The 72089-nt window shown below is 40.7% G+C and overlaps 2 protein-coding genes across 3 annotated transcripts; both read left to right on the top strand.

Annotated features, from left to right (window-relative positions):
* The first annotated feature begins 42733 nt into the window (after positions 1-42733).
* On the top strand, positions 42734-44923 carry LOC147440939 (uncharacterized). Its single transcript, XM_086482735.1, has 4 exons — positions 42734-42938; positions 43529-44441; positions 44605-44682; positions 44785-44923. Exons 1-4 carry the CDS (start codon positions 42934-42936, stop codon positions 44833-44835), a joined length of 1047 nt encoding a protein of 348 aa, XP_086338861.1. The 5' UTR covers positions 42734-42933; the 3' UTR covers positions 44836-44923.
* LOC147440938 (uncharacterized) lies at positions 44910-47283 on the top strand. 2 transcript variants are annotated; one of them, XR_015184294.1, is made up of 4 exons: positions 44910-45049; positions 45181-45292; positions 45407-45587; positions 46226-47283. XR_015184294.1 is itself a non-coding variant. In XM_086482736.1 (3 exons), the coding sequence occupies exons 1-3, from the start codon at positions 44936-44938 to the stop codon at positions 45457-45459; spliced, it is 279 nt and encodes a 92-aa protein (XP_086338862.1). In that variant the 5' UTR covers positions 44910-44935; the 3' UTR covers positions 45460-47280. The 2 variants fall into 2 exon arrangements, 1 of the variants encoding a protein (XP_086338862.1); XM_086482736.1 differs by having other exon boundaries at positions 45407-47280.
* The last annotated feature ends 24806 nt before the right edge of the window (positions 47284-72089 follow it).

Raw genomic sequence — 72089 nt, 5'->3', positions numbered from 1 at the left:
TGTATGAATCCACACCTTTTGTGTAGACATCTTCATCATCGACTTCCATCAACTTTGGAGCCAACCATGGTCTCAAGTCATGGTCCTTCCTATGCATAGTTTTAGGCACACGCTTCTTGTAACCCAACCTCAAGGCTAGAGCCCAATCAATGATTCCTATGCAAGGGCGATGATTATGGGTGAAAATAGGACAAAATTTCTTGGATGCAAGTTGCAATGTAGCATGTATTTGCTATGAGAAAAAGCTACCATCTTCACTGTAGCATGAATGAGTGATGGAACATTATTACAAAAGGTCTTAATGAAACATAATTTAGCTTTTAAAAATACCAAATCAAAAATTTTATGAATCCCTCTACCATCTCCTCGAAGGTTTCTTATCATTTTGTCATATGTCCTCTTCTCATAAGGTAGACACAAGAGCATGTTGCAAATGGATATCTCATTGAAGCAAGGAAAGATGCTTATCCATAGGACCTCCTATGTATGCCCGATGATTTGATAAATCCATTATGCATGAGATCTACAGTCAAGTCTTTTTAAAATGACTTGAGGCAAATTTCAAGGGGTCCCCAAATACTTTTTGCAACATAAAATGTACCTCACAAGAAGGAGATACCCTTTCATTGAACTTTTTGGCACTAAGCTCCATGCACTAGCATAGCAAGGTGCAAGATTTCATCATGTTCAGTGCTAATCAAGAAAGTACATGATGAATTTCTAAATGTACTATCCAAGTAGTTGGCAGAAGCGTTTTCCAAAAATATTTCTCTATCTTCCATAAAAATGGTTCTATGAGCTTTGACTACTCTTAGTCTCTTGGAGAAGAAAAGTTGTGCATTATGATTTTCCCAATGCTGCTTATTACCTTTGTAAGGAAGTGATCTAAATCAATAGGATGAAGCTTGAAGGTATGAGAAATCTCATCCACTGTGAGTGCACTCACCTTGGTACATAAGGACATGCGTATGGCTTTTAACACAGCCTTTTTTTGCTCCTAGATAGTGGCAATTCCAATCTAAAAGAACTAATTATAATTGTAAATTCATTTTCACACATTCACTTTCATACAAATATCAAGTTCATTGTCTTGATGTAGGTGTGCCAACAAAATCTAGAAGAAAATTATGCAAAATTTAGTGCCATTTTTATCTCCTAACGCCATTAGATGATGCAACAAAATCAAATGATATCACTTAACATCAAACTTTACGGCCCAACTTTTTAATATTGATGCACAACATCATAGAACATGGGGTAACACCCAAAAAAGACTTGTATCTAAAAGAGTTTTGACGGAAAACATTGTGATATAGTGACACACATGAACAAATATTGCATGACCAAATGTCAAACGCCAACATATCTATCCACTCAATATAGCACACAGACAATATATGAACAAGTACCATATTTTGATGATGCATTTTCACCTAGAATACCCATGCATAAAATAAATACCACTAAAGATAAAACATTCCCTTCACATGACATAGTATGCCAACTTAACAACCTAATGATGAGGGAACACACACACACACACACACACACACACACACGCGCGCACACATGCACGCACACACGCACACACACAGATAAGGAGTTAGTCTTACATCCAAAAAATAAAATTCAATTTTCTCATCTAACACACACACACACACAAATTGTCATCAAGGGGTTGAGGTAAAGAGGTGTCACTCAAAAGTCTAAGATGTCTCCCTTGTATGAGTTGGATATAGCATTCCAAAACTTACTTTTATTTTTAAAAAAATTGAATTTTATGTAGAAGCATTTTCAAAATGAATCTCAATCGTTCATCAATACATGTATAACCTATCACTAATGTTGGGTGATGCTACCTAGGATGAATTGCCTTAACAAATGAGGAAAACCTTGTCAACACACTAGAAACTTCTCTTCTTAACGCTACATTGATCATTGTTGATGAGTATAAAGGCAACCTAGACATTTTCTCCATCCTATAAGACTTGAGATACCAATGTTGCAAAAAAGATCACTCAAGAATTTAAACATGGAACTTATGGCTAGCAAACCCAAGCAAAAAAAAGTAATAAACTCTAGAAAGCATTGAACTACTAAGCCTTTCAAAGTGGGTTCCAAAGCGCTCTCTACCAGCTCCTTTTCAAAGTTAAAAAAACAAAAGTAGGTGTTTGAACTTTGTCTATAAGAATAATCGTATTAGTTTGAACCTCCATGAGTGCTTCGTGAATATCAACTCCAAGACCAAAACTAGATCATAAAGCTGTGGAATTCCAACATTGGTTTTTAAGAATATTAAAGCATACCTAGCAGTGACCAACGTATTGCTGAGTTGTTTGCAGATGATTCCCTCTTATTCCTCAAATTTTGCCCTTAGGTGATTAGGAAAGCTCTAGAGATTGTGAAGACATTTAATATTCCATTCGGGTCAACATTCAACATTGAAAAATCAAGGTTAATTTCACTTTCAAAGAATGACTCGGTCGACCTATCAATGTGGACCAAAAAGATAATAACAAAAGAGAAGATTTTTAGACACTTAGAGGCTCAGCTAGGAGTGGATGTCACCCCTAAGCAAAGATTCCCTTGGGTCATGGATAAGATAAGGAGCAAGATGTGAAGGTGGGAATATGTGATGCTGCCATTCCCAAGTAGAGTAAAAGTAGTCAATTCATACATGATTCCTATCATTGCCCTTTAACGATCCACTGCTTAAGTTAGCCAGTATTTGAATTTTGCAAGGGATGTGGATCCAAAATGCAAATACCCTCTAGATTGATCATTTCCAATTGACATGTGCCATTCGAGAAAACATGCTTCACTCTATACGGCCCCAAACATTTGTCCCTCAACTTCTTTTGAAAAGTGAAATCAAAGTGAGAATCAAACTTCATTCCAAGGTCTCCCTCTTTAATCTCTTTCTCTCACAGCCTCTTATTCATTTTCTCCATCCTTATATGTGCATGTTGAAGATGATAATCATTGGCATACTCTCTATTCGTTTGCAGCAACTCTACAGCAAGAATTATTTCTTGCAGCTTGTCTTTATGCTCGCCTTGCATCCTACACAACTACAATGCATCCAATTGCACTTGTATAGGCATGAGAGCTTCCTTTTCATAAGCAAGCTCATATAGTATAAACTGTGTAGATACTCTATACACAGTTTTGTAGGCCCACAAACATTTTTCCAAGTCGATGTCTTACTATTTGGGATGCTCTCTAGCATACTTTAACAACATCTTTACGATCAAACCATTGCAATTTTTAACCAATCCATTTCATTGTGGGTAGTAAGGAGAAGAATGCCTATGTTGAATTTTCAACTTCTCCATGAGAGCACCAATAAGTTTCCCCCTAAACCTTGATCCACGATTAAAAAAATGATAACCACAGGAGATTCAAACTTGTAACGCACCTATTCATACAAAAAAGAGACCACTCTTCTTATTGTTATATCTTTTACAACTCCTGCTTTCACCCACTTTGTGAAATAGTCCACATCCACAAGGATATACTTTTTGCCATTATTGATCCTTAGCATTGGACATACAACATCCACTCCCCATTTTGAAAATTCCTCAAAAGACATTATTGCTTTTTGAGGCTCAACCAAAAGATTTTGATTTGCAAACACTTGGCATTCATGGCATAACTTGCACCAAAATAAGCATCTCTCATAATGGAGGGCCAACAGTCTCCTACTCTTAGAATACAAAATACAACTTGGTCCCTATCTTCATGACTTGTTTCTTCATGGAAATGCTTCAAAATTGAACCTATTTCTTCTTTGTATAGCACTTTCCTTATAATACTACCTCTACCATAAAACATGAGATCCTCACCTACCAATTTGTAGTTTCTTGCTTTTGAAACTATTCTCTTACACTGAATCTTTGACTTTCCCTCTAGACATTGGCCTCTACCAAGAAATACTTCTACATCTTTCAGTGACTCCCTTCTCGCATACAAGGCCTCTTTGACCTTTAGAGGAGTTACCAAAGAATTCAACTTGTCCCTAGACAACTCATTATCTTCTTTATTTTTCTAACAAGGAACATGCTTTTATTGTATATGCTCAACGCAAAATCTTCTTGATGCTATAAAACCATTTCTTCAAGTTGTCTTTCTTAACATTCCACAAACCAAGTAGTTGATTCATGACTAGCAATGCATCCGCCTTCATAATGACTTCCTCAATCCAAACTCAACACATTACTTTATATGGGGAGGGCCCCTAACAAAATCCTCCACAAGAATACCTTATGCTTGAAGCGCACTGATGTACACCATACAACGGATAGCTTTTTTAACCACTAGCTTTGAGAGTAAGTGAATTTCCACATCTTGTTGCATCTGACCTAGATCTAAGGCTATGGAATCAAGTGTAGATATACATTTTTGGTTGATGAAGACCACTAGTTTGCTGCAGTGTCTGACAATGCCCAATATTTGAATTTATGAATGACATCCTTGTTGCATGGAACCCTCAAATTGAATACATAACTTTTTGGTTGATGAAGACCACTAGTTTGCTGCAATGTCTGACAATGCCCAATCTTTGAATCTATGAGTCACATCCTGATTGCATGGAACCCTCAAATTGAATACACGAGCACATAGATTCCTCCAAGAAATTCTAAGGCCATGTCCCATTTTGAATCTTTAGTTGGCCATCATAAAAGGAATAAGATTGCTATTAGAGTCAATAACTTGATTGATTGACCTTAGCCCCCTTTTAAAGAGGGTTAATGATTTCTTGCCCAAGAATATAGCTGGTGGTTTTTCAAATACAAATCTTCAAAAGAAAGATTCAACCCCTAGTGGATTGCATGTATATCTGGCTCTACCCTCCCAAATCAGCAAAGCAAATACATTTTTCCATGATTGAATCAACATGTTCAAAGTATTCCCATACAATTTTAAAGGAGTTGCAAAAAATAACTTATCCCATGCAGACATATCCCACACACTATGAAAGTACACCACAAATTTATCCATCAATGCCCACATTATTCTGGCCCAGCATGTACTAGAGAAAAACATGTTTTTCAGCAGAGTTGTCCTCCTAGCTAGCATATGCATTTTCACATTTAGGATTCCAAAACCTCTAAGATGAACAGGCAATGCCAGATAGTACTAAGCCAACCAAGCTACAACAGGTGAACTCCAACAGAAAATTTAACAGTTTAGATTTAAATATGGCTATGCTATCATAAAACCAATGTAGCAATGTAGAAAATACATTAGGGAATCACAATGGCATGCACTCTCCTTAGCCTAACATGAATGGGCCATTCACTACAATGCTAAGAGGCCATTTTGCATTGGATTCTTTCTTCTACCCATTGAGTGAGTTTTTTAGCAGATACATCTACTCCCATGGGGTAGCCCTGATGCCTGAAAACAATTCCCCTAGTACCTCTCTTACCTTCTCATATCAAATAATGAAGCTAATGTGCAAAAAAATCAATCAATTGAGATTACCAAGGTTCAAATCTAAACCAAATAGAGGTGAATACAAATGCATATATGACATACATTTCTCTATATCATCATTTTCTACATGCAAGAACATAATAATATCACCAATAAACCCCAAGGCTAGAATATGTTCATCCCCTACTTGCAACCCTTTCAGATTTCCATTCCTTGCCTTAGCATGAAGAAAACACAAAAGAGTATGGGTAGAAATAGCAAACAAAAGGGGGTTGAGGAGACAGCCTTGCGTGACTGGCCTTCCCACCTCAATAGCGAGATAATCTACCATTCACTATAACCTTAGAGATTTCCCCTAATACAAATAGTTGAATGCAATTTGATATAATCTGATCAAACCCCAATCTTTTCATTATAGCCACAACAAAGTCCCAAATAATTCAGTCAAAAGCTTGGAAAAGTCTAGCTATAGCAACACAACTTTTGTCTTACATTTTTGTGCAACTTTCATCCCAAGCATCACTTTGAGGATGTTATCTAGGATTGACCTTCCCTTAATGGAAAGGAGGCATTGGGAAGGGTTTGTAATTGCAGGCACACTACAAGATGCATGATTAACCACCTCACACCAAAGTCAAGGGTCTACTTATCACTCTCAATCTCACTTGTCATCCTAGTCTAGACTAGATAGATTGTACTTTATTCGGGACTCACGGGTTGCCTTCTAATGCTCCAATGCTTGTGGACTTTCAATGCTCTGTTTCAGATCATTTCCTTGTTGTGCTTGCTCTATCAGATGCATCAGTTGAGTCTCATCTAAGGAAAGTGAGTAAATCCTGCCCTCTCATGGTGAATAATTCTTTATTAAATCACCCTATTTTTAAATTGTCTATATATACCTTGATTTGATAGGTTCAAGATGTGCTTAAAGGTGATGATACAATTAATGCTTGGAATTTCTTATATGCAAACATGCAGCAATGTATCAAAATTGTGGGGAAAGAAGTGGCTAAACATAAAGATCAGAAAGTAATAGATGCATCTAATTTCATAAAGTAGGTTTTTACTCAAGATATGTCTAGGCTAAATGAATTAGAGTTGGCAAACCTAGCTACAACAAGGTAAATCCTAAAATATTTTGACTTGCCATGGCCATTAGGGCTAGGTTCCTTTGTAGAAATTCTAAGCTCGAATCCTTTCTAAATTGGGTCTACTAAAAGGCAACAAGTTGTTAATATTCTACTTTCTATAGTGGATCCTCGAGTTGAGGAAAGCAATGCCAAAAGATAGGAACAACAATTTGATCAATAAGAGCTACAATTTGCTCTTAAAATGCTGGAAAACCATAAAACTCCTAGCATATGTAGATTAACATAGGAATTCTTGATGGAATTATGGGGACAATTGAAAGATCTAATTAGCTCAGTTATCAATAAAATCTGGATAACTCAAGACATGGATCCATTGTTGAAATAGGGCATCATCAAATTGCTACCTAAGAAGATTTTTCCAACCTCTCGACCTCAATGGAGACCCATAACCATGATGGGAAAACTATACAAGTTGTTGGAAAAAGCAATAGCCATAAGAATATCACCTTTTTAAAGAGAACACATACATGAGGCACAATCAGGGTTCGTAAATGGGTCCATTCATCTTGCACCCGCATGAACTCCTTTTCAACTTTCTGTTACAAAATGGCAATGTGAGCATTCTCCTTTTTTTTCTATTACTAGAGTGGGACCCTATTTTTGTTGAAGCCAATCCTACTATATTGAATTTGTTCTATTTTTGTAGCCACATGACTAATTCTAATAAGACTGCAAGCAAGTGTCATGGATCAAAGTTGGATGATTAATCTTGCCGAGTAGTGTGTCCATAATTGGTATGAAACAAAAAATCATGGCATTAAAGACTAAGTTTCCTCTCAAGTTTTTCTCAATTGGAATGAGCTAGCTATCATTGTTTTATGAAATCGAGGCTTTATCTTATGTATCCATTGCTACGATGTGCTTATGTAATTGACACTTAATTATATCATCACCATTTGTTGATGAAGTATATTTCTCTTTGTTCACGCAATTTCACCATCATCATTGCCCTAGGAATCCTTCTCTTTCCTTGTGAATGTTTAACGAACAAAATGGTCTTTTGATTATCATAAACCAGGTATATCAAATATTGATGACACAACAACAAAATTATTGTACTTGCCATGTGCTTGCATCAATATACGAAGAAATGCTCAATTGGAGACTTAAGTCTGGCATTTGTAATGCAATACCTATAATAGAAGCTTTCAAAGTGCTCTTTGCTTCATTTTCATGATTGGCTTGTTGCACGTACTCATCCAATGTATGAGTACATTAAAGCTTACCGTAAAAATGATCTTTATATTTACTCGTCAATAGTAATCTACATCGAGTTTTAATCATGAGAGCCATTTTGAAACTTAAATCTCACATGTGTAATGCAATACTTATAGTAGAAGCTTTCAAAGTACTATTTACTTTGACAAACTGAAGCACAAAATAGACCTCAACAGCCTCTACGCCAGGCCCGTGCACGTAGAACTCGTCACGAGAAAGTGAACAGGGGGCACCACCTAGCTTCGAGCGGCTAGGACACGGACATCAGCAATTTGAATGACAACAACACAGTGCACCGCAGAGAGAGAGAGAGAGAGAGAGAGAGAGAGAGAGAGAGAGAGAGAGAGAGAGAGAGAGAGAGAGAGAGAGAGAGAGAGAGAGAGAGAGAGAGAGAGTATAGTGTGTTCTCTAGGGAGATCTAATGTGGACGGAGATCCTACTCATGTGCATAGTGATCATTGGAGTCATCGTGTGTATATGACTTCTCTTTCAAGTGCTCCCCCCCTGATAGTGACCTCTCAGTGCTCTTTATAGGTGCAAGCTGTTTAGCTTAGTACAAACTGATTAGGGTTAGGGCCCTAAGCTGGAGAGACAAAGCAGGCACAGTCCAGGTCCCGGATGGTTGACTGGTGCTTTGTTTTGGGAGAAATAAAAAATGATATTCTCCTAGGTGGGCCTTTATAACCATCACCTAGAGAGAGGTGGAATATACAAAAGGTTTTTTTCTACAAACTTTTGGTTTGGAAAACGGAAAATAAATTACCCTACGGATGTTTACTGAGGAAATGCATCGTGGATGAGATGTCGGCAAATCGCAGGCTTTATTGATGCGTTGGTGTAGCGGGCTCGTCGATTTTGGTGCCGGTTGGGGAATGCCTTCAACATCATTCTTTGATTTTTTGTTCCCATCGTGTGTTTTGGGTCCATTTGTCAATGCGTCGATGTCCATTCTCTTTTTCTGCTTCCTTCCTTCTTGTGCATGCCGTGTGTGTGCGTTGTTGGTACATATGTGATTGTGTGCGTTTGCTTATGCGTGTAGTGTATGTATGTGTGTGTACATGTATGTGCTTGTGATTATGTGTGTGTGTATGGAGAGAGAGAGAGAGTTGGATTCTTTTTTTGCTTGAATTGACACAGAACAAGAAAGAGAGATGTTGGTGAATGAGGTATGTGAGGGTGAGAGTGTGTGTATGTGTGTGCGTGTGTGTGTGTGTGTGGAAAGAGAAACAGAGAGCTGAATTTTTGAATGAGAGAGAGAGAGAGCCCATGTGAGAGAGGTGTGTGTGTGTGTGTGTAAGGGTGGGGGAATGAGAGAGAGAGAGAGAGAGAGAGAGAGAGAGAGAGAGAGAGAGAGAGAGAGAGAGAGAGAGAGAGAGAGAGAGAGAGAGAGGCCTGCAAACGAACAAGAGGGAGAGAAGAGAGAGGGAGGTGGCGATAATGGAGGGGGAGAGAGAGAGAGAGAGAGAGAGAGAGAGAGAGAGAGAGAGAGAGAGAGAGAGAGAGAGAGAGAGAGAGAGAGAGAGAGAGAGAGAGAGAGAGAGAGAGAGAGAGAGAGGTGCCACGCTGGGGCCGCCCCCTCTGTGATGAGCACAAGGACAAAGGGGGGGGGGGGGTGGCGGTCACCTGCAACAACCAAAAATGTTTTTTAATTATTTTTGTTTTATAATGTACCTCTCTTTGGGTTAGTTCCCACGGCCGCGGCTTTTGGAAGCAGGCCATCATTAGCCCTCCCCTTCTGGCTAGAGGCATTCATGCCTCTAGCTCTACTTCTGATTCTCTAGCAGTGGAGTTGGAGGGTTCTCCCTCCTCTAGAATATATATCATGAACTCTGGATCAAACCTTAAGAAGTACCTTTTGAGCCTCCATCCATTGACTCTGGTCTCGTGAATTCGACCATCTGCCTCCATCAACTTGTAGCTACCATTGGCGTATCGCCTTTTGATGATGAATGGCCCTTCCCATCTGGGCTAAAACTTCTCATCTTTCCTAGTGTTGAATCTGTTGTCGTATCTCAATACTAACATGCCTTTCTTCATACCCTTTTCCTTAAGTCCTTGATTGAATGTGAGTCAGGTCGTTCTGCTTGCATCGTATGGTAGTTGATCGCATCTTCCCTGTCTAGCTGAAGCCTTTCTAGATCCAAGATGTGGTTTTGAAGATGGGCAATTGGGCATTGTAACTGGCTAGCCATGACTCGCAAGCTGGCTATCTGTACCTCGATGGGTAGAATGGCCTCTTTTCCATATACCAGATGGAAAGGGGTGAAACCTAGTGATGTTCGAAATGTTGTGCAGTAGGTCGGCTATGAGATGCTTATCCCAATCATTTGTGTGGTTATTCACCTGCTTTGTGACGATCTTACAGATCATGCCGTCTACCTTTTCCACTAGACCATTGCACTGTGGATAGTATGGAGTGGAGAAAAATCCCTATTCTACTTACTCTTTTTGCAATTAATAACAACAACCATTTGTAGAAAGCTTGAAGACCTCTCTTCTTGAGCAAGAAAAGAGAAACCAATAGCTCTGATACCAATGGAACATTTAATGCACTAGTAACTTGTGTGTAGCGAAAAATGATAACGTAGTGAGCATTTCATTAAGAATTGTTGGAGAAAGCAACATAAGAATTGCACCTAGCTAGTTTGGCATAGACAATATTTGAAAAGAGAGAGAAATATAACAATCGACAACAATTGAGGACCGGATTTACATGGAGCTGGTCCCCTCTCCAAAAGGGCTTTGTATTATAATTTCTCCCGTCAAGAGAGACTTTTGTACAATACATTCTTTTGTGCTCCTTGACAAAAACTGTTGGTACAATGAAGATGAAAGCTTCATGCACCAAATTATGCTTGAAAAACACACCTAGTGGGCCTAGCCTCAATCCCAAGACCTCACACACCTTCAAAGATGGTGAGAGCTAGCAGGGAATGAGGAAATATTGAGAGGAAGAAGATGTATTTACGAGAAATAAGTATTCTCCTCACATAATCACTCTTATAGCATAGCTTAGCTTAGTAATTAGCATGGTAGAGGAGATGAGCATGCCATTGAAGCTTGGCTCTTGGTTGGATTTGCATTCCATAGCCAAAGTTGTTGGTGTAGGCCTTTACTTCCCAATGCTTGGCGAAGGAGATGGAGTTCTTCTTCCACACATGAGTGAGTGCGTGTGTGTAGCAAAAATTAGTTAGCTTAAAATGCCAACTCCCTCTCTTCTTGGTCAACCCCTCTTCCCATTTTCTCTTGCTGGCCTCCCATTGGCTCCTGCAAAGCTTAGCCAATAGCAATTAAGAAGCATATTTGATAGCCTTGTGACAAGTGTCCCCCTTTCCCCTTTTGTGAGAGCTTTATGTAATTAAAATAATTTATTTAAACTCTCATTGGACCTTTGAGTCTTCTGGCCAATAGGAATCAAGCAAGCCATTGGGCTGTTGGATGCTCATTGGACCACTTGGTAGACTGTCCAATAGTCTTCTAGGGAGCTTAATTTTTATTGATTCTCTTATCAAGGATTTTTTAATTGATTAGACTAATTTTACTCTAGCCTAATTCTCATTGGTCCACCTCTATGGCCATCCAATACAATTTGAGGGGAGATTGGGGGCATCTGGGCTAGGAGCCTGTCATGTGTCCATTATTCCCTTGTGTAAAGGGAGAGCTTTCCTTCCTAGGGATGTGGGAAGACATTTTAGTCTTCCCATAACCATCCAATTTGCCCCACTATTCTCTCTCTCTCTCTCTCTCTCTCTCTCTCTCTCTCTCTCTCTCTCTCTCTCTCTCTCTCTCTCTCTCTCTCTCTCTCTCTCTCTCTCTCTCTCTCTCTCTCTCTCTCTCTCGTTGGTGTAGGGTCCACCCCTTTCTCTACCGAGTACAAAACTCCTTCAAGATGCAAGTTGACAGGATGGGCGAGTAAGACTGGCTGCGATGGTGTTGAGGCACGCCCCATTGGTGGATGGTACAAGGAATGAGTCCTGTTTGAGGCTACCGGATGCATATTGTACTGAATTTTGAGACCCTAGTTGTAGAGCTTCATCCTCATCCCCCTTCCCTCCTAAAATTTATTTGTACACTTTATCAGTTCTCTTACTCATCAATCTCCATCTTTTTCTTCTTCACTCAATTTATTATGAACTTCTGCCATGTACTTTGTGGCATACCTTGTATTAAATATCTGAAGCTCTGCGGCATAATGTGAATTCAATAGTAGTTATAAAATTTTCTAACTTGGGACAAAAAAGAAAGAAAACAATTGCTATAAAATTGGAAATTTTTCTCAGGCAAAGGCACAAAGAGGAATGGCAAATGGTCTTTCCACAAGTGTCATGTCATTCTTTCAAGCTATTGGATCGGCATGCGCAAGAGCATTGTGAGTTTGCTTGAGCACACAATTAACTCCATGCATTAAACAGTAACAATCTTATTCTTCACTTTTGTGGTGTTCTAGTGATGGAAATGTTTGATGAAGTATTTTATATCCATGTGGAGTTTTTGCAACTCGGAACTACGATTTCAATACTCTTTGATCCAAAGTAATGCTCGGAGAACTTGGTGTAAACAATCCATCAATCAAGGGATTACCCAAGTCAATCTATGTGAGTTGTCTCAATCACCTCAAATCTCCTACCATACTCATCCATCTGAACTACTTCATCGGCAAGCAACGACATGAAGATGAAGATCATCTTTTTGTGGTGGTCCATCCTGATGGTTAGCTCCCTTAGAAAACAACACCTTTTTATATCAACTTGACCCATATTTTCCACGATCATTGGGCCTTCCACACATAAGTCTTGTACACCTTGTCGGTCAACATACCTATCTCCTTGATAATTCATTGTAGAATCTTCCTCAAAATCTATAGGTCTATTGTCCATTCTCACCAAAAATTGTCCCATGGATTCAACATAAATCATCACACCAAAATCTAAAGGTCTATTTTCCTCAAAAGCTATAGGTCTATGTCCATTCTAACCAAAATTCGGCCCATGGATCAGCATAAATCATCGCACCATATTGATTTCCAAACTAAAGAACTAGATTCAAATTGAAGCCCATGTTATTTTGCATAAGCCATAAGCCCATTGGTGCTTGGCGTCTCAATGTTCTTACCTTTCAAATCAAAAGCCATATTTAAGTACTAGAGTCAGATGTAGTGTCAAACATGTATTCTTCTACTCTAGGCTCTAGCACATCCGCTAAGCCAAAGGACTGCTCTTCGTTAACACTCTCTTCTAATGAGACTCTACTCTGCATGTCTCTAATGGATCTTGCTCTTCATCTGTAAAACTTTCCCGAACTGCAAAACATGAACTCTGGCAAGTAAGCAAATGGAATTCTTCTCAAACCCAACCTGCATTACTTGACTGCACTGGATGTGTTGCATTAGGAAGAGGATGAGGTCTAGAAGGGCCTCTTTATTTGCCATGAGATTATGAAGGTGATTAACATTTTGAAAAATAGATGCACGCCATGAGTGCAAGAATGGTGCGTGTGTAAGAGAGGTGTAAGAGTGGTCAAAGGATACACGTCCCCCCCCCCCCAGAAAGGGAGGCTTACAATTGTACGATGTTTGGCCTTCCATAAGTACATGATCTCCAATTTAAGTGAAGATTATAGATTTGTTATCTACCTGTCGAGCTCTTTCCATAGATATGTTACATGATATGGTTTTGCTCGCTAGATTTTAATTTTTGTTTTGGGGGGAAAATTTGAATTCATATAAACTAGCCTGTTCGAATTCAAAAGTTGTCCTTTGATTGATTTCCTTATATTAGAGGTTTGACTCCCTTAAACGACCAAATAAAGAGGACCTCATAGACCCCATTCTCTTCCTAATGGATTCTCCACACGCTTGATGTTGTCTTTGATCTCAATTTTGCAAAGCAAACTTTCAGTAGCACTGTGTCTGTACAGGCTTTGCCATGTAATTGGCCTAGGCTTACCAAAATCCTAAAAATTTCACTGAAAGTTGTAAAATAGACAATTGGTGATATCCAAGTTCTAGTGGGTATTTTTGGCTTGAATTGGACTTTTGTGTTTACCTCAATGTGCTCTATCTATCTGTCAATTCAAAACCTATTAATATGTGTAACTGGTTGTAATCAAATTTTTAACCTAGATGCGCATTTGCAGATCTAATTTCACAACTATGTTTATCACAGTATGTAGATGGTAGTATAGAGACTATCGACCCAAATCCTAAAAAACTTAAGTTAATCACCCAAACGTGCATTTCAAAGCTGACCCAAAAACTGTAGACCCAACTCTTGAAAAATATTAAAGTGCTAATAACTTTCCCTCCAGACTCCAATCATGAGCTGTAAAGATAGGCTTGGAGAGAACTTTGAGCACTACATAATTAGCCCATAAACTTGCACTTTAGCAACTTCCAAGCATCTCAACTCACAAATATAAAAAACTCACTTAACGTTAAATTAGGCTTGCAAGAATGCACACATTACTTGGAGAAGATGAAGAAGCTCAAGGCACACAAGAGAGAGTATGTTGATTAGTGTGTAAATAGAAAGATAAGTTATCCCTAAAGTGATAGGCATATATACAATGTACGGGGGAAAAACCTCCTAGCGACAAAAAAAGTGCCCCGAAGGTCCTAACTGTGTTCACATGCATCACTAACACATATATGGTAACAAATCCCCCCTGGGAGTGACGCGATGAACGAGAGGTAGCACATAGTGTTTAGGGGAGTGCCATGCCCTAAGGACATGATGGATCCATAAAGGGAAGCAAGCCCAAAGATTTGTGGAAAGCTTTGAACTTCTCACAAGGCAATGCCTTTGTGAACAAATTTGCAAGGTTGTCCTGTGTCGATACATAAGCCAAACTGATCTCTCTTGTTGAGAATCTCTCCCTGATAGAGTGATAATGCACCTCAATATGCTTTGTGTAAGCATGAAAAACTAGGTTCCTTGCAACTGCCAATGCACTATGACTGGATGATGTTAGCAGTGCCATGTCCAACACCCAAATTAGCCATAAGGCATATGAGCCATACACATTGAAGAATAGCTATGAAGATGGCCCTATACTCAACTTCAGAATTTAAAGTGGCTTAACCATGATATGCATGAACTACCAAGCATGAAATAAAAACCACTCGTGGAAACTTGTGTGTCATAACATCCCGCCCATTTTGAGTTTGAAAAAGCAAGAAAATCTAGAGGCAATGATCCCCCTTGTTGGGATAAAACAACCCAACATGTAAAGTGCCACTCAAGCAGCAAAAGATCCCTTTCATATGCATAAATCTATTGACCAGTGAGACTGCAACCTAAATATCCAGCCTCATATTGCACACATAAATAAGGCATCCAATATCAATCTGGTAAATAGTGACATGAGTAAGCTCTCTAGCATCACGAGGACTTAATTTTGAACATGTTGGGAGTAGAAATATGTTTGCAATCCTCAAGTCCAAACTTACATAGTAATGTTTTCATGTATCTTTCTTGTTGACACAAAGAAATTTCTCCATCACACTGCTTAAATTGTATGCCAAAGTAATGATGCAAAAGCCCCAAGTATTTCATCTTGAAAGTAGCATTCAATGCAGCCACGAATTTAGCAATGTGTATCTCATTTGGACCGGTAATCATGAAATCATCTACATACAAAATGACAATGAAAAGGGCACCACCCTCCTTTTTGAGATACAAAGTGCTTTCGATTGGACTGTTAACAAAAGCCTCATTTAACCAAATGAGTGTCAGCTTTCTCATACCAAGCACGAGGAGTCTGCTTCAACGCATATAAAGCTTTCTTACATTTGCAACCTTTCTTTTCTTGTCCTTTCTTGACAAAACTGTGAGGTTGTGTTACATATACTTCCTCAAGTATATTACCATTCAAGAAAGTAGTAACAATGTCTGATTGTTGTACATTCCATTTAAAGTAAGCTACCAATGCACATAGAAAATGAACAATGTCCATATGACAAGTGGGAGCAAAAGTCTCTTCATAGTCAATGCCTTTTTTCTACACATAATCTTTTGCAACAAGTATAGCCTTAAAGCAATCAATCTCACCATCTGGCTTATGCGCCAACTTTTAGACCCACTTTGTACCAATTGCCTTTTTTCTAGGAGGAAAATCACATAAAGTCCATGTTTAGTTCTCTATAAGTGCTACATATTTTGATTGCATTGCAACTATCAAATTGTATGAATTCTATGATTCATCAAAAGAAAGAGGTTCCTCTTCGTCACATAAACTAGAAATAGCCAAGGAATCACAATCTAATGTCTGTAATGCATGGAAAGAACTTGAAAAAATACAACTATACATAGGTGCCTCTAATTTACTGTCACACAAAGTATGCACTAGCCATTTTGGCATACCCCTAGCCTCGTACATCATGTACATCTGCATCAGTAATAGGCTGATTTGTAACATTTTTGAAAAGCCTAGTAGGCTATACCGTTGCCTCATTGGAACTTACATTCAAATTTCCACCATAAAAAAGAAGCAACAAAGTGTCATAAATGCTATGTGAGCTTACATTACTATCTTTGGTACACAATAACAAAGGCTAAGTTGATGTTTGGAGGGAGATTTTTGAGAGAGCATCAGAGAGAGCTTTTTATGGAAATTTTCTTCACTTTAATTTTTTTTGGAAGAAAGCTCTCTTAATGGTCCACCATAAAAAGCTCTCTCAAAGTACATATATGAGCAAGCATTCTCCTAGGTTTTTTCTCATGTTTTTTCCACACTATCTTTCTATACACTCGTGTACATCTATCACAAATTCTTTAAGAACAAACTTAAAAGAAACCTTAGTGCATTGCAAACTATAGGCATTGAAACAATTTGAAGCAATTTTTTGAGAACAACTCTTCATTTATTACAAAACAAGGTGATTCCACCCAAAGATAGTTACATAAATTCAAAGAGTCATATATGGCCTGCTGGCTCAAGTACAAAATGGTTATTCTTCTCAGTGGGTTGGTGGCTCTAGTTCTATAATACTTAGGTTTGACACAATCTCTGCTTCATCAGTCGCCTTCTCCAAATTGATCACTTGCGTCTTTTCCCTCTCTTGGAGACCTCTCAGGTGTATGGCCTATTTGTTCAAGATCTCTTGAAGGTTGCTTGCATATTCTTCATTGTCTTAAAAAATGGTAACTATCTATATGAACTTTACGGATTGCCCCAGTAATATTGTGAGTGATGGTGGTGATCCCAAATTTACACAACTCAACTTTATGGATTGCCCCAGTAATATTGTGAGTGATGGTGGTGATCCCAAATTTACACAACTCAACATCATTACTGCATATCATTGGTCAGACTGAACGTGTTTATTACTATGTTAGCAAAAAGTAATATGATTGGGAAGATTATCTCCCTATTCTAGAGATTTCATATAATATTGCAAAGCATGTGATGACTGGTTTTAGTCCTTTCATGCTTATGTATGGTTTTTAACTTAGATCACTAGTTACAGTGTGGTTGGAATTGAGAAGCTTTTGCAAGTCAATAATTTTTTTCAAGATCACATGGATATGCTGAAACTTGCTCATCAAAATGTTCGACAAGCACATGATAGATACAAAAATACGTTGATGAGAAACGTCAGCAAGTAACCTTCATGGAAGGGGAATAGGTATTTTACGTGTGCCAAAACACTTAGAAAGTCTAAAATTGTACCAACATCTAAATTATCTTCGCGATATTGTGGGCCCTTTAATATACTGAAGCAAGTGGGAGATATGGCTCTGAGACTTTCTTAACCTGGACACTCTTGTATTCATTTGCTTTTTCATGTAAGTCGTTTACGTAAATGCTTGCATAGAGATGACAAAGCTAGTGACCAACAAATTTTTGGCTAACTTCATTGAACCTCCAACCCAGTCGCATGAACCTGAGCACATTCTTGAATTTCATAATTTACGTAATCATCATGTACATCATCAAGCATTAGTTAAGTGGAAAGACCAACTTAAAGAAGGTGCCACTTGGGAAAACATTAGTGGTCTTAAGAAAGAAATTCCCACCTTTGTTTTTGAGGAAGAAAACACTCCTCCAAGGGGAGAGTGATGTAAGGCTAAGGGTCTAGTATGAAACTAGAGCGTAGGGGTTGTCTATAGAAGGGAAAAAATGTAGGGAGGAGAGAGAGGTTTCATAGCCCAAGGCCTACAGACATTGCCCTTGGCAAGGGCACGTAGGTATGCATTGATAGGGGTCTCCTAAAGATAGATTAGGAGGTAACTCCTCTTTAAGGGGTGGAGAAGATCTTGCATATTTCCTTGGTCCTTATAGTATAACTAGTATAGATCTAATTTACAAAATATTGGTGACCTTATGAAAGAATTTTCTTATTGATGTTTTAGAGGAAGATAACTCCTTTTTAAGGGGGGAGTAATGTGAGGACAAGGGTAGGACCAAGGGGAGACGTGACTCTTAAACAAGGTCAGCGAAGCATGCAATGATTAGGGGTCTCCAAAAGATAGGCTAGGAGGCCAATAAGAGGAGGGGACTAGGTGGAGAATAGCATGCACGATTCCTTGGTCCTTATATTGAGCAACCCATGTCATCCTCCTATTGCCTCACCATCATTTTTCCTTGTGGGATGTCTACTTTCCCCTATTGCACAACCACGACAAACACTTAAAAATGCTTTGCACTAGTGCCACATGCAAGAAGAAGATTATGTGGATTTTTTTGAACCACTTCTAAAGGAACCAAATCCTAGTGGGACACTAGCTTGCATGATTTTCAAAGATACACCTATTTTAATGTATTATTGCAAGGATTCTTACAAAACTTTGTCAAGGAGCAATGTCATGCTTTAATATTGCATGATGTTTCCATTGGAATTAATTGAAAGTATAGGCTAAGGGAACCACAAGAAGACTTTTATTGTGAGAAATGTATCCTATTTTGATGATTTTTTAACACAGGGTTCCAATCCAAATTGGAAAAAGTATATAAGATAGGGACGTAGCTAATCAGCTGCATTTTTTGCCCCTATTTTTACTTTTTTATTTAGAGCCACGATTGAGGAGATATGATCAAAATGGTGGACCCCAATCTGCCCACATCATACAGGGACAATCCATTTCAAACTTTGTCATTTCATGTTCACACTGGCCCTTCTCTTTCTTGTGTAACCCTTAGGGGGTTCCCTTCACCTATAAAAGGGGACCTCTTCTTCCTTATGAGGGAGTGAAAGGATTGATTCCTAAATGTACTTAGCCATAAACATAAGCCTAAGCCTACACTTGCTTCTTAAAGAAGACTATCCAATCTTGTAAACAATCCTTGTAAGATCAATTCTAACAAAAGAAGGACTTGGATTCGGTGAATCATTCAAGGTTGGAAGTCTTCTTTTTTCTTCTCTCCCCATCAAATTGGTGAATAAATCTTGAACGGTTATCAAACAAGGTGTGTTTTTTATTTGTGATTTTGTTGGTTTCTTGATGTTTTTCTTTTCATTTCTAATCCAACCTTACCTCTATCTCTATTTCCAAATCTATTCGCTATTATTCACTTCTAATTATACACCTATCCTTATCTCTATCTCCATCTCCATCTCTCTTGCGTTCTAATTATTGAGGCATTCAAGCTACAACACTCCGCCAAAGCTATGATCAACCTTCTTGAAGAGCTAAGCTACTACACAAGGTGAGTAACCATACCGTTACACTCTCACAAATCTCTCTCACTCTTAGAATTTCGTTCTCTCTATAAACTCTAGGTTCTCCTTGCTACAGGTACATCTCTCCCCGTAATATCCTTATTGCCTATAAGCAAGAATATTTCTTTAGGAGGGAAACTTCTCTTCTCTTCACTTATCTCATATCTTGTCAGCAGGCCAAGGGGTGGCGGGCCAAGGGCGAGGACGGACATGCGGTCAAGGGGATCCCTATAATTAGCAGGCAGGGCCTATATAGGTTGGGTGGAGAGTTGCATGGTCCAGTCCCCCACGGTCTCACATTGGTATCAGAGCTCAGGAGGGAGGGAAGCGATGGAGGAGAAGCAGGGGAGATGGAGATGGATGCATGGCTTTGCATGCCGCTCTTGGATTCTCTCTTGCTCTCTCTCTCTCTCTTTCTATTTTCTCTCTGGGCGAGCTTGCAAGGAAGGAGAAGCTTGTGCTATGCATGAAGACATGCATGATCATGAAGCATGGCTTCATGATTCTTCTCATTGATGGTTTCAGGGCATGTAGACCCGTGGGGAACGACAGAGATGCGAGACTGGTCGCTAGCACACACACGGGGCCGCATGGCAACCTCCGCAAAAACCCTCAAGATTGGGCTTGATGGGAGCGCCCAGCCCTGTTGACAATTTTTCGACACAGGGGCTTGCAGCGACGACCATAACAGCATCTTCCTTGGCGCACCCTGCAGCGGGCTGCCATCGCTGTGGAAAGTTATTATTTTTTTATTTTTTTCATAAGCGGCCACCCTTGGGTACCCAAGGGCGCCCCAAGAACAACCCTAGGACCTTCTCGTTCGTAGGGGAGTGGTCCTATGGTGGGCAAACTCCTCCACGCCTGTTGGCAGCCGCCATGCATGTAGGCATAGGCAGGAGTTGGGATAGGAGTTCCCGACAAATTCTGAAACAACTATGATTTTCTGCAAGGCCTCAACAATGATCACCACTGTGGTTTCAGGCTTTAGGGTTCTGTGACTATGGTCAGACTAAGGACGCCAAGGATTGAGAGGCCTACAGATTGAATAAGGAGGCAAAGCCGATAACAAGATGTGCCAAGCTCGACCAAAAGTATGCATGGCTCGCATGGAGACATTTAACCGCTTACAATCGGCAAGCTAGAGCGGTTCGACGTGCAGGAGTCGAATGTGGATGGGAATTTCCATTTATGGTTATCCAAGGGATAACGCAGTCAAGAATTCAGGCGGAATTGATACTTGCTGAAGGTCTTTCAGCATACTGCAAAGCATACTAGAAATCTGACAAACTTTCAGGTACTCGTTTGTTTGTTTACACTTTACTGTTGATTTGGTTATGAAAACATCTGCACTTTGTTGGGTTTGCGAATGCCAATTTTTTCCGTGATTGCCGCCCAAGGGGTGTATTGGATTTTCAAGCATGGCCTTGAAGGTTTTTACAACAAGGAAGTTATTGGAGCTAGCCAATTCCGGTTCTCGGCATGGTTTGTCAAGTATGATTGATCATTCTTTTACAGCTTTAGACATGCATACGGTTTATGCGTCCGCGACATTCTTATCATTTGCACAATTTTTTTAATGCATGACATGCCGCATTAAACTTTTGAAGATTGCAGACAAGCACGGCTTGTATTGACTTTGAAAATGATAAGTTTTTGCTGGCATACATTGTTGGCATATGAACAATGTCAATTAGGCTCACGCATGGCTGGAGTCTATACCGCCTTGAATTGAAGCACAGTTTGACAGCGGTTCAATTTGATGCAAATGCATAGCAAATTTGCAGTGTTTTGTTCTCTCAAGGAGATAGGCACATCCTGTTGCTTGACTTGATGCAAGGGGCAAGTTGCTCGGCATGGACGACTCCTTGTCACTATTTCTAGCAGCTACCAGAGGATGCTTGCTACACAATATTAGCTCCTTTCAGTTGAAATTCCTCGACAAGGTTGACTCTTTTTGTCCTGATATCGGTATGTTAACAACCACCTCAGTTGGCTATCAGCAAGGCTTCAATTTACGCATCTTGCATTGAGACTCCCCGTGTTCGGCATATGCTATGAGCATACAAACTTGGGAAGGATTTGGCAAGATGCTTGCAGGTTATTTCATTACGTGACAGATGGGCGTATATGATACAAGGGACATATATGTACATGCAACTCTCCACCCAACCGTACTCTATATAGGCCCTGCATACTAATTATAGGGATCCCCTTGACCGCATGTCTGTCCTGGCCCTTGGCCTGACATAGCTTTTGGAGTCACCTCACAAATTCTCACACCAAGAAGCCCTGTGCTTTTCTAGCAAGACCGCAAACTTCTCGACATATTTTTTGTGAACCGGACATGAAGCTGCCAAGGTGAAAATTTGTGGGTAATCATGGGTGATCATGCTGAGCAACATGGTATGCATTTTGACCCAAAAACAATGAAAATGTTTCAAGAATTTGCAATGTTCATGCAGCAACAACATGCCACTAAAAGAAGGGAGATTGCAGCAACCAAAGCCATACAAATGGTTGTCAATAGAATGGATCAGCTCAATGGCAAATATGTAACCAATCACTTGTGTGAGTACGTAAAGGAGATGGAGCTATATCGCATTTCAAAAGGTGAGATGATTCAAAGTTTTGAGCTAGGTGTTGCTCCTGAAATTAGGGAACATGTTAGGGCAATTAAAGATGAGCATGAGCATGGAGAAACGGGAAGAACTCAAAGTAGCTTTAAAGGAGGAATATTTCATGGAGGACTCTGAGAGAGTGCCCAAAAGGACATTATTAGAATGTGTAATCAAGCCAAAGCAAGGACTATCAATAACAAAGCTACTTAGGGAGTTTGAGCGGAACTATGCACAACTCACCAAGACTGAAAAGGCCACACTAGATGCAGAGAAGACAGATCTTTACTTACAAGCTACAGGTACAGAGTTTCAAAAGAAAATTTGGACCTTCTTCTTGAAGATAAAGATGTTGATCAAGGACTAAAGACCGATTGGAATGAAGTCGAAGGTGATGTTTCATTGCTTGCCAAATGACAAAGAAGAAGGGACAAGATGGTAGTAAGTACTACAAGTCCTTCCACCTCAATTTTTGACAAAATGGTAAAGCCTTTTTTTATAGATCCTAAGTTTGATGAGTCCATGCTAGATGAGCTTGTGAAAGGAATGTGTGACTTCAAGGTGAAGCTTGCAAATCTTGAAGAAAAAGGCCAATCTCATTAGGGCCACTTCCTATGCAAAGACAACAAACCAAAGAAGGGTTTTTTAAGAGATGTATTTGGTGTGATATTACAAACCATGTAACAAGGGATTGTGATAGTTTTAGTGATTCTTTGACAAAAGATATTGTCTTTTTTAAGGATTGTAAAATCCACTTAAGAGAGATATGTCTACCCTTGAGAACTAACTTTAGGAATGGCGAAGTGCAAACTTGAGTTGAAGATATGGCAACTAACCATGCCACCTCTTCAGCTTAGGCAGCTACTTATGGAGTAAAAATTGAGCATCTTAGTGATGAAGAGGTGAGTGACCATCATGGTCGGGTTTGGCCAAATGTCATGGATTTAGCTAAAAAAGGAAATCTTACAAAAGAAATTCTACATGAAGCAAGTGATTGCATACATCTAGAAACAAGGTGGATTGATCCAGTGGATTTAATGTCTATGCATACCTACATTACAAATTGCCAAAGCCATGAAGCCATTGTAGAAGAAAAGTGTAGGTGTGAAATGGTGATGAAGGGCCTTCAAAAAGAACTATAATAAGTGGAGGGAGGAATGATGCAGCACCTTTGCGAGCACCACCAACATAGGAGGCACCTTCACCAAAAGTGACCATGGAGGAATCTACAACAGAGAAGAAAAAGGAGCCAACAAAAGGTAAGCCAAAAGGACCAACTTACAAACTACAATCTGACATTGAGCTTGCTACAAACTTGAAGAAAGTTCTAGAGGAGAGGATTTTGATAGCAAGGTTGAATTTACTTTGGGGGAGGTTCCTATGCCAAGAACCTCCGTGTGAATTCCATGAAGAAATTATCGACATGATCAAGAGAAAGAAGCAAACACTTGGAGAGTCTATTCGCCCACAAGCTTAAGGCGATACTGTGAAGACACAAGGAGTACAGGTGCATGCTAAAGGAAGTGATGAAGCTATGGTGGGATGCTACCAGTCTTCTTGGAATGTAAGGCAAGTGAAATTTACTGATGATGGGGAACAATCTCAAAGTATTCCTAGGTGCCACTATTCTAGAAGCCATTGGGCACGAGCTACTAGAGAGACATTGGTCAAGGTAGGTGATCTTGAAGAACCATTTTTTGCCTTAATTGATCATGGTTCTAAAATAAATATAATGTTAAAAAGTCTTTACAACAAATGCAAATGACCAATGGACACAAAACATGGTTGGATGGTCAGAGTGGCAAACAATTCATTAGGATAATTGTATGCAACATGTCCAAGTGTAAAGGTGATAATAGGTGATGTAAAGGTTGACAAAACTTCTTTATATATGATACATTCTCATATCATGTTATCCTTGGACAACCCTACATTGTGAGAGTTTCAATGGAAACAAAGGTAAGAGAGGATGGTTCAACTTATGCCAGGATATGAAGCAAACATGGTAAACGTGATGTTCAATTTCTCACAGGTTTTGTAAACCATGAAAGAGATTGTGACAACCTCAGAGATCATCCTCTACCAAAGGTGAGCAAAGAGTTTCAAGATCATAGTAGGGAAATGATGGGCTTTGGCTAAGTACCATTGTAAAGTGGGATTGTAGTGGTATAAAAAGAAAAAGGGTCTTGCCTGATCCAAAAATAGGTGAAACTTTCTCAATGGGCTCCTTGGTAACAAGAAATGGATCAATATGTTTTACAAAACTTGAAGATTTGAAGAGATATGAGAGGCATTATGTACATAATGTACAAATAGGCATGAAAGAGAGTGGGTTGCTAGAGCCTACTAAAAATGTTTTGGGTTTGTGTGAGCAAGTTCTTTTGTAGATACTATGGGTGAGCTTGATGCTGTAATGGAATCTAGTTTGCATCTCAAAAATGAAGTTGTGGAAGTATGCTCTATGGAAATGTATCAGATCATAGAAACCATTAAAGAAAACCAATGTTTTAAGCAAACCGTTGGCCAAAAAGTCCATGTTGAAACTAAGTACAAGAGTGTATCACAAAAGATGAAACCAATAGATTCACCCTTACTACCCAACAACATGGAAAGAATTGAGCAGGCTTCTTTGCAACCAAGTTTGAAAAGATTGGGCACACCTTCACAAAGGAGTCTTTTCAAGAGTTGCAGATTGGTTGCGAGGAGTTTCTAACCCTAAAGAAATGCTTTCAAAGCATGGTAAGGATTTTGCATTTGAGCCACATGAGATAGGATGTGTTGATACTTCTATTGTATCTCCTATGGTAATTTTTACAATACCTCATGTGCCTTGGAATTTGCAGCCTTTTCTGATTCCAAAGGCTCATTTGCCAAAGTTAGTAGAGCTATTGAATGAAAAAATCAAAATGGAAATTTTGCAGCCTTTTTGTGCTCCATACTCAAACATGTGGTTCACAGTTCCAAAGAAGAATGGTGCTCTACACTTCATCCAAGATATGCAACTAGTGAACAAGGTGACAAGTAGAAATGTAGGTATAGGTCCAATTGTGGATGAGTTTGTAGAGGCGTTTGCAAGGGGGCAATCTACTCACACTATGAGAGGTTCTTCAAAGTAGCAATGGTAGCAGTGGGACGCTCAAATGTGGAAAATTCATGACGTCGCTATAGGTGTCGCTATGAGCGTCGCTATGAAAAAAAACTAAAGCAACGCTCATAGCGACACCAACCCTATAAAAAGATAATCCACGAGCGCCAAAACCTTAGATCTACAAATTTGAGTTTCGGCACTCTTGCAAATTAGGTATGCCCCCCTCCCCCCCCCCCTCTCTCTCTCTCTCTCTCTCTCTCTCTCTCTCTCCTCTCTCTCTCTCTCTCTCCCCCCCCCCCCCCCCCCCCCCCCCCCCCCCCCCCCCCCCCCCCCCCCCCCCACACACACACACACACACACACACACACACACAAGGAGAGGAAGGAGAGCCATGTATGCTCTCATAAATAAATAGAGACATAGAGAAAAAGATAGAGAATATGAAATGAAATGTTATATTAGATTCTTCAAAATGTCAAAATGATTTATGAAACAAATCCAATAAACTCCTTGTGGATCTAATCTAATGTCTGTATTGTCCAAGAAACTAGTGCATCAATTGGTGAAGAGCTTCATTAATGTCCATCTTTATAAATAGATGTACTATCACACACACACACACACACACACACACACACACACACACACACATAGATAGATAGATAGATAGATAGATAGATAGAGAGAGAGAGAGAGAGAGAGAGAGAGAGAGAGAGAGAGTCATAGGTTTAGGATTTAGTTTTTAAATTTAAGTTAGTGTTTAGGTTTACAGTTAATGTTAGAGCTTTGGGGTTAGGTTTATGATTTAACTCTATATTTAATGTTTAGAGAATAGTTAGGGATATTTAATGATAGTTAGTGATGAGAGCTTAGGTTTAGATTTAAGATTATATTTTGGATTTATTTTTTATATTTAAATTTAGATTCAAGATATATCACGGATTAAATTTAGAGTTAGGTTTATGATTATGTTTGCAGTAGTTTGCATGTAGCTCACATGAGCTTCGGTATGTAGTTGTTTGCAAGCTCACATGTGGAAACGGCTCACGACAAGGCATTTGTGCATGTGAGCTTGCAAGTAAGTAAAGAGCTTAGGTATGTAGTTGTCTACAAGATCTCTTTTGCGTCCCCAAGATAGAGTTCAAAAATGACTTTCTACTCTCTTCTCTCTACCTTCTCTATCTTTCTGTGTCTCTTTTTGTCTTTCTCCCTCTCTTTCTCTCCATGGCTATGGCATTAGGTTGGAAAGCTTTCAATGACATTGTACCTCACAATGGAGTCAAACATGTAATGTGCACAGTAAAACAGTGCGCACACCACAAAACGGTGTCTTCACGTACAACCATAGCTCTTTGAGGTAGTTTAGAGTAGGAAGTGGCTACAACTGAACTAGAGGCAAAGGGGTTTTGTCCACTACATGCATTGTCATATAGACATGTGTGTGTAGATTTCTCGTATCCACAAATATAGGCATTGATCAATAAAGACGAGATTATATCTTCATGCACCTCTAGACGAAGGTGTCCGAGAACCAGACGGGCTAGAGAATTTGAGGTAGTTTAAAGTGCGATATATGGTTTCTTGATTTTGAGGGAGATTAGGATAGAAAGAGAGATAAGAGACGGAGGACAGTAAGAGAAGATTTAATTTATGTTCAGGGTATAAGGTTTTTACATTCATTATGAGTAGTGATGACGATGTGGGGCCGTCCAACCAAACACCTATCTCTCAACAAGGATCTTATGTCCTTGTAATCAATGCAAATATGCTGTGTGACGGACAAGACGCGTTTCTCTGCAGCACGTTCGCAAATTTGGCGAGTTTGACCCATCTATTATAGATCAAGTTGTTGCCAATTACAACTCGTCAAACTCTGACGTTGGCCAACAGGCAGCAATCTTGCAACCCAATAGACGTGTTCGTGGGCGTTGAGGACACAAGATGCAACTTCTGACAGCTCAGGGGATGATTATGCAGAGCACATTCCCAACGAGGCTATATTTGAGCCCAAGATCAACATAATGATCGAGACGATCATGGATTCAGAAAGGCTTATCTATGATGACATGAAAAGTGAAGCGAAGTACAAGCGAAGAGATCACATAGGATGTCGTGGGACAACCCAGGAGTCAAGGGACATATATGTACCACTACAGAAGTGTCGAAGGGTGGCTGGCTCACACCCAGTAGTGTCGTATAAGAAAAGAAGTGGCGTGACAATAGCTTAGGAAGAAAACCCATTAAAAACGACCTTTTATTTTAATTGGGCAAGGCAGACTCTCGAAATCGGGCAAGAAGACGTCCCTTGAGCATGGCACTTTGCATCTGCCTCTGCTATCCTCTACCCACGCAACTCTGCACGGACTCGCAAATTTATTTTATTTGTATTTTTTTTGTCAGCATGCAATGGTCCCAGTTGCGCCGGCTCTGATGTGCCGATGCCTCTCTCTGGACGGTCAATTGCTCACCAAGAGCCCTCATCACTTACGTGCGGCTGTGAGCCTCTCTCTTTTTACCAGGACTGCCGCCCACTTGATGTACTAATATGGCGGACACACGCTGACGGGGTAGGGCCTGCCAAGGTAACGTCGCTGGCAGTAGTCTGGAATCGCTCAAGGAGGGAAGCAACGTCCGACTGCCACTGCCGTAGAACTGATCATCATTGTGCTGCTCACCAACACTCACACTGGCTGTAATATCATTGGCCTTTCCTATCCACATGATTCGTTTTGCATGGCGGCGCCCCTTGTAGCAAGCTGCATGCGCCACTGGTGCCAAACATACTGTGGGTTGCAGTTGAAGCGGCCTGCAGTTGGTGCATACACTCAACAAAAAGCAGGGGTGCTCCTGATCACACGTCACCTACCCAGCAATCAGTGGCACCCATAGTTCTGAGGTGCAACCAATCCATCTCATCGTGCCCACCACCACTCTCTCACCTCGTGGAGCCGAAACCACTCATGGGAGATGCAGCCCCTCGTTATCTCTCGACCACTTGCAAAAGCAGTAGGCTTGCAACGGGTTGCTCTCCACTGCACAACTCATCAACTGCCATGCAAACACCTCTCTCTCTTAGTTTCCGCCAGCCTTTGGGCCCGCATGGCGTCCACCACCGAGCAATCAATGGCGGCTGTAGTTCTGAGGACCTAGTGGTGCCCACAACCTCTATCTCCAGCTCACTTCGACTCGGCACACCCACCTTCACTTCTACCACACCTTGCGCATGCAGCCAGGTACCCCCTACTGGGATCGATCCCTCAACGGAGACGTTAAAATTTAATCACAGGGGAACTTGGAAGCTCACTCCCGCCATGAATGATTTTGCTTCTTTTCGAAGCTGCATATCTATGTCGAAGGTGAGCTTCCTTCACAGAACTGGTTGTTGTCTGCTTCATTGATCTGTGGCAGAAATCCGCATGGTTTCTGAGCATCATTTGGTACGACATCTAATCATGCGATCTTCTCAAAGAGACGCTCTGCTTTTGTCATACACCAGACTGAAGCACAAGGTTTTGTTGGTTAAGATACAAGTAGCTCCCACATAGGAGCAGATGGCAGGGCAGATTTTATGTGGATTTTGATGTTACCTGGTTGAAGTGCTATCTAGTAAGGATTTTTAGGCTTTGTCTTGACATCAGCATTCCTTCCATTGTCTCTTTGCTCCCAGAAAATGAGAGGTCGCATTGACCCATTGAAACCTATGAAAAGAGCTCGCTTTGAAGAGGAAGGAAATCCACCTAATGAACTCAACATCACGGCGAGCCTGTCAAACAACGCTCTCGCTCTCTTTCTCTCAGTTCTCATCGAAGGCCATGCATTTACTCATTTACTGTTCGCGCCAACACCCCATCTGACTCTCTCTGTCTCTCTACACTGACCAATCCCCCACTCCCTCGCTCTCTCTCCCCCTCATTGGCTGCATCTGACGCCCATACAATAGCAGCGTCGCCCTAACTACTTAGACAGACGGACATTAACAAAGCTCTTTCGAATTGATGCAATACTTTCTGCGACAATACCCGTTGCAGAGCATCCATGGAAATTGTCGACAATGCCGCTGATTATTTTAGTCTAATGCCCTTAGACTTTTAGTTTTTGTTTACTTCATTTCATTTCAATTTTGAGCCGAGACATTGTATTAGCTCCATAAAGATTGTATCAACGAGGTCTCCTAGGCATTTTGAAGATGAGTAATATAGTCTGTCATTTCATTTAACTCTCCTTCTTTCCTCTTCCAGTACCACTACTTACAGCGGTGCACATTGATGACGTTCTTCAGCGAACAATGCACTACTTTCTCGCACAACACCAGATGCCATTCATCCTCAGGCGTCGACAATAATGATGACTATTTTAGTGTGGAATTTTTAGGGTCTATAATCGTGCACACACACCGGCTACATATGATTCAAGTAATATGGGTTTTATGAAGAGTGTAGGGGCACAACAATATAATGTACCACTGGCATGTAGACCTAAAGACTGGCGAGGGCATTAGTTTATGACCGCATTATCTAGAGAACACTAAACACACCCACACACACTCATTTATCAATTTCGATGATATACGGACGCATACACACACATTTAAATCAAACAACCATGAGTTTTATCTCCCATATTGCACTATAAAATCCAATTAGATCTCCTTACCTACATTTTTTTTTCCTTGTTCGTGGTTTTTGTCTATTTGTGCTATTTCGTTACGATTGCAACATTTTCTCACATTTCCATTTTCGCAGGGCTATGGCTAACTTTTAATTTGTGTTCCAGCTTCATTTAATTTATTTTGCAATTGTTGAATCAAAGAGCTAACACTGTATGTTCTTAATATGTGATCGCACACTAATCTTGAATCAAATTCTCAACAGACAACATAGTCTTGTATTTTATTTCACATTACTAACACAAAATTAACATATTTTGGAATTGTTAATTATATTATGGTGCAAGTTTGATAGTCGCAGTTCTCCTTAGCTTCTACAAATCTGTTTGACACGCCTCAGATGCAAGTTATGATCATATCTCTCTCCACAAACACACTGGCTCATGTAATTTTGATGCAGTGTACCCTCAAGGTATGTACATTAACCTCACTCCCCTTTTCATAATTGATTTACCGACAATCTTTTATAGATTAGGCAACCCAACATCTCTTATGTCATCGCTAATACTTATAAAATGGAATCTCAGATACATCACTTTTACTTTTTTTATTTCTCTACATTATCTGCTCACTGAAGACTCCATCAAATGCTTCGATCATGGCTTCTAATTGTACTACAAGTAATTTTTTGATGATTTGTCAATAAGCCCTGCAGCTACTCATGTGAGCCACGGTGTTTTGGGATAGTGTAAGTGCCTTTGATATACTGCACTGAGATGTCAACATAGTAACTATTTTTATTTTCTCTGTTATGCCTTGTCTAGTCCATTGGTCACAGACACACCGATTCGCTGATTTAGGCAGTGTGTAGATACTCATCTTGGTGCAGATCGGTCGATTTAGGCAGCACATTAATAAATTACAGATTCATGATTTTTAAAACAATATGAAATGCAGATTCGCCGATTTAGGCAGCATTAGTGCAGATTCGCCGATTTAGGCAGCACGTCTTATTGGTGTAGATTCGCCGGTTGAGGCAACACCGATCACAAAATCATGCTGCAGTGGCTGGCCACCACTGTAACTGGTATGATTTTGTTACCCGGGTACATAATGAAAGTGATTTGGATTTGGAATTATATTGTGGAATTGGAAGTGGATTGGGATTTGACATCTGGTGATTATTATGGTAGTGTTTATGTGATGAGACTTGACATTATGAGATTAATGATGAGTGTGACCAATGATATCCTGATTCATCAGGGTATGACATATACCGCTTATTCTAGTGGTATGGGACACTAGAATAGGTAGTATGTGGATGACGGCAGGCATAAGCAATATTGTCTAATTTTATGATTTTTTTTACTATTTGATACAGATTTCTAATCATTGTTTTTGACAAGTATTGTTTGCAGATTTCTATCTTTGCAACTGAGGACAGTTGCTTTCCAACGGAGAGGTATGTTATAGAATTGACATTTTATTATCTATTGCAGCTGACAAGTGGCAAAAGCATCACCAGATAATGGATTATGCAGAAGGATGTTACATTTTATGTTTATTTGATTATTCAAGTGCTCTTTATGAGCTTTGGCCAATTATGTCCGGCCGGCCAGTTTGTAACCAATTTGACCATTCAAGAAATCTATATAACAAATACGTGCAAGAGGGAAATGGTCACTCTTGCACGGGGGGAGATTGTACCCAGTGCTTGTGTCTTGTTCTCTCCTCTACTCTCTTCTCTCTCGCCGTGCCGGCGTAGCACTCCGCTCTAGGAGGTACGCCTGCACGTGTTCTTTCGCTCTCTCCCGCTCTCTATCTCTCTTTGTTCATGTACGACTTGATTATATGCTCACAGGTTTCGTCAGGTATGCGTATTGGCGGTGTTTTGTTGTTTCCATCATGCTATTCGAGGTATTTTGCAGGGACGCTACATCTTCCGTCTGTAACAGGCTTGGCTATGGATGGCGTAAATCCATTTGGTCAGAATGTATTGCCAGTTGTCATTGTCAACTACAACATTCCCTCGTGGTTGACTACCAAGAAGGGGCACCTATTTCTAAGCTTAATTGTGCCAAGGTGGTATAAAGTGAAGAATATGGATGTGTATCTTATACTCAAACTCAAATATTATAAACCTTTGTTTTTCTCATGCTTATCTATTTTCATGTGTATACATGCAGGGCTCCAGACAAGCAGATACAGAGCATGCATCACATGTGGCCCTAGACTTAATGCACATCTGGCGTCCTCCCTCAAGAAGCAAATCTACAAAGGTCATGAAGCCCATCTTCCAGAGGATCACGAGTTAGCGATGGTTTTTTCAAAAGAGAACTGCCAAGGATGTTTGCTCAAGCATGGTTAGAGCAGAAGGAGATGTGTGATGACGGTTTTCCCCTAGGGATGAAGAGATTCTCTCTATGGTACGAGCTACCATATTGGCCCAAACTCATGATAAATCACTTGCTTGATCCACTGCACATATTCATGAATGTGAATAATCTGTTGTGGGACCATCTCATTGGCAAGAAAGATACTTTGGGAGCCAGAATTGACCTTAGAAATGAGGATCTTATGGAGCAATACTGGCCACAGACATCACCCGATGGATCGATAAAACTCCCTAAAGCACCATGGATTTTGATAGGCGTCCAATAATGCAAAGTAAAAGAGATCATTCGATCCGTGCGGATGTCAACTAGCGTAATGCACTGGCTCCGAATATGTTTCACTAAAGATGGGAAGCTTACTACTTTGAAGTCACATGACTGGCCTAAAATGTGTTAGATATGTTTGAAGTGAAATAGATCACAGTGGGAATTGCGTAGCATATCCGTGTGTGGACTTTAATACCATTGTTAAACTTGTTTTGCATTTTATTTTAGCGGTCGTCATTGAGGGTTGTTTGTCCCCTAGCATCCGTACCACAATTTACAAACTCACAAAGTTGGTGCAATGGATCTCCCAAAAGGAGATCCAAGGAGATCCATATAGGTTCCATACCATCCGCCAAACTAAACGTTGTGGAGGCTGTTTGCATGTTCAAGAAACACTTTTCTATTACCATGCTAACCATTCAAGTGCATCTTCTTGTTCACGTAGTTGATGAGGTGGAAATAGTAGGCACAGTGCATTCCAGATGGATGTTATTTTTAGAATGTTTCATGAAAATGCTCAAGGAATATGTGCATCAAAAGGCACGTCCAAAGGGTAGCATGGCAGAGGGCTGGTTGGTATCAGAATCCCTAGTTTACATTGGAGAGTGGCTAGACGGATTTGATCGTGCTCGAGATACGCTTTGGTGCACCATAGATGATGAGCGCATATCTGGGATTGTGATGTACAATCTTGGTGTTGAAAAGAAAATATATATTGTATTCATGTGAAGTTTTGCCCATTCTTGTCTCTATGCTAAACTTGTGAATCAAATTATAACTTATTCAAATTTTCTTCTCCATTCATCATTAAGATATAATGTTCGTGTATTTAATGTAGGTATGGATGATGATCAATTTCTTTTTTCCTTGGACCGCGAGCAGAGGAGGCGGTACAAGGACCACCATCGCTCCGGTACACAATCGCATCGTTCCACTCCTTCATAATATCCGTATGCTTCGGAGTGATCAACGTGCTCCGAGAATTCGGTGTTGACAAGACAATTTACATACTCCTCTAGGCACCGATGCTCTAGTGGTGGCGATGGTTGTTGTGGAGGAGCCGCCGTTGATGCTTCCACACCGCCTCGTAGTCATTATTGAGGCTCCTTACCTTCCCTTCTTTGCTCGCCCCCACACCAGCCATGAGTCGCCCTCTACTCCAAGTTTTGTGTGACTATCGGTCGTTCCTGGCTACACACCACTCGCTACTCCTCTGGGCGTCACCCCACTCGACATTCCTCGCTTCAAGGCCTAGACTCTAGTGGAGACACTTGTCCTCCGGACCCCCATCAGCACGCCACTCGAGACACCTGTCGAGACACCTAGTTCACACATCACAGGTGAGAAGGCTTGCCATACTCGATCGACATCAGCGGCAACATCATCTTGGATGACGACGGCAAGAAGGTGATCTTGCGCATGTACAGCCTTCGCTCTCAGGTGTTTTGACACTACATACTAAACACCTCGACAGAGCCAAAAGCATGCTGCATGACAAGTTTCTCACGTCAAATCGATATGAGCGCTTCAATGAAGACCTGATGAAGGTGCGGATGCGCGAGTATTGCAAACACAAGGGCTTTGAAGTGCAGAAAGCAATAAAGCATGGGTGGAACTGGCCAGACTGGCTAGCCAAAGAACATTAGAAGAATGCAAAGCAAGCAGCGCGCAAGAATCCTGGCAAGTGGAAGCAACAAAAGGAGGCAACTAGAGCATGAGTAGAGGCAGGGAGCTCGCACCAGTTGGGGAGCGGCGGATGGGCATAATTTGAGGCCGACTTTGTAAGTCTTTTTTGCATTGCCCTTTAGGTTTGGTAGTTATGGGTATTTGTACTTTTAAATTCTAACATAACATATTCTTTGTATGTTTTGAACAGTGGTCGATGCTGGACGTGATTCCACACCGTACGAGCACGAGTATGTGGGCAAAAAGGCTTAAACGCCCTTATAGACATTCTAAGTTCTCGCTCCGACTTGGTTATTATTTAACTTTACTCTCTTACATTTGTTGTATTTTAATAATAAGCTAAAAATTAGATTTCTTTGTAATTATATGTTTATACTTACAGAAAGTCTTATTGTTTTTTTCTGCAGAATTCGACAGATACGTTGCTTGGATGCGATGAGACGTCAGATTAGTCGAGCCAATCTAGCCGTAGCCAGATAGCACTATTTTTCTTTTCTTATAGCATGTATAATGAGATGATGTGTGTATGCCATTTTTGTAACTATTGGTCAACGTTATATTTTCTCAATAATGACAATTGTGTTGTAACTATTACATTTTGGTCAAAGCTTAACAATCAAGTGATTTTGCATATGATGTGTATAATTTTGTTAGTGTATTACTTTTGTCAATTACTTTTGTCGAGATACTTTTGTCAGTTTTGCATCCTTATTTTGAAACTTTATGTCCAATATGGTTGATGGGGTGGCACACAATGCCCTGCCACCAAATAATTTTATTCTCGACGTCGCTATATACGTCTCTCTTTTTGGTCCTGCACCATCTCTATATGCGTCACTAAATTGGGAATGGTAGATACACTATATGCGTCACTATATGTGTTGCTATATGCATCTCTATATAGCAACACATATAGCGACGTTCTCTTTGTGACGTTTTTAGTGACGCTTATAGTGATGCCGGGGGAAAAATATCCCCGTGTATTTTTGTTGCTACACCCGTCACAAGTGTAAAGAATCTCTTGTAGTGTCAATGTGGGATCTCTACTCAGGGTATGGTCAATTTCAGCTTGCATTGCAATAGAAAGCAGAGACTTGACAACCATGAGGACACCTTTAGGTTTGGTAAGAATTTATACTGTGCCACAAGGAGCAACCAACTCGGTTGCACATATGATGAATGGGATGAATAATGTCTTACATGACTTTATTCCTCAAAACAATGCTTTTCATTGATGATTTTCCTATCAAAGGATGTGAAGAAAGTGATAAAGATGAAGCTTTGGATCTCAGGGGATGTCACAGGTTTGTGACAAATTACATAAATGATTGTGATAATTTTTTGTCTAGGTTGGAAGAAGTGAATCTTACTTTGTCAAGGAAAAAGTCTATGTTTGGTGTCAATGAAGTGCTCATTGTGGGGCACTATGTGCGGGCCATATGGTAGGAAAACTTGTCCAACAAAGGTAGATGCCATCCAAAGAATGAAAGAAACATGCAATAGCATCAGTGAAGTTAGAAGTTTTTTGGGAGCATGTGTCTTTTATGTTATTTGGATTCCACATTATGCACATGTAGCTGATCCTCTTTATCAATTGCTTAGAAAGAATCAAAAGTTTAAATGGACAGAAGCACATGTAAAAGCCAAGAAAAAGCTAAAGGAGTTGCTCCAATCAACACCAGCTTTGAGAAAGATAGACTATGAGTGCAAAAGGCCAGCAATTGTGACAGTAGACACCAATCCTACAGGAATTGGATGGGAAATAAACCAAGATGATGATGAAGGACACATGTATGTGGTGAGATCTGGAGCAAAGGTATTGAGTGCTCACCAAAGAAACTATCCACATATAAAGAAAGAATTATGGAGTATGATTACAACCTTGAAAAATGGGAAAGAGTACCTAATTGGTGCATATGTGGTTGTAGAAACAAATTGTCTACCACTTCTTGGGATGATTATAAGTTGCTCAATGCCAGGCATTGCTATGTTGCGATGGATTACCTACATTAAGTCCTTAAATCTCGAGTTTAAGCACATTGCAAGTAAAGACAATACAATGGTAGATATGCTATCAACGGCAAGGTATGAAGATGAGTCACAGATGATTGACGAGGGAGATGATGTGGGCACAAAGTTCTATTTTATCTCTCATGTCAAAGGTAACAATGTCTGCATGCTTAATCCACTTGAATTTTTCTTAAAAGAGATTTATGAAGGTGATTGGATTCTTATTTGAAGCTACTTGAGTACTCTAATAAAACATGATGATTAGTCTAAAGAAGAATTCAAGAGGATACACAGGAAATCATATGAGTACTTTGTGAGGGATGGTTACTTGTGGAAGCATCCTAAACAAAGGGGTGTTACACCACAAAGGGTTATATGTAAAAAATAGAGTCAAGTAAATCTCATGCAACAGTTTCATGAGAGTCTATGGGCTGGACACAGGGGTGTGTTAGCAACCTTCTCCAAGTTGAAAGAAAAATACTGGTGGAAGGGTATGTATAAAGATGTATCTCAATTCGTAGAGTCGTGTGTAACTTGTAAAATGTATTCAAATGTCCAACATCGTGATGGGTTACAACCTACATATCCACTAGGCATGCACTATAAATGGGTTGTGGATCTATTCACAATGCCTTTAGGACTTTGCCATATGAGATACTTAGTTCTTGCACGAAAGGACCTAACTAACACACTTTCTCTTACTAAAGCTTATAACTTTGAAAAGAGTGAAAGAGGGCATCCTCCCATCATCAAAGCTCTGGCCAAGGCTTGCAAAGGAAGAGTAGGTGAGTGGCCAAAATTGTTGCTATATGCTTTATGGGCTAATCGTACAACACATAGCTCAGTAAATGGCTATGTGCCTGCGGAACTAATGTATGGTCAAAATCCAGTGATGCCAATTGAAGATACAATTCCCACATGAAATGCACTACTTTGGCAAGACATGCTTAACAAGGAAGATCTCCTTGCATTGCATTGCATGTAAGGCAACTAGAGAGAAGAACTGAAGACATTGAGACTGTAAAAGAGCAACTAAAAAATGCAAGGTTGAAAAACAAGGACTACTTTGATAAGTGACATCAGCTCAGGAGTAGAGCAATTGACAAAGGTGACTAGGTTTTAGTGTATGATAGTAGTCTTGATAACCAGCACACAATCATGTGTAAGTTCTCAAAAAGATGGTTTGGACCGTATGTTGTAAAGCATGTGCATGAAAATGCTACTTACTATTTGTCTGAACTAGATGGTACATAAGTAAAGGTTCCCATTGCAAAAAAAAGGATCAAAGTGTTTAAGAGAAGAGGAGACAGTGATCCATAGGATATTGAGGAGGAGGAAGAGCAAAACACAGGTAAAGATCAAAGTGAAGATGAAGCATTGGAAGCTATCAATGAAGATGAAATCATGGAAGATCTACAAGAAAATTGAAACTACAAAAAATCATATGTGGCACATACCAGAGGATGTGCAGGTTTAGAGGGGGTGGATGTCGTACTATGACATGTACATAGTGGAAACAAATGCTACAAGATCTATCTTGCAACTTTTTAGATACATAAGTATATTTCCTATAATGTACATATACATATCTAAGTATAATAAAGTTTTCTATCTCATCCTATTATTGATCTCAAGGGTAACATATTCTTACTTCACTGTTAGAAAGTACTACGGGAAAAAATGTCAATAGCTCCGCCTCTTTAACTTGGAGGCAAAAAACATCGATTCTTTCTTTGTACTATCTATAATCTCAATATCATCTCACACCCTAGCTAGATCATATATTTAGGGTAACTTCCAATATATATATATATATATATTCTATGTATTTTTCTTATATTTTCTTTTAATAGCTACCAGGAAGGAACCAAATCCTAGTGGGACATTATCTTGCATGATTTTCAAAGATACACCTATTTTAATGCATTATTTCAAGGTTGCTTACAAAACTTTGTCAAGGAGCAATGTCATGCTTTAATATTGCATGATGTGTCCATTGGAATCAAATGAAAATCTAGGCTAAGGGGATCACAAGAAGACTTTTATTGCAAAAAATGTACCCTATTTTGATGATTTTTTAACACAAGGTTCCAATCCGAATTGAAAAAAGTATATAAAATAGGGGTCCTCGCTTATGAGCTAAATTTTTTGCCCCTAGTTTTATTTTTTTATTTGGATCCATGATTGAGGAGATATGATCAAGATGGTGGACCTCAGTCTGCGCACATCATGCAAGGACAATGCATTTCAAACTTTGTCAGTTCATGTTCACACTAGCTCTTCTCTTTCTTGTGTAACCCCTCTGCGCACATCATGCAAGGACAATGCATTTAAAACTTTGTCAGTTCATGTTCACACTAGCTCTTCTCTTTCTTGTGTAACCCTTGGGGGTTCCCTTTACCTAAAAAAGGGAACCTCTTCTTCCTTATGAGGTAGTGAGAGGATTGATGCCTAAATGTACTTAGCCGTAAACATAAGTTTAAGCCTACACTTGTTTCTTGAAGAAGACTATCCAATCTTGTAAACAATCCTTGTAAGATCAATTCCAACAAAAGAAGGACTTGACGTTGGTGCATCATTCAAGGTTGGAAGTCTTCCCTTTTCTTCTCTCTCCATCATGGCGAATAAATCTTGAAGGGTTATCAAACAACTGTGTTTTTTATTTGTGATTTTGTTGGTTTCTTGATGTTTTACTTTTCATCTCTAGCCCAACCCTTACCTCTATCTCTATATCCAAATCTCTTCTCTAACCTAGATATTATCCACTTCTAATTATACATCTATCCTTATCTCTATCTCTATGTCCATCTCTGTTGTGTCCTAATTACTGAGGCATTCAAGCTACAACACTCCGCCAAAACTATGATCAACCTTCTTGGAGAGCTATGCTAATACACAAGGTGAGTAACCATACCGTTACATTCTAACAAATCTCTCTCACTCTTAGAAGCTCGTTCTCTCTATAAACTCTAGGTTTTCCTTGCTATAGGTACATCTCTCCCCACAGTATCCTTATTGCCTACGGGAAAGAATAGAGCTTGGGAGGGAAACTTCTCTTCTCTTTACTTCTCTCATATCTACATTTTACACATACTAGAGTTATGTTAGATGAATAATCCACATGATGTGAATTTCTATCGCTTCCACTCTGCGCGATCTATTACAATTAACATATAGATTAGCCGTAAAATACGCTTTCAACAACGTATAGTGTTTCTCTTTGCCTTAGAAAGGCTCAATGACATACTGCTTTCACTGAATGTCATCATACTACCTCTTCTAGACTATAACTTTTTCTTTTGATATAAGTGTAGTTATCTTGCTATGAACCAAGAGGATTTGTACACACAATTAACCCCAATCACTACACAAAACATTTATATCATAGTAAGCACTAAACTACAATTCCAAAGAAAAACTCGTAGCTTGTTTGGTCGGCAAAGGTAGAATACCATTATTCATCTATTAACCCTTTTATCCTACCCATGATAAGATACAACCAAAGCCTTAACGTTTTCATCTTTGTGTTGTTTTGATTTTATCTTTTGTGTTCTTTCTTTGTGTGTGTGAGTGCAAGAGAGAGAGAGAGAGAGAATGGGGCTTCCTTGACTGGAGTACCTACCAAACTCTAGACTGGCATTTATGGCATAACTCCTTCATATAGTTTTTGGAGTTACCTCACAAATTCCCACAAGATACTTTCCTAGCAAGACCAGAAACTTCTCGATAACGTATTGTATGGTTGGCACCATCACTTAGGTGGATACATCTGCTGAGATGATTAAACATAGTAGGAATAAGAAACATGAGGTGAGATTTATGCATATAGGATAGGGAAGTCGATCAGAAATAAATCTCTTAGGATTGGCTCTATTGTATTTTGTGAGTAGCATCTTTTCATATGGTGTATTAAGAATGTGCCTACTATGTTCGCTTAACAAGCCTCCAAGGCTGTGGGAGTGAAGAATTGGAGAGATGTGTAGAGGTTGGAGAGGGTTGGAGAAGCACACGAGTACATCATGGTAGAAGAAGCTCTTGTACACACAATAATAATTGAGAAGAATTTTATTGACCATAGCTTTTACATATTTAAAGAGACTAAGTTTTCCAATCACCATGACTACATGCCCCTAGGGTGGTCACTTTTCAAAATATGTATCATATCACGTGAGTTAACAGGAGAGTATTGTTAATTATTCAAAATGTATACTTTTCTGTGTAAGTTAGAGGGGGGTGGGGTTTTTAAAAAATAGGCATGTAGTGTATTATAGTTTATACGTTGAGGTATTATTAATAACCTCTTGAACGCACGTGATATAGGGACCTTTTGATAAGTGACTACCTCGGGCTATATGCATGTAATCCTAGCCGGTGAGTTAGTGCAAGATTTAAGAGGTGGTTTATATAGTGGAGTGCAGTTGATTAAGTGTTATCCACTTTGATATAGGGGCTAACACAAGTCTAACGTGGTTGCAGATAGTTCAAGTTCTGTAAATTACGGTTTGTCTCCCCTTAGAGTGATGCCTTTTATCCTTGAATTTTATCCTTCTATGAAGGATTAACCAAATTATAAGAGATTACACTGTTGAGATGGATTCAGAAACACTATTTGAAGCGTGTCTTGTGCAATGAAGGGGGCTTAGCCTATCATAGAGCAAGTGTCTACCCTTTTACACTTTATTGTCTAAAAGTAGGAAAAAACAACTCCAACTGTTGACAAAGTAAGATTCGTAGCAACACCAAGTGGTGTAGCACTTTGTTCATCATCCTGTTTATCTTTGACCCAATTCACCTTCTACTTGTTCTCATAAAAATAGTTGCATTCATTTATGGTTAGTTCTGCCACAAATGGAACATTTGACTTGAGTTTTATCTTGACTATGATTGAATGTATTGAGAGTAGCATCAAGGTGATCTCTAAGGTTGCATTGCAAGAGCCGCAAACTGTTATTAACTTCTTCCAAAGATGCATGGATGTTGGAATTCACATCAACCACACTTGGAAAATTGAGATCATCAAATTTCTCCATGGTAGTATCTATATTTTCGTATTCACGCAAATCCTGTATACTCTTGAGGAGAGCTATGCTAATATCATCTTCTTCTACTTTGACACAAAGTCTAAATCAACATGAGACTTTGCATATATTAATATGAGTTGAGGGTTGCACCTTTCTTTATGATGAGAGTAAAATTTTAAATCTATAAAGTAATATTCACATTAACCATTTGGGCACCAAATAACTTGTCCAATTCGTACCACGCAACATCTAGCATATCATCTCCATAATATGATGGATACAGTCGTTGCTAAGTACAAGGGCAATGATTGCAAAAGCTTTCTCATCCAATTTAAGCCATTGCAAATCAACCCTTAGTTCATAGCCATTGCGTTGTATGATTGACAATACTCCACATATTATCGTGCATAAGGTGGTATTTAAGTTTTACCTACCAAGTGTGAAAATTGGACACACATCAAACTTCTCTAGTTTCAACAAAAGAATTTTGGTTGATGATGCCATCAAATTGGCCACACTGTAGATAAACAATATTATTTGATTATTTCACAAATAAATTGTCATTGATGAATCCGTAAAGGGCCTCTTACATGAATTCAAAAAATTACCTCTTATGAAAGTTGACTTTCAAAACTCTGAATATAGATAATTTTTTGACGTATACTAGTCTTTAGGTAGTTAAATTCAACCATGTAGAATATTTAACAATTTTGTAAATCTATGGAAACTCATAGATGACAACAATATGAATTCAACAGAGCGTGAGTTGTAGAACAACATCCACATAATCATTTTGTTGATAGCTTACCATAGAACCCGAATTTGAGAGCGTGGCAGAGTCAGAAATTGTCGAGGAGACCTTACGCTTAAGAGCAGGCTGATTTTCCGGCTTTCCTCTCTACATGAGGTTCTTCCCATGGGTAGGTTGTTTCATCGAAGCTAGATAAGCACATCACCATGTTGGCTTAGCAAGCCTCCAAGGTCGAGGGACATGAAGAAGTGGAGAGAGGTGCAAAGGTTAGAAAAGAGCACGAGTAAAGTAATAGAGAAGAAGCTCTCCTACCTCCTCTGTGGAGTAGTGCCACCGTGCATGTGTTGATAATAAGTGAACTCAATTTGAACCCAACCTTGGAGTGGGTTAAGGTTGAGTTGCACCAGGGTGTAGCAGGGGGTAAGAAGAAAACAGTCTCACCCTCTGGTCGCACGTGCAGATTTGTAGAGAGAAAGCTATAGAATAAGCGAAGATATGGCAAAAAGCAAGGTCCCTCATTGGGCATAGCTAAAGAGAGCTACACTTCTACATTATTGTCCTAAACTATAGCTTATTCTCGCGGCTAGAGAGACTTCTACATTATTTTCCTAAAATTTAGCTTATCCCCTTCATTTCTGCAGGGGCTTCTACAATCTGGCAGAGAAAATCGCATTTTTTAAAATTGGGCTCCTTCCTCCCCGCACTTCCCCATTGCCATTGGGTGTGACTCGGCTCTTAGTGTGAGCATCGTGTGTTCTTGTGCCTTATGAAAGGGGCCTGGGGGCTGAAGGAATTAGTAGTGAAACGAGTAGTTACAACTTACGAATCGCAATCCACCCCAGGGAGTCAAAAGTTGTCGTGGTCACCAAATATATTGCTTCGCCATCTCCTTCAACAAGCTAGCACTCTCCCGCGTTGATACACACACAGAGAGAGAGAGAGAGAGAGAGAGAGAGAGTGTTCCTCGTCCCGTTTCTGCTCGCGTTCTCCTCATTCAGTGTGCGCTGAGCTCTTCAACATTCGCTCGCCATGAGGTATGTATTCTGATCTTTCTCCTCAATTGATGTTAGCGTTCTCCTCTCTCTCTCTCTCTCTCTCTCTCTCTCTGCATGTGTAATGTCTCCCACCTCTGGTGATGCGATTTGTGTGTGTGTGTGTGTGTGTGTGTGTGTGTGTGTGTGTGTGTGTGATTTCTCCTTGCCTTCTCATAATTCTCATTTTGGTTTTATCGTTCCGATTATAGCTTTTGGATATTCTGCTACAGAACGTGTTGGTCTGCCTTCAAATCTGTCATGAGGGGCTTGCTAGTCGACGTGGTGGTCTTTGCTTTCTGTTTTGGAAGATTGTTGCTTTCATATTTTCTGTAGCGTACTTTCTGTTTGTTGCACTCTTACTGCATCCAAATTTGGTAATGTCTGTTTGTGTTTGTCGCTCAATGTAGGTTTTTCTGTGTTTCTGATTGCGCCTTTGGAGTTTGTTCTCGGTCCTGCTTAATCTTTCCACAAGGCCCTGCTTTTGCTTCCCCCTATTCATTGTGGGTGTCGGACACTCTCGTTGTAAATTTGATTGTTAATTCTTTCATCACCCCTGACTACTACTATTTCCCCTTTCATAAACCATACAGAGACGAGGTGTTGGTTTTGTCCCTTTCCGGAGACAGAAGTAAGACATGCTTCTATCTTGGCGAACCAGATGATGCTCTTTTCCACTCAAGCAGGAAGCCTGAAGTCTTCTATATAAAGAGATCATCGCATGGCTCGGGTATGAGGAGAGATTTGAAGCCAGAAGAAGAAGAAGAAAAAGAAGGCACTGATTCAGCAGAAAAGATGGAGACAGAGGTCTTGAGAAGACAAGAACTCTTCACGGCTTCACCGTTGGCGGTAGAACAGCATGAAAGAACTGGTGGCGAAGCATTTAACAAACATATGTTGTCTCTCCACCAAACACAAGTAGTTGCCCCACCGCTTCAGTGGGGCAACCTGAAGGGAAGCAGATGCAGTCGCAGACCCAATTCCAAACCTCATGGTTTGGTTGATGAATCTAAAACAGTGCAAGTTGAGGCTGTCAAAGGTCCTTCAACAACTCTCTATAGCAGTGCTGCTTTGGAAGAAAATCTAAGCCCTAAAAATGCAATAGTGAGAAAGAGAGACCACCCCTATTCTTCCCCTGCCAGTGCGACAGAACATGGAGACTTAGAACAGGAGGACAGAAGGGAGAAACTCTTACGAAGGTCAGATTCAACGGAAGGGAAAAAGGGACTCTCTGTACAGGTAGTAAAGAGAGGCTCCTTGCATGCTTCTCAACAGGCAAGTCAGCAGCGAGAGAGTTTGCCTGTAACTCGTAGCTCGCTTGGAAAGAGAGTGGCATCACCAGACAATTTTCCAGCTGCTTCTATTGATGGACTGAAAGGCAGTGGAGCCAAATTTTCCCTCTCACTGTCTCGGAAAGAAATAGAGGAGGATTTTCTAAAGTTAAAATGCAGCAGGCATACAAAACGGCCAAGACGCAGACCCCGAGTACCAGAGAAGAATGTTCTTGTAAGTCTCATCATTCTGCTTTTCTGGTGCTTTGTGTTGGTTCCTGCTTGTCTCATTCTATATGCATTTGAAACAGTTTACTAAGCTGTTCTCTATCTTGCACGTTTTGCTTCACTTTTAACATGCTTCTTATGTAGTTAAATATATGGTTTTGCCTTTTCAGTACTGCACTCCAGGAAATCGGCTTTCTAATGTGTGTTATGCCCGGTATATTGTGAAGGAGAAGAAATGCGTTAAAGAGGTAAGGCTGACATTAATCAAGGCCCTGTAGTCTATTTACATGTTGGGTCCTTTTTGGTAAAGTGGAATAAACCATTTCCCATTTGCATTTGCTTTTGCTCAGAAACCCAGGGGCTTGAAGGCAATGCAGAGTCTTGATTCAGATTCCGAATGATGGCTAAGCTGTAGAGGACCTATTTGCTTTTCTTGTGCATATTGCTACATTGATGAGCTATCATAACCTTGATTGCCATAAAAGATGGTGAGGAGCCTGGATGGTGGCTCACAGTAGTGCTAGAACTTGGTGGGATTGGCTCGTGAATGGCGGCCCACCTCTTACAAATTGTAGATCAATACCATTTGTTTCTGGGATCTTCTTGTGCTTAATGGTATGTTTTAGGACCCCAAATTTAAACTCTTTGCAAGAGCATCCCATGGTGTACAAATCCTTATATTAGTAATCGAGTTGCAAAAATTTGGGAATTTTAACTTTTTTGTCCGGGTTTGTGCTGATGTCCAGCATAGCTGTCCTTCATCAGCTCAACACATGATTCTAAAATTCATGGACGTTGTGTGCATGCCGATTCTTGATTGGGAATGCGGCAATGCAACAACCTGGTGCCTCATTGAAGGTATGGTTACACGGATAAGAACTGAATTTTTGATGTGATTGTTTTTTTCAGATTGATTAGCATTACCTGTGCTAACCATTGAGCTAAGCTGAAAGCATCATTGTGATATCTCAGATGTTGTCACTGTGGCTTGGCTCCATGGTGGTTTCGGCACGTGGGGAATTTAAAAGTCCACTTTGAACATAATGAACATTCTGGGGTAATTGGTGGTGGCCTTAAAAGGCTGCCTTTTCTCCATTCTGGTATTGCTGTTATTGGCGCTGGCGGATAAGAACTGGCATTGATACATTTATAGGTCTGTAGGCTTTTATTTTGCTGTTGTAGTTGTGGTTCATGCTCTTCTGGGGATAATCACATTTAAAGTCATTTGAAAACATTAACAGACATTTGATTAAAAAAATCCTGACTCTCAATCAAGAAATCTGTCAATCCTCTATATGTAAATTGGATGATGTAAAACTTGAAACAATAGTATGGGATTAGTCCCATGTATTTTGATTGTATGTCTGGGTTTGAATCAAGCTTGGAGTCTTGCTTTCACACCCGTATGTGCTTGATGTTTGATTCATGCATGAAAGAGTTATGTTCTTGAGGAAATCAATCCATTGAATTCTTCTCGAAAGTACTTTTCTGATGTGTTGAGGTTAAGCTTGTTTTTTTAACGTTTTCTTTATCATGACGTAATTTATTATCATGCGTGCACTAAGGTTATAATTATATTAACTGGTTGCAGCATAGAATCATGACTGGGGTTTGTGCAGTCTCAAAGGCATGGGTGAGTCTAGACTCTTGTCATGGTACCCTGTGTACGAGCATGATTGAGAATGTTTTCTCAAATGTTACTGTGCTCAGTGTTTTCACAGCTTGACTTGACCCAAATGTTTATTTATTAAATTTTCATCAACTCTTACTCTTGTTTCTTTGTGATTGCAGCATGGATTCCTGGTCTTGGAGTAGGTTTGTAGAAGATTGAAAGTGTTCGTGTGTTTTGTGACCTTTTACGCACTGCGTTTTTGCACGAGATTGTATGCTGTGCCCTTGTTCAAATTGAGTTTTTGCTCACTTTAACATGACTAATTTTGTGGTTGCAGAGCATGGACTCCTGCATCACGGTGGGGTCTGTGTGGGGCAGTTCTTATGCTTACTCCACGAATCAACAACATTCACCTTATTAAGTTAGCAGTGGTGTTCAAATTGCTGGTTTTTTGAAAAAATCTCTTTCTGTTCTGTTGCTTGGTTAGTTTGAGCTTTGCTTGTCATAATGAAATGACTTGGTGGCGGTTCTAGTGTCGAAAGCATTGTTTTGGTGTCTAATTAAGGCTGTAGTGAAGTGGTAAAGCCTTAAAGAAATTGTAGACTACTGTATAAAGTTTGTTGATTAGTGAGCTACACGGCAAATTTAGCAATGTCAAAACTTTTTCATGCATCATCTTATGTAGGCCATTGTGACTAGGGTAGAAGAGCCAATACAGAGAAGTTGAGATTGCATATGACAGTTCTTGAGCTTTTACAGATAATTTCGGCCTGCAGGGGGTGCAAAAGATGCGAAACAAGAAGGGCTTTCAGGCGGTATGAGCGGCTCCCCCTGAAGTCTGGCTTGTAGCTTCTACGGCACATTGGCATGAACCTGATGCAAAATGGGACTGCCAAAGGGTTTGAGACACAGGCCCGCCAGTTCTGAGGCAGCTGTGATCCGTATTTGAACCTTGATCCGACAGATGAAAGACAGCTAAGCTACCATTAGCCAGCAGCTCAAGCGCGCTTCTGACTCTTTCTTTTTTTTTGGGGGGGGGGGGGGCACAGAGTCACATCCGCATCCTTGAGACTGTTTGTAAGACCCAATCTCTCTAGCATTTTGTTGTTTCATGGAAAGGCTATTCCAATTTGAGTTCTATGCAGTCATTTAAAGTGCCTCTAGACTTATTTGGAAGTACACACTTTCGGTAGCACGAATTACGGAAGTTCTTATAAACTTACAGAAGAAGATTTAGAAATTTTCTCATGTAGGAAAACGGAGTCTTTTTCATATGATGCATAACATCATGAGCTTCTGCTCGAGAGGCACCGCATACCTAGCTAGGTATGCAGTGCCTCCCTCACAGAAGCTCACAATGTGGGAATTATTGTGAGAATTTGTCCAAAACTTCTTGTGTAATTAGCCATGCTACCAATGCTACAGCAGGTCAATAGGTGGTGTTTGTTAATAGTTCTCTGACAGTCGTTTTGAGATTAAGCTGCGGCTGGGTGATCAAGCACACACTCGTTTCAGAAGCTTTGTAGAGGTTGTCAGATCAGACATAGAAGATGCATAAGTAGTAATATCTTTGTGTGCAGGGCCTTTCTACAGGACGTTGGTGCCTTTTGACCTTACCTTAGCTAATCACTGTATGCCAGTAGAATATTTAGCTGTTGTAAGTAATTTTCCGTCCTGAGGATATCGTACAAACTTAAAGGTGTATTGTATTGAGTTTTTGTCTTGTCGAAAGGACCTAACCGTATTTTAAGGGAATCCTCGTTAGGGTAGAGGGGCCAGTATAGAGACACCTAACTTGAAGGGCTTGGATCTTTCTCCTCCGAACTCAATTTTCATCAATGGGTAGCTCATACTAATCATATCTAATGAAGGGCTTTTAGACGAATATATATATATTTTTTGATGCGGCCTAAAGGTTACAGTCATTTGCGCAATCTTGTGTATCAAAAAGAGGGGCCAAAAGGGAGATGAACGTAGGGTTGAAAAGGAGCAATAGGCGCCATGCGGGTTTGAGCCCAGGCATTGTCCAGTAGAAAAGCTTTATTTCAAATCAGCTAGCCATAAAATCTTTGTAGCTTCCATTGTGATATTCAAATCAGATTGTTTGACATTGTGATGTCTTGATTGTCTTCAAATCCATTGTGATATCCCAACCGTGTACCCCTAGTAAATACAACTTAGGGTAGAGGTGCCAGTAAAAAGCAAGCCCCCAAAAGAAAGACGGATTGACCCCCAATAATAGATAGATTTCTTTGTGATGGGATATTCATCTAAAGCTTCCATGTTAAAATCCTAAACCCTAAATGCTATGGTTTAACGTTATGACGTACAAGGTCTTTGGCAAGGATCATGATGGGAAGGTAGTGTGTCTTGATTGTCTTACATAGATATATTGTAGCTTTTATGTTAAAATCCTAAATCCTAAATGCTATGGTTTAACCCTAAATGCTATGGTTTAACGCTATGACATACAAGGCCTTTGGCAAGGATCATGCCACGGTGTTGAATAGTAATGGTAGTACCCTCTTCTAGTGCCATCTTTATGGGGGATTTGCTATGAAGCGTGCGTGGGCTAGTAGATCTTGGCCGCGTACATTGTATCCCTAAAATTTGGATGCGTAACTCTGACCTGTTTCGCAATAGGAAAGCGACCTCTTCTAGTGCCATCTTTATGGGGGATTTGCTATGAAGCATGGGCTTGTAGATTTTTGCCGCGTACATTGTATCCCTAAATTCTGGATGTGTTACTCTGACCTATTTCACAATAGGAAAGCGACCTATATCAAGTTGGGGAGCTTGTAGGTGAAAAACTGAAATTTCACCAAGCAAGTGAAGGAATGGGGGGCTAAGGCTTTCATCCAAAGGAATTGCCTCTGTGATAGAGAGACATGTAGAAGATGCGATTATTGTTGGAATTTGGGTTACAGATTGAACAATTGTTGCATTAGCAATAGGTCCTTCCTCTTCAATCCTTGGACATTTGGAGCAGTCTTTTTGTTTATTTTTTCCCTTGAGCTTTGAATGTAGCTATTAAATAACTTGCATCTGGTCTAGAATCCCTGGAGCGGTCTTGATCCTAAGATGTTGGATGCTCTTGAATGTCCTGAAAATCTACTTTAAGAGCAGCTTGATCATTATATGCATGACTCTATTTGTCAGCATGATTAGGTCAAATTGTGTCGAAGAAAATGAGATTTCTAGCTTGTTAAAATAGTATCACAAGCTTTTTAATGAAGTCCTTAAACTTCAATGCTTGTTGTACACGATTTTTTGTATCATGATATAAGTAGAGTACAAGAGCATCAATAACGACTTTATGATGAGCACATGACAACTTTGTGTCTAACATGGTTGGAATTCGAAAAAGAAAATCTAAACGAAAATGCCATAATAACAATTTGTGAATAGCAAAAATTGATGACATCAAACATAAACATAAAAAGATCTAAATTGATGCAAGTAATTTAAATTGAAAAACTTAAAGACATGACAACTATAATGTGAGTGAGCTATGGCTTACAATCATGACCAACGCTCATGCTCACACAACTCTCTCTCTCTCTCTCTCTCTCTCTCTCTCTCTCTCTCTCTCTCTCTCACACACACACACACACACACACACACACACACACTGAGTGAAACCGCCTCGTTGCCTTCTTGGCTTGTGGGTTGTCTCCATCCGTCGCTATCATGCATGATCCCTTTCTGCTTCCGTCGTCGCTTGGCAATATTAAATGGATTATCTTCCATGGGTTCCCATTAGCCCAATCCCCTTGCTCCATTGTGTGTGCCCGTGTGCCCACCACATCACATCACATTCCCTCCCCCTTAAGAAATGTTTTCGTCCTTGAAAACACAATTGAAAAGTTGTAAGTAGGAAATTTTTCCTGAATAATGCTTATTCACTCCCATGTTGAACTCTCTTTAAGAGAATCTTTTCACTTAACTAAACACTATTTATAAAATGTATTTCTAGTTCTTTTTTCTCCAATGTCTAGTGTTTTCTTTGGTTTATGTGGAAGAGATTGAGTATCTATGAGTTCCATCATTTGATCATCACACAATTTCTTTTTGAGTCTACTAACATGAAATATTAGATGTATGCCACTTGTTTTTGGTAATTGGAGTTTGTATCTTCAATTTTCTTTACTATTGTGAAAGGTCTACAATACCTTGGTGATAATTTTGGACACAGTCCTATCTTCATGGTGCAAGGCTGTCGATGGCGACGTCAGGCACGTTAATAAACTTACTTCTCTTCCTCAAAGGTAAGATTCCATGCAAATTAATATAAGTCTTTGCTTTATCTTGAGCCTTTTCAATACTATCTTTAGCAAGTTTAAGCATCTCATTCATTTCATGTCTTCTAAAAAGTCTTTAGTTGTCTGAACCTTTTACATAAGGAGCTCTAGGATGAAACCTATACATTAACATGAATGGAATATACCGCATGGAAGAGTGCTTGGCACTATGATATGCAAATTCTACACAGGTAGGTACTCTTCCTAATTAGTTTGTTGTTTGCTTATATATACTCGTAGCATATCTTCTAGGATCTAATTAATCCTTTCAATCTGACCATCCGTTTGAGGATGTTCAACTGTGCTGATGCTTTATTTAGTGTCCAACCTCTTAAGGTCAACTCTCTCAAAATGGCTATTAAACTTCTTGTCTTTATCAAACACAATGTTTGTTGGTAAACCATATAATTGGTAGAGATTTTTTTCACAAATAATCTAGCCAATTCAGGAGTTTTAACATCAGATTGGTTGGAATAAACCTAACCATTTTGGTTAATCTATCCACTATTACCTAGAGAGGGTCGTGCCCCCTCAATGTTTTAGGTAATCCAATTATAAAATCCATGGAGAAACTCTCTCATTTTCTTGAAAAAATGTCTGATGGATGGAATAGTCCTTTCATATTAAGCCTTTCAACTTTATTGATATGGCATTTACTACATCTAACCACATATTGTAGCACATCCTTATACATTCCAAACCAATAAAATTACCTCTTAACAAGACTATGAGTCTTGTTTACACCTGAGTGTCTCGCACTTGGACTATCATGACACTCATAGAATATCTGGAGCCTAATCGCTTCATCTTTGGGGACACATACTCTACCTTCATAGAGTAAATAGCCATTATCTATGGCAAAATTCTTCCAATTGAATCCTTTTAAGTCACCAATCAATGCTTCATTCTCATTGGAAACCCCTTGTTCTGGATCCTCTTTTTGGATGGTTTTCCATACCTTGGAATATGCAGGATCAACTTGTTACGATTCAAGCAAATTACTATTGAATCGAGTATAACTCAATTCATTTATCATAGACATCCTACCAAGGAAATCTACCACAACATTATAGTTTTCTTTGCGATACCGACATTATAAGCCAAGGGTAACACCCCCTTACCAACACTATGCTTGGAAAAAAAACCATTTATAACTAGAGCCCAGCCTCTGCAGATTGTTTTCGAGCTCATTCCTTGTTACATTAAGCTTCTGCAAGCACAAAAGTCAGGATGAAGAGAAAGATTTTGCATCCGTTTCCTGATAGCCATGGGCCTAGCTAGGTCTGTCAGCCTCTGCAGTTTAGAAAGAAACCAGTAATATCATGACACTTCAATTATTTATAAATTTTTTGGGTTTTTCCACAGACAAAGATACTCCCTTAGGATCCTTAGAGTTTTCTACCTTCCTCTTGGATTTTGAGATTTGCATGTTGGGAAGGCTCTCCTTTTCAACTTAAATCATAAGAATGTCAATTAAAGGTTCAAGGGAGAAAGCTAGGTCCAACTTTTCTTGTGCATCCTTAGCCTCCAACTCCCTTGCAAATTGAAGACTATCCTCTCTGAGACCTTAATTGAGTACTTTTTATGCATTCTTCTTGACCCTCTGAATTAGATAGCCCTTGGGATTTACCATTAGGACTATCTGGAGGTGTTTGCTGTCCTTGATCCTCCTTAGGTAGGTTAGGGGAATCTTGCACATTTCCATCATGTTGGTTGTGAGTGTTTGTGGTAGTATAAGGATCAAAAACATCTTCTAATAAAACATCAAAATAGTCAACATTGGATTGTTGCCAAATCTCCTTCTCTGGGCTTTAAAAGATTTTGTTATGTTGGTAGGTTGAAAGGTTCTTTGGGGTTCAAAAGGAATTTCTTTAGGGGTATTTTTTTAAGTTTGGTTTACTGTAGAATATGGTAGTCCTTGACTAAATGTCCCTATTGGAAGCAAGCATTGGGCAAATTTTGATACAATAATTTTTGTTTATGTAGCAGATTGCCAAAGCAAACTTTATGGGAATAGATGTTTTGAGGGGTTTTGTTTAGGTTGACTTCAATAGTTGGGGATCCCACTTAGAGTTAATTATAGAAACTAGTTATACACTAATTACTTAATGCAATGAAAGCATAAGCTTGTCACAAACACATTTGATTATTAGAATTCATTATTGAGTGTATACACAAGCTCAATTTATAGCCTTGAGCTAAGCATCTTTGCACACACAATAGATGCTGTCATTGGGATTGCCAAGTAGAGTGTACATTGGGGTTTGTCACATGGTCTATCAGATGGTTTGTTACATGTCATTTGTTGTCTAGTATTAGCACACTGCTAACACTGGAGCCTATATATATATATCCAACATATGAGGTGATTTTTCACTTTTTTTAATCAATCTAAAGATCCATAGTCCTAAGCCTTTATAATTCTTTGATTTTCAGAGTTAATTTGTAAACAATTACGTGATTATGAGCCAGGCAAAGTGGAGCTAAATAATTTTGGATTGTATCAATGGAATCTTAGGCTGTAAAGAGTTAGAATGGTTTCTCATTTTTGAACCGAAAACCTTTGGCTAAAATATAAAAGTCACTTTTTGTAAAACCTACAAGAGAATTTTTGGACAATAAGCGTTACAACTATTTCTCAAAGCACAACGTACTCTCTTGCTTTCTTCTCAAGCTCATAATGCCCTTGTGAAGTGTCAATTTGAAGTGCCATCTGCTTCATTGTGCTCACATGTGAAATTTCTTCACGCCATTGTGATTTTCTAGCGGTAAAATTGTGTTTTTGCGGTCACACACCTACTTCTTAATCTGCTCATAACTCAAGGTTTACTTAACAAAATTGCATTTTATGCATTGGAAGGGTATTGAGACATCATTGCTAAGCTCTAGGGTGCATTCAGGTATGAAAATGGTTAGGACAAATCTGCCTTGTAGATAATAAGGGCGATTTTGGCAAGTGGTCAAAAGGGGGATTTGAGGACTTAGACATGTGTCTTTGGATGTTGTCTCTCCGTCCTATAAATTTTGTTTTGTTTGGACTTCGTTTGCTTGATAAGCTGTTGAGATTTATTTGTCGTAGTTAGCTTCTACTACATGAGTGCAGATTTGAGTAAGATAGGGATTGAGTGTGTTTTCCTAAAAACTGACAACCTCTCGTAGCCTCCATGCACTAATCGAGTCCACTGCGTCCCAGGTATGGCATTTATGTTCGTGGTTCTCACTATCACTACAAATAAAATAGCGAGGCTTGGCATTCGGAGAGCCCAACATTTTGGCATTGTTGTCGGGGACGAAGTGACCTAAACTAGGGAAAACCTCAGTGATATGTAGAATTGTCCAAAAATTTCCTCTACATTTGCCTTGACAACAAAAACCAACTTTTAAAAACCGCACGATTGAAGTGTGTCTACTTTAGCTTTGTAGAGGGTTCTTGGGAGTAGTCATACTCGCTGAGAACCTTTAGACTTAGATTAGGTCTTCTTCAAGTGGTTCATGGCTTAGACTATGTCAGAAGTTTGAGGATTGACGCAATTTCAAGAAAAAAAAGAAGAAAAACAAGTGTTGGTCGACACTTCCCACTATTCTTTTTGTTGATGTGATTAAGAGTAGGGTAAGTAGGAATCGAGAAGGTTTCCTATCTATCTCACCCTCTCATTTGACATCATTGAAGTTGCCTGCGAAAATTTTTAGAGTACGGGACTTATAAGGTGAGTTTGAAGCTTCAAAAGTAGCATTTCTGGTCATCATTGATCTTGGAAAGGCTATAGAAACCTATGCGTAAGTCAAAAATCAACTTTTAGGAAAATTTTCAAAGATTCACAAAAAATGGGCTTATTATCTCCCTTAGTGATAGATGCATCATAAAATGAGTTTTAATGGCTAGAAGTGTTTTCTTTAACTTGTAAAAGACCTGATTGCCATCGAAATCCCAAAAAAGTGCATTAAACAAAGTAGGAGATTAATGCGAAGGAAACGAAAGAAACAAGACTCTTCTAGTACAATGCAATGACATACAACCATGGTTGTTCTAGACAGTGGGATGTGTATTTCCATAACAATAAAAGCAGTCTGGGAAGCCTAGGGAAATCCAACAATTAGATAAACATAAATGAAGCTGCAATTGGTAGATGGACACATTGAGAAATCCATGGGATTATTGAAAAACGTGATAGTTAGCTCTTGTGGAATTGACTACCAGCATACTATTGTCATTGTAGATTTTGAGAAAAAATGAAACTATGAAATCATCTTGGGCCGATCTTTCATGAGGCAAATACAATTGATCCAAGAATGGGGAAATGACTATCTTTACTTGAAACAAGTTGGATCGATTACTCGGGTAAACTTTAAAAACCATTTATACAAGGATAATCTGAGGAAACCAATCCAAGGGTTGGATTTAGAGATCTCAACTGAAAGTAAACTACCATCATGGTTGAACAAAGACACACCAATTTGGATGTGTGGAGCCTCTGAGAGCGTAGTTTGCGACGAGAAGATTGTATCTTAGACCAAGAGGTAAATGATGTTGGGTAAGTGTCAGAACTCTTTTCAAAACACTTGTTTGAACCATTTGAGTAGACTCAGATTTTGGCCACTGTGGATGTATTTCTAAACGAATCTACACCCACACAATTTTGTGATGAGGAGGGATATAACATAATTCCTATTCAGATGGTATTCATAGAGTCAATTGATCCTCGAGGAGCAACCCATTTTCTCTGATCACTACTATGATGCTACCAACGAGCTAGAGGAGAAAACACTCATGATTGAGGAATCTAACTCTGAAAAGAAACATATAAGGGACAAGCTAACCAAGGGAGGGAAAGAAAAGTTTTTGAGTTTTTGAATTAGCATCGCAGGCGCCAACAAAGATATTGTAGGAAATGAGAAAACAAGTTAAGAAGAAATCAACCAGTGTCAAAAATAGGGGACAAAACCCAGTTCTTGATGATGGTCGATGCAAAATATTGTATCAAGGATAAGATCATAGATAGATATCCTATCTTAGAGAAAGGAAAAAACACAAATCAACAAAACAAAACCAAATAGAAATCGAGTAAACATGATGAAACCAAAGAAAAAGAATCTACAATGACAAAAATAGAGTGGAAAGCCAACTATAAGGAGTTGAAAAGAACCTTAAAGAAGGTATCGACCATTGAAATGGAGTCTTTTGAGAGTGATAGAGCAGGGGAAATCAATGCTCCTTCACATTATAAGAAGTACACTTTGCAAGATTGATGGATCATAGTGGAGCAACCAATGAGATAACCCAAGGAACCAGGAAAATTCTATGAGGGTCTTGAAAATGCTAAACAAATTGGTCTGGTAGAGCCTAGAGAAGACTCAAAGCAGGCTTACATAGCTATTAATTTTTCTCAAGAAGAGGAAAAAATCCTAATTAAAACATTGAAGGAATACAAGGATGCCTTCGCTTGAATTTGTAACCTTTGCTTTCAACACTATAACCAACAAAAATACATATGAGAGCCTTATCATCCAATTTTCTACGCTGTGTTTGGGACACCAAAGCACATCCATGTACTCAATAGAAGGCTTTCTATCATGCCATGCTTCATATGGAGTCATAGCCTGCAAAGCTTTTGTAGGACACCTGTTAAGTACATAAAAGGCACACATGATGGCCTAAAGCTAAAACAAATGCAGCAAAGCTTGACTTTTGACCATACATTGTGCCATTTCTGTAAGTGACCTATTTTTCCTCTTAGAAACACCATTTTTTTGAGGCGTATAAGGTACTATACATTGATGTTTAATTCCACGACTAGCCAAAAATGCATTAAATTCATGAGACATATACTCCCCCCTCGATCGGAACGGAGGGTGCCCATAGTACATTTTGAGACATTTTTAACCATAGCCAAAAATTGTTTGAAGCATATAAATACTTTGGACTTTGGTTTAAGCGGATACACCCATGCATGCTTAGAGTAATCATCAATGAAAGTCACGAAGTAAAGGTAATTGCCCAAGGAAGGAGTTTTTATGGGCCCACAAACATCACTAAGCACAAGCTACAACCTGCATGTGGCCTTAACCTGCATGTGGCCCTAACCATCCTTTGGAAACTTAGAATGCTGCATCTTACCCAAAATAAAACCTTCACATACATGTTCGATAGGTGCTTTAAGAGGCGGCAAAGAAGAAACCATATCAAATTTCTGCAAACGCAGCAATTTGGCAAAATTCAGATAAAACGTGCATGCCAAAGTTTTGAATTTGAAATAGCCTTTGAGTCCACAACTGCATTTGCAAATTTTGCCCGTACTTGTCATACAAAGCGAGCTTATACAACCCACGACATAAAGCTTGAGATGCACCAATTTCATCACCAAAACTGAGATCATGTACAATACATCTGTCATCCACAAATTTGACTACAAGACCAAGTCTAGCAAGTGCAAATACAAACAAAAGATTCTTCTTGATCTTAGGTACATAAAGTTCATCAACAAGTGTAAAAGAACTGTCATGTGCAGCAGTAAGCGCAATGTTTTCAGCTTCCTGAACCGGATAAGAGGCATTCTTGGCACAAGTAATTGAATTCCCATGAGGGAAATACTTAAGAGAGGTGAACAAATCACGATGTGAGGTAATGTGCTTTGTAGCACCACTGTCAAAATACCACACATGTGAATGTGCAGCAACTAACATGCATGCATCATGGACAACAAGATTCTAGGTACACTCTCCACTAAAATCCCATTGTGCATCAACATCAACATCATAATCTCCTTTCATAGAAGACTCAACAACAGCTGCATTTGTAGTGGAAACAACATTAGTAGTGGAACCAACCTCTTTCTTCTTAGCCTCTTTGGCCTTCAACTTAGGACACTGCTTGATCCAATGATCATTAGCTTTACAATAGTGGCAACACATCTTCTTTTTTCCTTTTTCACCAAAATTTCTAGACGAATTGCTTCCAGCAAAAGCATTAGAAACAAGTGATTTTCCACTCGTAGAAGAACCATGAAAAGTGGCTACATTACTCTTACCACCTTTTCTTTGAGCAAGATTAAAGGCCTATTTAATTGCACACTGTCTAGTCCTGTTTTTCTCAAAAGCGACTGTTACACAACAATGTGCATAATGCATCAAGATTGACAACTTCAGGATTTCCTTGGGTCATAAGTTTCCAAGTACTAGCAAAATTTTAGTAAGAATCTAGCAAGGCATCGAGAACAATCTGCACAAGGGAACTGTTTGAATGACTTCACTGTAGAAATAAGTTGCTCATTGATATCCTTGACACTATCAAGGAAAGTGTCCATGTCATCTTCCTCATGCATAATCTTCGACTCCAATTCTTTACGGAGCAATGCAATTTTTGCCTCATTGGGACTTTCATAAAGACCAACCAGAATATCCCAAGCCTGCTTTGTGGATTTTGCTGAACAAATGTGAGAAGTAATAGTGTGCTTCACAGAAAATGCAATCAAGGCATGAGCATGTGCATCCTTTACATCCAAACAAACTTGTTCTGTTGTAGGCAAAACAAATCTAACAGTAGCAATCCTTGCAGCAAGACCTGCAACATCCTCAACATTGCATGTATCCTCAAAACCAGGATGTACATAATGCCCTGTACAATATTCCAAATGCCCTTTGACACAAGAACATGTTGCATCATATAAGCCATATAGGGTAATTGTCCCCATCCAATCTTTCCTCAACAACAAACATCTTGAACACATTTGTGTTGTTGTCAACCATGGTAAATCTTGCACTTGATGTAAAAACTATCCAAAAGAGGAGAAAAAAAGTGGGAAAATGCGTGCTATATAGCACAAACCGAAGAAGACTGTAAGAGACTTGTTATAAAAAATGGCACTGATAGAAATTCTGCACAAAATGATGAAGCATGCACAATACTGCTTGTAGTGGAAACAAAGGCCAAAATGAGCCCATACCAAAAATTTGAGCAAACAAAGCTTGCCAAAGCTCACAAAAATTGGAGAAAATGAGAAGGTTTGTATTGGAGCTACTGGCAACTAAGCCCCAGAGGATGCAACATGCTCTGATACCAATAGTTGGAATTAGGATTGCAAGAAAACACACACAGCGTGCAGAAGACAAAGGAATATCAAGGCACACAACAGAGAGTATATTACTTAGTGTCCAAAAAGATCGATAGCCCTAGAGTGATGGGCATATATACAATGCACGGGGGCAAAAACTCCTAGTGAGGGAAAAATTGTCCCGGTGGTCCTAAGTGTGTTCACACACATCGCTACCACATGTATATGGTAGCAATAAGAATACTAGTGTTTTCCATAGTGAAATTGCTCCTATATCCACTTCCATTTGATTGATACATGATTCAAAAGGAGCTTCAATGAAACCAAAATATCTTGATTTTTCACATTGTTGTCCCTTTGTAACTGTTTGTTTAACCAGCTTATATATAATGGATAAACTCAATCTATAACTCATTTCAGTACTTTAAACGAGTTACCATAACTAAGAGGTTTCTAAAAGAATACATCTTCTCAAATTTTTTGTGAAAGTGGCATGCTGGCATAACTCATCAACAAACATTTAGTCTTTGACTTCTTATCATTTCTTATTAGTAAACAACCCCACCATAACTAGTGATCAAGGCTGAGAACCTGACCAAAACACAAAGGGACTAAACCTAGTCGCAACATGCTTTAGCCCACAATAAGAAAACTCCAACTAGAGAGAATTTCCAATTGGATTACTTTGTGCTAAAGTATGTGGTTAGCATATCCTTTAGCATAAGATTAGCACTTGTAAATTGCCTATCTGCATGTGGATTACTAGTAGTACTAAGAGTGTCTCCCAGCCATTCACATCATTATTCTTTAAAAAATGATTGTTAAACTTTGAGCTCAATACTTGCAACCTCGCTGAGTAATCAATAAATTTATGAACAACCAATCTGGTTAACTTGAGAGTGTGTATAGTGGATTGAATAAAATTTAAAGTTTAGTCACCTTATCTACAATCACCCAAACTCAGCCATGACCCCTTATGGTCATTGAGAAACCAATAATCAATCTCATAGAGATACCACACATAGAGTGTAAAACGCTTCATAAACAATTAATTGCATGAATCTGAATGCCGCTCCAAATCTACCTTTGCTAAATACTAGGGCCCATTTCACCTAGTGTGAAAATGCATTTAGCAAAAAATGATTCAAACCTGCATTTTCATGACTATATTTTTTTTTTTGAGAAAAAGATCCTTCTACTAGGTAATGAAACTACCCTTAGGGCTACAACCACCTCTACTAGAGACATCTATAACAATCATAAGGGGAGATTCTCCCAATGAAAAAATAGCATATGTACAATGAGGGCTAAATCAGGAGATGGGAGGAGGGAAAAGCCAAATAGGTGGACGGTAGTGCAATTTGAGCCCACCCTGGACCATGGTGAAGAAAGGCCCAGGGCGCCAGACTCGAAGGAAAGTCTCTCTACGCTCTCGCATGCAGTCGAAGTAGCCCTGGAGTCTCTCAAACTGTCCCCCTGAGAGTATCGATCAGCTCTCAGCAAAGATCTCAAGCTATCCCCTAAGAGTATGGATCATCTCTAGCCAAAGATCTAAAAATATCTCTGCTGATGGTACAGGGCGAGTCTCAAAGATGCGAAAGCAGCAGGCCCGCCAAATGAACTAGAGTGTCAAGCTGCAGATGCCAACACTCCTCTCTCTCACTGCACCACTCCTGTGGAGTAATCTCTGTAGTAGGCTGGAGTGTAGGTCAATCCCCTGGATCACTATCATCCTGCTGGTGGAGGATAGCTCAAACTGTAGTGTTGGGCTCGTAAGAGTAGACCAAGCAGATGCCCTCCAAGTTTACTGTCGTGCTGTGGAAAATGCTGGCATCAAACGAAGGACACAAAGCCAACTTGTTGTGCTGTAGGAAAGTACCAAAGACAATGACACTTACTCTCCAAAGGATGGTCACAAGCTGCACATGCTGTGGAGAGACCACTATGTACAAGTGAGATCCCCACTGATGTAGCTCTATGTGCAACCAGCCACTAGAACAAAGTGACTTGCCGTGGTTGTTTGGCGTCGCACAACCTTGCCCAAAAAGCTGACAAGAACTCAGCTGTGAGACTCTCCTCCTATCAATGAGGTGCTACAAACAGGACAAGCCTATCCGTGCTACCAGGATGTGATGTCCCATACGAACAATGTACTGAAAGAAAGGGACACCTGGATGGTTGGATGAGGCAAAAGGGTCCCGCCAAAACCACTCTCCAAGATCCCACTGAGCTCGTGCTAGTGGACAGCTCTCCCAAGCCCACAAACTCCAATGGCCAGTCTCAAGAGCTGCTGGGTCAAGATCTATGACGCAAGTCCTCCCATCCATGCCCACAACTTGGATCCTTTGAAAACAGAACTCTTCAACATGTGGGGCCTCAATTGAAACTTGGTGTAAATGATCCTCACCCTATAGCTTGAAAAATAGGGAAGATATAGTCTCTGAACAAGCCGGAGCTATGATGAGGACCTCCAATTGTGTGAAGGCTCCCATCCATCTGGGCATTGTTGACTCAAGAGGTGTGAGCCACTTAGTTGGTACTACCTCTATGATGTCCTGACACATGATATGCACCCCTCTCATGCCCTATAGATGGATGCTCTAAATCTCCTCTGACAAGCCTGAGAACTATAACCAGTCACCTAAGGTGCGTGCTGGACCCTCTGCCATGGGACCCCAAGAGACATGAGGCCGACTACCAATCAAGTGGCCTCTATGAGTGCTAACCATGGGTTTCCAAACAAGGGGCTATTGCAGACACTCCTCCATGCAAGTAGGTTGGTGCTTCTCCATGCCTCTTCTCAAATGCTCCTAAGAGCAGAGCAGACTCACAACAAAACGTTCCTCCAGCCTCTTGCTCATGCCAACTCTGCACATCTCTGTAAAAATCCATCTGGTCGAAGGTCTCCAAGGGCCTCCAGCCTGAGGCACTCTAGCACTAAGCTGCTGAAGCAAAAACTTATTCCAGGGCTTCTCCCCTAGAAGTAATCCTCTGAAAACAAACTTCCCAAGAAGGGATCTACTCTACTGTGCTAGGTCTATGATCCCCAACCCCCCTGAGAACAAGGAAGAGTGATGACCTGCCAGGCCACTTTGGCTCGGGCTATCTAAGTGTCGCGCCCTGACCGAAGGAAATTCCTGATCAACATCTCTACCTGGTTGATGCAGGAACTTGAAAATATCCAACAAGATGTGATGTATCACATAGTAGCCAACAACACCGAGTTGGCCACTACAACTCTCCCTGCCTGAGAAAGTCGTGCGGAGCTCCAATGTAACAGCTTCTTCTTGATGGATAAAAGGAGGGGAGCAATTTGCTACTCAAGAGAGAAGTCAAAACCAACGTGATAGCCTCAAACTGAAGTCCTTGGGGGAATCCATTTGAAACCCTCACCTGGCAACCAATCAGGCGTAAGAGCACTACCAACCAAGAAAGCCACTATCTTTCTCCAATTGATCAGTGTGCGTGATGCACAACAAAAGGCCTGAAGAGCTTGCTCACACCTATGAAGGTTGGCCTGTTGGATCTCCAAGTACAAATCTGAGCCGTCTACAAACTCAACATCCAGTAGCTCGTCGCCCCAAATAGGGAGCACTAAGCCATGTAGACCAACCTTCTGTGAAACCAAAAATTTTCTCGCCGCCTCAGCATAGAACAAAAAGAGGAAGGGGGCAAGAGGGCATGCCTTTTTGTCCGAATTGTGTGAGCATGAAGCGATCTCCTCTACCACCTGCCAAAAGTACCTGACTGTGTGCTTGTTTGTAAAGAGATGACACACCTCTGACCCAGGCATCTGACAAGCCCATCTTGCATAGAGTGCCCTACAAAAAGTCCCAGTCAACTCTATCGTAGGCCTTGTCAAAATGGAGAAGAAGTATCACTTGATCCTCACCACGGAGGCGAGCAATGGCAGGTGCCTCCCAAAACGTAAAGATGTTTCAAGGATACTCGGCTCCTTGACAAAACCTGTCTATGTCCCATGTGTAATGCTCCTTGACAAAACCTGTCTATGTCCCATGTGTAATGCTCTCTAGAAGTGGCTAAATCCTCAAACTCAGAGCCTTGGAAAGAATTTTGTAGGCTGGGTTGAGGATGGTGATGGGCCACCGCTGTTGAATCTCATCCAAGGAGCCACAATCCTTGGGAATGAGGTAAATCAGACCCTCACTCATGCTATCAGACATCTCTTCTGTGTGCAAGATGTACTGAAAAGTGTTGCAGAGATCTGAGCCAAGCAAGTCCCAGTACTCTAAGGAAAACCTGGGAGTCAAACCATCCTCATCTAGACATCTACCACGGGGAAGTTCTCTGAGGGCCACATGGAGCTCCTCTAGCTGAAGAGGCAGTGCAAGCCTCTAGCACATCTCTTGGGTCACAAGAAAAAGGAATTTGTGACCCAACCTGATCTCTACATGCATCTTGACGCTTTGACTGAGGCTCTTCTGATAGCATGTCACGATAAAAGTTAGTAGGAACTGCTTGCATGTCATCTGACTCTGAAGCAACTGACCCTTCAGGCCTCCTCAACTGGCTGACCCTAGCATGAAAATGTCAAGGTCCCACTGTCTCAAAGAAATCCCCTGTCACTCTGTCACCCACCTGGGTCCACTGAGATGCCTGTCAATGGAAAGCTGGCAAGCTCCTGGCGAGCTTGTTGCAACTTCTCCTCCAAGCAAGGGCTGTCTGGATGCTACTCTTGCATCCTTGGCAAGGAAGAAATTCCCCATTGAAGACACTGATCCTACTCTCTTGCTACAACCAGGTGGGCCATGGACTCCCATTGAAATAGCCGACTAAGCTGAGCAAGTCCATAGGCCACTCTGTGAGCAAGAGAGTCCTTCATGTCTAAGCCCTATGTCCAAAGAGACACCACTTGCTCTCTGAGTGCAGAGTCCAGTAAAATCCTCTCAAAGATATGTAGCATCATGCTCCCCTCTGTCTATCTGTCATTGTGAGGGTCATTGGTGCATGGCTCAGAAAGGAAGTCCCAGCCAAAATGCAAACTATCCCACCCAAGTCACAAAAGTGGTCACTAGTCTAGAAGCAATCTATTCAAGACAGATTCACTCCTCCCACTTAGTGGTATGAATGAGAGAAGGATAGGGTGTCTGCGGGCCTCACAAAGCTAGAATGTTGCCACACATCTGAAACATGTAGTCATACATAACCTCTCTCAAGCTGACAACTTACCTCCATGCATTGTAGTATGGCTACCTACAATCCTATAAGAGGGGTCCTCCAATATGTTGAAGTCACCCCCAATGCACCATTGCTCTGCCTGCGGTAGAGATGCAACAATATGAGACCAAAACTCTGCACTTGCACTGATCACATTGGCTGCATAAATGTTTAGGAAGCCCATGAGACAACCCTGAACCTGCATAGTAATCCACTGAGGCTTGCTTGGGACAATAATCCCTCTGCCCACAATTGCCTGCTGCAAACAATAGTCATAGTCATACTATACACCTCCCTGGATGCATACAAGTCCAAATGCAGCTGACCAAAACGTCTCATAGCGACCATGCAAAATCTGGTCACCACACCGTCTAATGCGGCTCTCACAAAGATGATACTCTTGTAGAATAAGAATGTCAATCTCACCACCCACAAGGCATCGCTGAAGCTCCTGATGCAGCCAACCCCTCTGATGTTGAAACTGGGGCCCTCCTAATCCCTACACATTCCATGAGACGATCCTCATGGAGTCAGTGAGAGAAATTAGAGGCTGCCACTACAACCAACCTTGCTATCTTTGAGGCTGGTTTGGATGGGGAGTAATCCGCATCCGAACGACCTCTAGACAAGTGCAAAAGGAGTGACTATCCCGCCCAAGCCCAAACCGGGCGTGCAACCCAAAGGGCTACATCCTCTCTCTAAGAATCCTCATGTACAAATACATAACAACAAGGAGGGCTCTCAGTGTCAGCAAACAAATGCACCACAATGTGCCTGCAACCCACTGCATTCAAAGGCGTCACACTAAACTTGGCAAGAGGCCAAAGTGTCTGCATCAAATCTGTCACCCCTAAATCCCATGTGTGGTGTGAGAACTCAATAGCGTGAATCTGGACCTAGTCAAGAACTGTGTTGTGCTGGGTCCACTGTGTGGGATCCCCACAGTTGTGTCCAAAGCCTCAATGGCTCTAGGTGCAAGAAAGAGGACGTGGACTCAAAAGAAATCCTCCTCCAGGTCAAGAGAAGAGTCACCCAAGAACTGTGTGAAGCTGTAGTCGAAGAAGTCCCAGCCTCTGCGAATGTCAAAGCTAGTCAAACCTCTAGGCACTGTTGCAAAAGGAGAAGTCTACACCAAAAAAGGCGGCCTTAGGTGGAGCCGTCTCTCTCAAGCCACATGGCTCATAGCAAAAGCACTACCAAGAGATCGTCTCGCAGTAGATGCCTGTCCAGTCCCATACATCTAAGGAGGAGTGGAGAAGGGGTCAAGAGATGAGACTGTGGGCCCCACCGGGGAGAGAGGAGGGATGGGTGGTGGAGGTGGCGGAGGGGGAGGAGGTGGGGGAGGTAGAGTGGAAGCGTCTGAGGGAGGAGGAGGTGGAGGAACTAAAGTGGACGGGGCTTGCTCAGGCGGATCCTTCTGAAAATGGTTCCCAATCGGAACCCAGTGCTGCAGACCTATAGAAGGTCAGCCACCAGGGGGAGCAGTAGTGGGGTGAGCCTGCCTCTATTGGAGGTGGCCACACACCTGCTGACAACCATCAACTGTTTGATCGCGGTCTCAGTTGCGGTACCAGCCTGTGCGTCCTGTGTATCTGGCTGTTTGGCATGCTTAGGCTTGGGAGGCTACATATGCACTTTGGGGTGAGGTCTCTTGTGAGGACAAATGGCCCATCTATCTATAATTGAAGCACTAATTTGAGAGGCTCTAATACTCCACACTCTAATGGAACAAGCCTCCACTCACCCGAGGTAGTAGGATGACCTTCGGGAGAGTGTGGGTATGTTGGCCGCCTTGGCAGCTATAGAGGCTATCGTGCAAGGTGTCTCCAGGATAGTCCCAATTGCTGAGCCTATCCTAGAAAGGAGAGGAAGGTACTCCCTCCACAGGCCAGGGAAGCAAACTGAGATGGGTAGGTCTGCGTCCTTGACAAGAACATCGGTAGCTGGGCCGAAATCGTGGCGCCACAGTCAAAAGTGTGCTCAAACTTCTCGGATGGCTAGGGGGCTCATCTCAATGACTTTGGATGCCATCTCGGGAGTCTTAAACTCTATCTGGTAGTAGCCTTGTCTGAGAAGATGAACATCAAGGATCTTTCCTACCTCTGCGAGAAGGTGGGACTGAAGGATATTGTGCACCTCCCCTCTATTGGGTCTGGTGCCAAGAATCTTGCAGATAATAGAGGTGACTTGAAGGCGCGCCACCTATGCCTCTAAGCTTGCTAGTGTTGTCGGCAAAAGAGAAAGTGGGATGGTGGGTTCTGAAGAGTCAGGCGAGGTGGCTGCAGTGGAGTCCCTCTGTGGGTGATCAGAATCCTCCATCTGTGTCTGTTGCTGAGAAGGTGAGTCGAGGGTGTCAAAGAATATGAGGCGAAGCGACAGGGGGGCGAGACAAAGCCATTGGGAGATACCATCCAAGATGAGCTTAGGGGAGCTGCCCAAGAAACGTTGGGGGGGTGCGGGGATTGATGACGTGAACAAGGAGAAGGGGGCGAGTGAGCAAGATGAGAGAAGCACAAGGTGGGCGAGGGGCGGGGGACAGGCAGGTTGTTGGTGCAGGCAACACGAGGTAGGAGAGGGGGGTGGTGAGCTTCAGATAGCAACGTAAGGAGGGGATGGGGGACTGGCGAGCTGGAGGAGATAGCGATGGCGAGTAGGAGTGTCAATAGTAGCGAGTGTATTTTCCAGGTCCTCATCAAAAGTAGAATACTTCATTTTTCATGACTATAATTGCCAATGCTTGTGAGATATTATGCTCATAGTACACATGGAAGAGGAGGGTAAACATTCCATGAAAAGAAACTAAATACTTCCTAGTAAAATTACTTGAAAACCTTGCTATAAAGGTTTGAAATTAAATAGAATGTGAAACATAAATCACATCCAAGTACAAAAAATGATTTTTTTAAATTAATACATAGCCTTGCCATATGTGTAAAAAACCATTCGTGAGTGTTGTTGGACATTACTTGTATCCATCACAAGTATTACTAGGTATCTGATAATTCATGGCCACTAAAATTGTTCCTGATACAACATTCTCAAAATGATCTAATACGCATGTGATTAACACTGAGGGACTCTATAATGACACATAATTGGAATAATAGGCTCAAATGTCAGTTCAAGAGACTCATATTCTCCACATGTGGACTATGTCTCATATAATGATGTCAAAAAATAGGACATTCATTAAGTACGCGATGCACTTTTGTGTGGGGTAACTATAAAACTCAGTGACGTGAATGAAAGGGACCCTCATAAACCTTGTTCAACACTAACTAAACCAAACTCCATGAGTTCCTAGACCATGTTGTATCCTTGTCAATAACAACATGTGCCAAACAAAAACCTACCATGTAGGTCTATAACTACAAGGTGCAACAATGTATGTGGTACACTACTGTTCCAAAACTCTTTACTCCTACATGACCTTGTCATGTTTCTAAAGAGCAAAATGGATGAAATTATTCTAGAATATGCATCCCACTCACTCAAACTATATAAAAATATGAAACAAAACTAGATCATATACTTACCTAGAGATGTTAAATAGCTTACACTGACATGTACCCAGAGTCATGTGCACTTTCCAAAACTAAACGGTACATTACCAAACACTACAATATGTCGCACAAAAATCGATATGGATACCAACGGGTCAAAGTTTGCTGTAAAAATAAAAACCCCTGGTATAAACATTGACATCATATCATCGATACACACATCGGTACACGGATCTTTGTCGGGGGATATGTGTTTGAAACGTGAGACGGGAAGGTTGTGAGAGGTGTGAGAGAGAATAAGAACAACATATGAAAATGGCTATGGCAATTACCGTAAACTTCAATTGATCGAGTCAAACTTTGAGTTCAAATTAATCCGTAGCCAAGGCGGAATGTTAACAACACCGTCACTTGGATCATCTGATAACTAGGAGTCTAAAGCTCCCGTTTTAGAGGATTAACTGGGCCGTTAACAACACCGAATTATCCAAATGATTAATCAATCTTCAAGTGATGACGTTGATGGAGTGTTTCTCCATGTCGCTTGTATTTGCTTCAATTGCTGTCAACAGCTCTCAAAAGATATACATAATTTCTCCTTTTGGTTGCCTTCAATTGCCGTCCAAAAATCTGTAAAACCTGCTCTTTGATTGTCCTCAAGAAATCTTTGCAGACTTCATTCCTACTTCTTCTGTCATTCTTTTCCAATTTTGATTCTCCACTCTTATGTGCCAAAAAAATCAAGCTACAATATCTCTCTTTGATTGCCTTCAATTTCCCTTAAAGGGTTCTGCCAAAATCTTGCAGATAGCTTAAGCTTTCATAACTCTTGTTATCCTTCTCTGATCGCTCCTTTCTTTGCTTAACCTCGTTTCTCCATTTCCTTGCCTTTTCAATCACGGGCCCCTTTCCTTATGCTTGACGAGAGAGAGACCTCTTCCTTTTCCTTATGCTCGATGAGAGAGACTTCTTGATTCCTCATCCACAAGAGAGAGAGAAAGAGATAACAAGAGAAATTTTCTCTATGCTCAACCCACCTTTGCTTATGCCCTTGCTTTCCCGTTCACCTCCTCCTTCTCCTCCCCTCATCTCTCATTTATTCCCCTTATGCACTAACCCTAAACCCCCCTTCTTTTTTAACCAATGGCATTGTCGATGATGTGGCACGGGAGCCAGGTCAATGATGTGGTAGGCAAAGTATTGAACTTCACCAATTTCTCCGGAACGAGGGCCAAAAAACTTTGCCATAGCTAGCTGAGCATTTTTTATTCCTTGCTCAACGCCGTCTGATGACTCTTGTGGCCGAGGTGAGCGCTTCTTCCTCTCCCTGCACCACTACTCGCTGCCTGCGATGCCATGCCTTTTTCTTTTCCCCCTTTGGTTCACATTATAGCATGCCCTTATTTAATTTAATGGGTGGGTGGCCATCCCTTGGGTGAGCAACCAATTTAATTTTCTCCTTCGGCGGCCATTTGACTCACTTGCCTTGGGTGGTGGATATCGACTCAATTGGGTGGCCTAGCCACTTGGTAAGCGCACCACATTTGGTATACATGTCGGGCAAGGCATTTCTAGCTTCCATTTGGTATACATTCTCTTTGCATTCGGTTAAAAATTCACTGTGTTTCTTTGCCACAACTATATCAGGCATTCCCCACAACCAATGATCTCCAAGAGTTGTTAACCCTTTAAACTGCTCATGCTTTCGTAAGCGCAAGCATATCAATTAAAGCATTGCCAATGCACAATGATGAGATAGATATTGACTAAAGTAGTGCTGAGTTCAAGTCCTCTCACATTTATAATTATCAATGCGTTGCGAAAGATGACGTTTTGGAACTTGGTCGAAGTAAAAAATTCCCACATGGCACACTGTTAAGGCGGTTACTCCGCTAGCGGAAGCTAAATAGCGAGAACTCAACCAACAACAGAATTTGTCAGACGAGGACGAAGCTTGACCCGCAGGCGCATGGAAACAACTAGGTGGGTGTCAAATCACCTACTCGACCTTCTAATGACAATCACTACTAAGGAAATCAAATCTAAGTTCTAAAATACGCAAGTGACTGAAATCCGTACTACGAACGAATGCTATACGAAACAGGATCTAGAATCATTGAATCGATCTCAAACTCAAGGGGAAGTCTATACACTAGGTAAGAACAACACCCTTAAGACTTGAACTGCAAAATCAACCTATAACCACTCCGTGCGGTAAACGCGTATGAAGACAGTCCGAAAAATACAGGTGACCGAAACTTGACCCCGATGGTACTAATGTGTAGCTCTACTCGTTGTGGTTCTATAGATATGCTGCACGCTCTATTCCGACACACGAGTTGGAAGAAAACTCACACCGAAGCTCGTAGGAACTTACCACACATAGAAGCCGATAGCGCGCACTCTTGGTATCAGTGCGTAGCTCTCGCCGTTGCTAACACAATGGCGGTGTCGCTTCTCCAATGGCGGCTCCGTAGCTCGCGTAGCAAGTAGATAAGACTCTCTCTCTCTCTCTCACTCTCTCTCAGACATAGTCACGGCGCTCAAAAACTCACCTTGATTAATAATCTGCCTTTTCTTAGGTTACAAAACTTTGGCTTATATACCTCAGCCTTGGAGGTGAGAACATCTCTAACTAATTACATCAGCAAGTGAAATTACTTCGGGATTACAAGCTGGAAACTCAATTGAGTCTCGTTACTTAATGAATGGCTCAATTCAAAATCAATGTCGGAAAGACATTTATTACAATCAATGGTTACAAAAATGATGAGTGTGAGCAAAAATGTGGGTGTGATCCTCTGCTGGCTCAACACTCCCCCCCTCCGCGTTCATGTCGTCCCTGACATGACCTTTATGCTTGGTCAATAAAGTCCTGTCGTCTTGAGCATCTGCAAATGTGATTCGTATCGCAGGTTGCCGATGGTCAAGGTTGGGCCGAATATTTTGCTTTCGTGGGTGAAAAAGCCGGTGTAGAAAGCTTCTTCGAATGTTTGCATGTGGAAGCTAGGCAAAAACATAATCCTCTGGTATAGGAGGTGCAACACTTTTGGAGAAGGCTGCAATGAAAGATCATACATCATATCAGTCACTGTGTCGGCCGTCGATAGTAGACTTGAGGTCGTGGCTTTATCTGGCGCGAACACTTCAATGCAAGCTAAGAGAGTCCTGCAAATTTTCTTGAGCATCTGACACGAAAGGTCAGGAGAGCCAGTAAAGAGCTTGATGGTGCCCGTTAGGGTTTTCACCATGTAGGCTTTCCCTATTCTCTCTCCTGCCTTTGGTCCTGGCATCCTGGGGTAATTAAGCCAATTTGGCTTCTTTTCTACAATCCTGCCATGCTCTTTCCAGCTTCTGACTCTTGGCACCGGGCAGAAGGTTGCATTCTCCCGAATCTCCTTTGGTGCCTCCACCAAGTAGATGAGATAGGCTGGGTATTTGTTCAACCAACCTTTCCTCCATCTAGGCTGCGAATCTACAATCTTCTTTGATTGTTCCTCTTTTGTGATGTCGCCTTCGTAAAGAGCGACATACTGCTCCTCCTCTATCCTCTTTTTCGTTTTTATCACTTCAAACTTCATCAAAGGGAAAGGCAGGCTGGGTTGCATCCACTCTTCATGGAGCACTTTTGTGTCTAATCCCTGAAGTCTAATGGAGATTAGGAGTCTCCTCTCCCATTCCATTTCCGCCTTGGCACTCTCCTCTGCTGACTTTTCTATTTGGTCATGGAGCCTTTGTTCTTCTTCTTCAGAGATTCCTGAAGTTGAGGTCACCTCGTGAACTGGGGCTGGATCTTCAATTGTGGTTGCCTCTCCAGTTTCTGGTAGTTCTATGGCTGCTCCACCTGATTCTTCTTGTGGTGTCTCTGTCTCTCTTCTTTGTTGCTCTTGTAGATCTTGGAGCTGTTTGCGGAGGGTCTCATTCTCTGTTCTTAGTGTTTGATTTTCTAAAGTGAGCCTCTCCTCTGCTGCCAATGATCCCTCCGCAATGTGCAACCTTTGCACTTGCTCTAATCTTAGCTCTCTTTGTAAGCTTCGGACCTGGTCTTCCAGAGCTGGTACAAGAGCTCCCTCTTGTTCGGTTCCTGCTCTGCTAGCTCTAGGGGTAGTCCTGAGTCTAGTGATTGTTCTTTCTTGGAGCTCGACTCTTTCCCTTAGCTCAATGAGCTCATCTTTAGCCGCCTCCAAGTCGTCTTCCATCCGCTCCCTTGCTTCCTGTGCACTTGTTACTTCTCTTGAGGCCTCAGCTAGCTGGAGTATCAAGCCGTCTCTCTCGTTTTCCACATCGTAGAGTGATGCTTTATGACTTTCAGATTCAGTCATAGCATCCTCTAATTTCCTCTGCAACTCGGCTTCCCTTTGTTTGGCTATCTCAATCTCCGCTTCCTTTGCCTTGGATCTTTCTTTGATCTTGTTGAGCAGTTCATGCACCATGTGCATGTCTTTTTCATCTTCATCTGTCAACTCTAAAGCTTTTTGGCCACCACCTCCACTGGCTTCGGCTCTTCTAGTACGTTCTGCTCTTCCAGTTTTTCATCACTTTCTTTTGTACTCTTTGTATTTTCCTCTGTCCCTCTCCGATCATCTTGTTTTTGTAGGGTGATCCCATAAACCGCCTCAAGGGCCTCTTCTTCAGTGTACCCTATCGCTACCAGATCCTCATAATCGTTTTTCTTTTGCTGAATTGGATCTATCTCTTTTTCCTTGGTCCCGACCTCCGGCTTTTCCATACCAGCCGTGTCCATCTCTACTGTGGTCTCTTCCACAATGATTTCCGTCTTCTTCGGGCTGGGTACATTAGTAAAGGAGGGCTGATTGTCCTCAATCATCTTGGCTTTCCCTTTGTTTGCTTGCCCGTCTTTCTCTTGAGGTTCAGTAGACTCATCTACTTTCTTCTTCCCCTTGTCGTCCTTTTGCAGCTCAGCTTTTAAAAGCTGTACTTCCTCTTCAGTGTATGGCTCGACAGGTTGCTGCTCCAGTATTGCCTCTGACTCCTCATAAGCTCTAATATATT

This window comes from Adiantum capillus-veneris, chromosome 15, assembly GCF_014529385.1.
Source record: "Adiantum capillus-veneris isolate H3 chromosome 15, ASM1452938v2, whole genome shotgun sequence".
In the NCBI taxonomy this organism is placed as follows: Eukaryota; Viridiplantae; Streptophyta; class Polypodiopsida; order Polypodiales; family Pteridaceae; genus Adiantum; species Adiantum capillus-veneris.
Note: the sequence above shows the minus strand (reverse complement) of the source record. Positions and strands in the feature narration are given on the sequence as shown.

Coding starts and splice junctions, on each gene's coding strand:
- LOC147440939 (XM_086482735.1), top strand. Junction 44,442..44,604: donor TACCAGAGAAGAATGTTCTT/GTAAGTCTCATC, acceptor TTGCCTTTTCAG/TACTGCACTCCAGGAAATCG. Junction 44,683..44,784: donor AGAAGAAATGCGTTAAAGAG/GTAAGGCTGACA, acceptor GCTTTTGCTCAG/AAACCCAGGGGCTTGAAGGC.
- LOC147440938 (XM_086482736.1), top strand. CDS start 44,936: ATGGTGGCTCACAGTAGTGCTAGAACTTGGTGGGATTGGCTCGTGAAT. Junction 45,050..45,180: donor GGATCTTCTTGTGCTTAATG/GTATGTTTTAGG, acceptor GCTGATGTCCAG/CATAGCTGTCCTTCATCAGC. Junction 45,293..45,406: donor AACCTGGTGCCTCATTGAAG/GTATGGTTACAC, acceptor GTGATATCTCAG/ATGTTGTCACTGTGGCTTGG.